Below are 72,089 nucleotides of genomic sequence, written 5' to 3'. Positions count from 1 at the left end.
CTCAGCTCAGCTTTACAGAAAAAAAGAGTTGTATTTACACACTGTATCATATTCCTCTCCTCCCATTCACTCTTCCCTTCTTTTTTTCATTTAACAAATCTTTATTGGATGCTTACCATGTGCTAGGTACTGTTCTAAGAATTAGGACTACATGAGTGAACAAGACAAACTAAATTCCTGCCCTAATGGAACTTAAATTTCCATCATAGACCTATCAGCAATATTTTTTACATCTTCAAGTATCTTCATTCTTTTTCTTTGAAGAACATTTTCTCCGACCATGTGCCAATCTTTATTCATTGCTAAGGATGCTGCATGAATCTAGAACATTCCTTTGCCAAGCCTCTTTGTGGGGTCTTCTGTTTATTGGGACCTACTTATTTTTAGTTTACTACAATGTTTTGATGGGACTCATCTTTCAGAAACTTCCTGAGAAAAGGTACATGGGAGATGATTTCCTTTCAGACTGCATGAACAAAGTTTGTCATTATCTCATATATAATTGATAACTTGATATATAATTTCAGGCTAGAAACTTTTACAAGAATTTTAAAGGTGTTGATACACTGTTTTTTAACTTCCAATGTCACTTTTAAGAAAGCTGCCATTTTGAATGTTATATTTCCCATTCCTTTTTATATGACCTATTCAATTTTTAAAAAGTAATATATTTGAAATTATTATAGTAAAATTAACTTTTGTTTTGTTTTTCAGTGCCATGAATTTTAATGCATGGATAAATTTGTGTCACCATCATCACAATCAGGACACAAAAGAGTTTCATCACCCCCCCAAATCTCCCTTATTCTTCCGCTTTGTAGCCAGACCATCTCCCTCACCCCAAACCTCTGATAACTAGTGATCTGTTTGCATCCCTATATTTTTATCTGTTCCAGAATGTTATACAGACAGCACATATATTATACAGTATGTAACCTTTTGAGACTGGCTTCTTTCATTTAGCATAGTGCATGTGTGATTCATCTGAGTTGTGCATATATCAATTGTAACTTCCTTTATATTGCTAAGTAGTGTTTGAATGCATGGATGTACTACAGGTTATTTACCATTCATCTGTCAAAGGACATATGGTTGCTTTCAGTTTTTAATGATTATGAATAAGGTCTTTATGAGTGTTCACGGACAGATTTTTTGTAAACATAAGTTTTCATTTCTCTAGGGCAAGCACCCAGGAGTGGGATCATTGTGTCATATGGTAATTGTATATCTACCTTTATAAGAAATCGACAAATTGTTTTCCAGAATGACCATACCATTCTGCATGCCCTGCACCAATATATGAGCATCTCATTTGCTTAAAATCCTTACTAGTACTTGAAACTGTCAGTATTTTTCTTTCAGCTATTCTAATAGGTGGGTACTGGTAGCTCATTGTGTTTGTAATTTGCATTTTCCTAATGGCTAATGATTTTGAACATCTTTTCATGTGCTTATTTGCTATTCTTTTATGCTCTTCGGTGAAGAGTCTGTTCAAGTCCTTTGCCAATTTTTTAATGAGCTGTTCATTTTCTAATTGTTGAGTTTTGAGAGTTCTTTGTATATTCTGGATCTTAGTTGGATGTGTAATTTACAAATATTTCCTTGCACCATGTATTTGTCTCTTTAGTCTCTTAATAGGGACTTTCTAAGAATAAACGTTTTTAATTTTGCTGAAAGCAAATTGAACACTTTTTTCCTATGATTTCTTATAGTTCATGTTTTGGTGTTATGTCTAAGAATTCTTCATCTATCCCCAGGTCATGAAGATACTCTTCTATGTTTTCCTCTAAGAATATTATGGCTTTATGTTTTATATTTAGATATATGATCTATTTTGAGTTAAGTTTTGTATAAGGTGTGAATTATAGGTTCAGATTATTTTTATTTTTTAGTGTATGGATACCTAAATGTTGCAATGCCATATTTGAAAAGGCTATGCCTTATCCAATTAATTTCCTTGTATATTTGTCAAAAGTCAGTTGGCAGTACTTGCTTGGATCTACTTCTGGAGCCTCTATAGTGTTCTATTGATCTATGTGTCTATTTCTTCACTAACATCACATTCTCTCAATTATTATGCTAAAAGCAGGTAAATATTAAAAGCAGGTCATGTAATTCCTTCACCTTTATTCTTTTAAAACTTGTTTCAGTGCTTCTAGGTTCTTTGCCTTTCTATATAAATTTTAGAACCATCTTGTCTGTATCTATAAAAATATCCTACTGCCATTTTGACTGTATTACATTAAATATGTAGATTAGTTTGAGGAGAATTGATATCTTTACTATGTTGTATATTTCAATCCATTAGCATGCTATATCTGTCCATTTAACTAAGTCTTCTTGGGTTTCTTTCATTAGTATCTTGTGGGTTTCAGAAGGTAGATCTTGTATACGTTTTGTTAGATTCATCCCTAAATATTTCATGTTTTGGAAATATAAATTATATTGGTTTTAAAATATTTGGTTTCCATTTGTACATTTATTATATGTAGAAGTATAATTGATTTTTGTATATTAATGTTGTATCCTGTGATTTTACTAAACTAATTTTTTATTATAGGATTTTTTTTGGTATCATTAATCTACAATTACATGAAGAACATTATGTTTACTAGGCTCCCCCCTTCACCAAGTCCCCCCCACATACCCCTTCACAGTCACTGTCTATCAGCATAGTAAGATGCTGTAAAATCACTACTTGTCTTCGCTGTGTTGCACAGCCCTCCCCGTGCCCCCAACCCACACTATACATGCTAAGAAAGGGGGCATTATGATTATTTATAGGATTTTTAAATAGATTTCATGGGATTTTCTATATAGATAATACTGTTGTCTGTGAATACAGGCAGTTTTATTTCTTCCTTTCCTAATGGAATGCCTTTGATTTATTTTTTCTTGAATTATTACACTAGTTAGGATTTATAGTATGCTGTTGAATAGGAATGGTAAGTATAAACATCCTTGCCTTGTTCTAGATCTTAGCGGGAAGCATTCAGCTTTTCACTATTAAGTATAATATTAGCTATAGGTTTCTTTGAAGATGATGCCCTTTATCAGGTTGAAGAAGTTCCTTTCTATTCGTAGTTTGGTGAGAGTTTTTATCTTGAAAAGTTTTATTTTGGGTAGAAAGGCTTTTTCTTTATCAGTTGACTTCATCATGTGATTTTACTTTAAAAACAATTAATATAATGTATTTAATTGATTGTTTTACAAACATTGAATAAGCCTTGCACTCCTGGTATAAACTCTAATTGTCTGAGATAGATTTTTCTTTATATATATTGCTGGATTCTATTTGCTAATATTTGGTTGAAGATTTTTGTGTCTAGGTTCATGAGAGTCATTAGTCTGTGGTTTTTTTCTTGCTTGCTTTTTTATTATCTTTGCTTGGTTTTGGTATCAGGGTAATGCTGACCTCATAAAAGGAGATAGGAACGGTTCTCTCCTGTTCATTTTTGGAAGAGGTTTTGTAACATTGCTGTTAATTCTTTAAATATATAGTAGAACTCACCAGTGAAATCATCTTGGGCCTGTGGTTTTCTTTTTGGGAAGGCATTGAACTATGAATTCAATTTCTGTGTAGGAGTATTCTATTTATCTATTTGACATTGGATGAATTATGGTAAGTTGAGGTTTTCAAGATACTGCTCTATTTCTTCTAAGTTGTTGAATTTATGTTAATTGAGTTATCCATAGTACCATTTCCTCACCTATTTGACCAATATCAATAATTTTCTATATTCCTCGGATTTGGAAGTATCCCAGTAAGATGATTTTTTATGATGTACATTTGGTATACCCTGTTAGCCTGAAGATTTGTGTACTTCCATTCCAGGAACTTCTCTTGTCTACTTAATTTGGTTCAGTCTGCTATTACAGTACTGTAGACTGGGTGGCTTGTAAATCACTCAAATTTATTTCTCACAGATCTAGAGGTGGAAAAGTACCAGCTAATTTGGTATGTGGTGAGGGCCCACTTCCTGGTTCATGGACAGTATCTTCTCTGTGTCCTCACAGGCAAGAGGAGCAAGGTAGCTCACTGGGGTCTCTTGTAAGGGCACTAATCCCATCTGTGAGAGCTCCACCCTCATGACCTAATCATCTCCCCAAAGCTCTGCCTCCAAATACTATCATGTTGGGGGTGAGGTTTTAACCTGTGAATTTGGGGGGACACAGACATTTAGTCTGTAAGCACTGTGTTAATTTTTTTCCTTCCCAGGATTTTTTTCTCTCTCTTTTGAATGGCTAGTATTTCCATGCTGGCAAGCCTGCCACATTTCACAAAACTAAGAACACCATCCCTAGACTGGCAGGCTGGATTTTCTGGTATGATTATGAAATTTTCTTATCTTTACTTTTTGTTATCCATCTCACTGTCCTATTTCCATTGCTTCTGGGATACTTCTGTAACTTTAGTTTTCAGCCTATCTAGAGAGGTTTGTTGCTTCTTGGGTTTTGATCTCCATCCTTCTATTTTAGTTTCTCTATCAGCTCTTTTCATTCTCTGTGCCTATTTTAGAGCACGGATGTAGTATAATTTCTCATTTCTCTAGGATATTAATTAGGGGTCTTGGGAGTTCATGGTTTAAAAAATGTTTTTCTGTTCCCATATTGATGCCAGGATTCTTGCTTGTGGAGTCGAAGAATGAACTTAGCAAACACCCAAGGTAGGAGAGCCAGGGAGAGGCTTTTATTGAGAGATAGAGCAAGAGGACAGAGCTCCTGGCTCCCACCAGGAGGGGACAAGAAAGCCCAGGGTGGTGTGTTGTCTAGGGGATTTATAGGCTGTTGAGGATTTTTGGGAACTGATAAAGGGCTTATGGTGTGGACTTGTTAAAAGTGGTCTTAGGATGTTTGTCCTTGATGAGATATTAAGTCTCTTTCAGCAAGCTGAAATGAACCATACACATGATTACAAACAATTAGCATAATAAAAACATGGGCTACTTTCCTTTTCTGGGGAGCATCAACTGATCTCACTGAAGAATGACTTAATGTTTAACAGAGTTTTGGCAGGGGGTTTCCTTGCATGTAGTTACATTGCTCTGACTGTAAATATCCTGCCTTGCTTTTTCCAGAGGCCCTCACCCTACTCTGTCTAAGGCCACAGTCCCTGTCTCAATATCATATCTGTTTCCTCTGGATTCTACTTTTCTGTTTGTTTTGGTCCCTCTCATATTGGAGATCATACTCAAATACCATAGGATCCCTGAAAGTCCACTAGTATTACATTTTGCAGCACTAACATGCTGACTAGAAGTTGCATTTGTGTAAACAGTGTTTGATCACACACTCTTCTACCACACACTGCTTAGTGATTTCAGATTTGGAGTACTCTTCTTCTCTCTTTTATTTTTTAAACTTTTGTATTGTGAAAGATAATGCATGGATGATCACCAAATTCAATAAATTTTCATAAAGCAAATACCTTTGTAACTTCAACAAATAGAACATGCAAGTCAATAAATAGAACATTTTTAGTACTCAGATGCTTCCCTCATGTCCCTTCTCAATCAGTCTTTCCCCTTATCCTAATGTAACAACTATCCTAATTTTTATGGTAATCCCTTCTTTGTTTTTCTTTAGTGTCTTAACACCAGTAGGAAGAAGCACTCTTAAACATTATAGTAATTTTTTTCTCTTTTTTTAAACTTTAAATTCATGGAATCTTACTATATACATGGTTGTGGGTCTGGTTGTGTGGTAGACAGAATTATGAACCCTTAAATATGTCCATGTTCTAATCTGTGAAACTTGTGACAGTATTTGGTTACATGGCAAAGGTAAACTGAGGTAGCAGATAGAATTAAGTTCGTTAATCAGCTGACTTTAAGATAGTGAGATTATTTTGGATTATCTTGGTAGACTCGATGTAATCACAATGTCCTTAAAAGTGGAAGAGGGAGGCAGAAGAGGGAGAACCAGAAAGATGGTAGCATGACAAAGACTCAATATACTGTTGACATTGAAAATGGAGGAAGAGACTACAACTCAAGGGGTGCAGGCAGCCTCTAGAAATTGGAGAAGTCAAGGTAATATATTCTTCCCTAGAGCCTTCAGAAGGAACAGAGACCTGTTACCGCCTTGATTTCAGCCCAGTGAGACCTGTGCTGGACTCCTGGTCTCCAGAACTAGAAGACAGTAAATTCATATTAAGGTACTTAGTTTGTGGTAATTTGTTATGACAGCAATAGGAAACTAATGCAGGTTGCTTTTTCTCAGTGTCGTATTTGTGAGATTTGTCCATGTTTTGATTGGTAGCTATACTTTATTCATTTTCATTACTATATAGCAGGAATAGGCGATCTATGGCCCACAGACCAAATCTGGTCTGGTATTGGTTTTGTATGGCTTTTGAATGGTCTAAGGATGATTTTTACATTTTTAAATAGCTGAAAAAAATTGCAAGAACAGTAATATTTTGTGAAATACACATTTTAGTGTCCATAAATAAAGTTTTATTGAAACACAGCCATCCTCATTCATTAATATATTATCTATGGATGCATTCATGCAACAATGGCAGAATTGAGTAGCTGCAACACAGACCACATGGCCTGCAAATTCTAAATTATTTACTGCTAGGCCCTTTGCATAAGAAAGTAGCTGACCCTTGCTCTGGAGCCATGCTGACTGATAATACTTTCTGTGGTAATAAAAATGCTCTGTTTCTATGTTGTATAATTCAGTTGCCAGCAATCACCTGAGGCTGTTGAACACTTGAAATGTAGCTAATGCTACTAAGGAACTGGATTTTAAAATTTTATTTTAATTAGCTTAAATTTAAGGAGCCACATGTAGCTAGTGGACACTGCATTGCACACTGAAGCTCTAAAGTGTTCCATTCTATGAATATGCCAACATTTACCCATTTTACTGTTAATGGACATTTGGATTGCTTTCAGTTTGTAAGTATTATGAATAAGCCTATTGTAACTCTTCTTGTATGTGTCTTTGATTCCACATATCCATGACCTTTCGTATATAGGATTTTCTGAATATACAATGAGCAGCATGTGTAAATTCCACCACTTCCACATCCCCACCAACTAGGCAGAGTCAATCTTTTTTATTTTAGTCAATCTGGTGGACATGTAGGTGTATCACAATGGAGTTTTACATTTACATTTTCTTGTTCCTAACAATGTTGAGAACTTTCTCACATATTGTTTCAATGCTAGGACCTAGAACACTTTAGTTCCACATATCACCCCTCCTGACATGCATGCTATTAATTATGTATTTTAACTTTATTTATATATTTAAACCCCACAAGACATTATTATTATAAGTGACCCTTTTCGTTTCTTTCCTCCTACCCTCATTTACCCTTTTCATTTTCTTCATTCCTTCCTGAATCTATGACTTCCCATCCAGAATCATTTCCCTTATGCCTAACAAAAAAACCTCTAGTATTTCCATTAGTGCTAGTCTCCTGATGGTCAATTCTCTCAGGTTTTTTTTTCTGAAAATGTCATTTCAGTTTAATTCTTTAAGCCTATTTTTGTGGATGTAGAATTGTAGGTTGGCATGTATTGTCTTTCAGCACTTAAGTGTATTATTCTACTTTCTTCTGGCTTTTATTGTTTCTGTTGAGAGGTCAGCTATTACTATAAGTACTTCTCTCAGTTAATACTTTTCTCTAGACATTTTGACTTAAAAATATACATAACACAAAATTTACGATCTTAACCATTTTCAAGTGTACAATTTGTCAGTGTTAAGTACAACCACATTGTTGTGCAACCAATCTCCAGAACTCTTTTTGTCTTGAAACACTGAAACTCTATACCTATTAAACGTTCCCCCTCACCCACTGGCAGCCACCTTTCTACTCTCTATCTCTATAAATCTGGCTATTCTAGATACCTCATAGTGGCATCATATAGTATTTGCCTTTTGTACTGCTTAATTTCATTTAAGATCATGTCCTAAAGGTGTATCTATGGTGAAGTATGTGTCAGAATTCTCATCCTTTTTGAGGCTTAATAATATTCCATTGTATGGATATGCAACATTTTGTTTATCCATTCATCCATCAATGGATACTTGGGTTGCTTTCAATTTTTGGCTATTGTGAGTAATGCTGCTGTGAACATAGGTGCACATATATCTCCCTGAGACCCTGACTCCAATTCTTTTTGCTATGTCCCCAGATGTGGAATTGCTGGGTTATATATTAATTCTATTTTTTTAAAATAAGAATCTCTCTCTCTCTTCTTTTATTTTGGTATCATTAATCTGCAATTACACTAGCAACATTATAGTTACTAGACTCCCCCCATCATCAAGTCCCCACCACATACCCCATTACAGTCACTGTCCATCTGCGTAGTAAGGTGCTATAGAATCATTACTTGTCTTTCCTGTGTTGTACAGCCCTCCCCATGCCCCCCACTACATTATGTCTGCTAATCGTAATGCCCCCTTTTCCCCCTTGTCCCTCCCTTCCCACCCATTATCCCCAGTCACTTTCCCTTTGGCAACTGTTAGTCCATACTTGGGTACTGTGAATCTTCTGCTGTTTTGTTCCTTCAGTTTTTTCCTTTGTTCTTATACTCCACATATGAGTGAAATCATTTGATACTTGTCTTTTTCCACCTAGCTTATTTCACTGAGCATAATACCCTCTAGCTCCATCCATGTTGTTGCAAATGGTAGGATTTCTTTCCTTCTTATGGCTGAGTAATATTCCATTGTGTATAGGTATCACATCTTCTTTATCCATTCATCTACTGGTGGGCACTTAGGTTGCTTCCATTCCTTTGTTATTGTAAATAGTGCTGCAATAAACATAGGGGTGCATATGTCTTTTTCAAACTGGGCTGTTGCATTCTTAGGGTAAATTCCTAGGAGTGGAATTGCTGGGTCAAATGGTATTTCTATTTTGAGTTTATTGAGGAATGTCCGTACTGCTTTCCACAATGGTTGAACTAATTTACATTCCCACCAGCACTGTACGAGGGTTCCCCTTTCTGCACATCCTTGCCAACATTTGTTGTTGTTTGTCTTTTGGATAGTGTCGATCCTTACTGGTGTGAGGTGATATCTCATTGTGGTTTTAATTTGCATTTCCCTGATGATTAGTGATGAGGAGGATCTTTTCATGTGTCTGTTGGCCATCTGAATTTCTTCTTTGGAGAACTGTATATTCAGATCCTCTGGCCATTTTTTAATTGGATTATTTGCTTTTTGTTTGTTAAGGTGAGTGAGCACTTTATATATTTTGAATGTCAACCCTTTATCAGATCTGTCATTTATGAATATATTCTCCCATACCGTAGGATGCCTTTTTGTTCTATTGGGGTGTCTTTTGCTGTGCAGAAGCTTTTCAGCTTAATATAGTCCCACTGTTCATTTTTGCTTTTGTTTCCCTTGCCCAGGGAGATATTTTCATGAAGAAGTTGCTCATGTTTATGTCCAAGAGATTTTTGCCTTTGTTTTTTTCTAAGAGTTTTATAGTTTTATGACTTACATTCAGGTCTTTGATCCATTTTGAATTTACTTTTGTGTATGGGGTTAGATAATGATCCAGTTCCATTCTCTTACATGTACATGTAGCTGTTCAGTTTTGCCAACACCAGCTGTTGAATAGGCTGTCATTTTCCTATTGTATATCCATGGCTCCCTTACTGTATATTAATTGACCATATATGTTTGGGTTAATATCTGGACACTCTATTCTGTTCCACTGGTCTGTGGGTCTCTTCTCCTAACAGTACCAAATTGTATTGATTAGTGTGGCTTTGTAGTAGAGCTTGAAGTTGGGAAGCGAGATCCCCCTCACTTTATTCTTCCTTCTCAGAATTGCTTTGGCTGTTCGGTGTCTTTTGTGGTTCCATATGAATTTTAAAACTATATGTTCCAGTTCATTGAAGAATGCTGCTGGTATTTTGATAGGGATTGCATGTAAATTACCTTAGGCAGAGTGGCCGTTTTGACAATATTAATTCTTCCTAGCTAAGAGCATGGAATGAGTTTCCATTTGTTAGTGTCCTCTTCAATTTCTCTTAAGAATGTCTTGTAGTTTTCAGGGTATAGGTCTTTCACTTTCTTGGTTAGGTTTATTCCTGGAATTTTATTATTTTTGACGCAGTTGTGAATATAATTGTTTTCCTGATTTCCCTTTCTGCTAGTTCATCATTAGTGTATAGAAAAGCAACAGATTTATTTGTATTAATTTTGTATCCTGCAACTTTGCTGAATTCAGATATTAATTCTAGTAGTTTTGGAGTGGAGTCTTTAGATTTTTACATGCACAATATCATGTCATCTGCAAATAGTGACAGTTTGACTTCTTCTTTACTGATCTGATTGCCTTGTATTTCTTTGTTTTGTCTGATTGCCATGGCCAGGACCTCCAGTACTATGTTGTATCAAAGTGAGGAGAGTAGCATCCCTGTATTGTTCCCGATCTTAAGTGAAAAGCTTTCAGCTTCTCACTGTTAGATACGATGTTGGCTGTGGGTTTGTCACATATGGCCTTTGTTATGTTGAGGTACTTGTCCTCTATACCCATTTTGTTAAGGGTTTTTATTATGAATGGATGTTGAATTGTTTCAAATGCTTTTTTGGCATCTGTGGAGATCATCATGTGGTTTTTGTCCTTCCTTTTGTTGATGTGGTTAATGTTGATGGATTTTTTAAATGTTGTGCCATCCTTGTATCCCTGAGATGAATCCCACTTGATCATGGTGTATGATCCTCTTGGTGTATTTTTGAATTCGGTTTGTTAGTATTTTCTTGAGTATTTTTGCATGTATGTTCATCAGGGATATTGGTCTGTAATTTTCTTTCTTGGTGAGGTCTTTGCCTGTTTTTGGTACTAGAGTGATGCTGACTTCATAGAATGAGTTTGGAAGTATTCTATCCTCTTCTATTTTTTGGAAAACTTTATGGAGAATGGGTATTATGCCTTCTCTATATGTCTGATACAATTCTGCAGTAAATCCATCTGACCCAGGGGTTTTGTTCTTGGGTAGTTATTTGATTGCCTATTCAATTTTGTTGATGGTAACTGGTCTGTTTAGATTTTCTGTTTCTTCCTGGGTCAGTCTTGGAAGGTTATATTTTTCTAGGCAGTTGTCCATTTCTTCTAGGTTTTGCAGCTTGTTAGCATATAGATTCTCATAGTATTCTCTAATGATTCTTTGTATTTCTGTGGGGTCCATCATGAATTTTCCTTTCTCGTTTCTGATTCTGTTGATGTGTTTAGATTCTCTTTTTCTCTTAAATCTGGCTAGGGGTTTGTCTATTTTGTTTATTTTTTCAAAGAACCAGCTCTTGGTATTGTTGATTTTTTTTCTATTACTTTATTCTTCTCAATTTTATTTATTTCTTCTCTGATCTTTATTATGTCCCTCCTTCTGCTGACTTTGGGCCTCATTTGTTCTTATTTTTCCAATTTCAATAATTGTGACTTTAGATTATTCATTTGGGATTGTTCTTCCTTCTTTAAATAGGCCTGGATTGCTATACACTTTCCTCTTAGAACTGCTGTCACTGTTTCCCACGGAAATTGGGGCTTTGTACTGTTGTCATTTGTCTCCATATATTGCTTGATCTCTGTTTTAATTTGGTCGTTGATCCATTGATTATTTAGGAGCATGTTTTTAAGCCTTCATGTGTTTGTGAGCCTTTTTGCTTTCCTTGTACAATTTATTTCTAGTTTTATACCTTTGTGATCTGAGAAGTTGGTTGGTAGAATTTCAATCTTTCTGAAATTACTGAGGCTCTTTTCATGGCCTTGTATGTGGTCTATTCTGGAAAGTGTTCCATGTGCATTTGAGAATAATGTGTATTCTGCTACATTTGGGTCGAATGCTCTGTAGATGTCTGTTAGGTCCATCTTTTCTAATGTGTTTTTCAGTGTCTCTGTGTCCTTACTTATTTTCTGTCTGTTTGATCTATCCTTTGGAGTGAATGGTGGGTTGAAGTCTCCTCAAATGAATGCATTTCATTCTATTTCTTCCTTTAATTCTGCTAGTGTTTTTTCACATATGTAGGTGACCCTGTGTTGGCTGTATAGATATTTATAATCATTATGTCCTCTTCTTGGACTGAGCCCTTTATCATTATGTACTGTCCTTCTTTGCTTCTTATGACTTTCTTTGTTTTGAAGTCTATTTTGTCTGATACAAGTACTGCAACACTTGCTTTTTTCTCCCTATTGTTTACATGAAATATCTTTTTCCATCCCTTGACTTTTAGTCTGTGTATGTCTTTGGATTTGAAGTGAGTCTCTTATAGGCAGAATATAGATTGGTCTTGCTTTTTTATCCATTCTATTACTCTATGCCTTTTGATTGGTAGATTATGTCCTTTTACATTTAGGGTGGTTATTGAGAGATATGTACTTATTGCCATTGCAGGCTTTGGCTTCATGGTTTCCAAAGATTTAAGGACAGCTTCTTTACTCTCTAACCATCTAACTTAACTCACTAATTATGCTATTATAAACACAGTCTGATGATTCTTTATTTATCTCCCTTCTTTTTCTCCCTCCTCCACTCTTTATATGTTAGATGTTTTATTCTGTACTCTTTGTGTTTCCCTTAACGGATTTTGACGATAGCTGGCTTTATTTTCCATGTGGTTAGTATTTAGTTGATCTACACTCTTTTCTGTTGTTTTATTTTCTCTAGTCACAGATATTTAGCTTTAGGCATACTTCCATCTAGAGCAGTCCCTTAAAGTACATTGTGGAGATGGATTGTGGGAGGTACATTCCCTCAACTTTGGCTTATCTGGGAATTGTTTAATCCCTCCTTCAAATTTAAATGATAATCGTGCTTAATACAATATTCTTGTTTCAAGGCCCTTTTGTTTCATTCCATTAAATATATCATTCCATTCCCTTCTGGCCTGTAAGGTTTCTCTTGAGAATACTGATGATAGCCTGATGGGTTTTCCTTTGTACATGATCTTTTCTCTCTCTCTGGCTGCCTTTAATACCCTGTCCTTGTCTTTGATCCTTGACATTTTAATTATTATATGGCTTGGTGTTGTCCTTATTGGTTCCCTTGTGTTGGGAGATCTGTGGGCTTCCATGGTCTGATACACTATTGCCTCCCCCAGATTGGGGAAATTTTCAGCAATTATTTCTTCAAAGACACTTTCTGCCCCTTTCTCTCTCTCTTTTTCTTCTCTTTCTCCTGTAATGCAAATATTGTTCCGTTTGGATTGATCACACCATTCTCTTAATATTCTTTCATTCCTAGAGATCCTTTTATCTCTCTCTGCCTCAGCTTCTCTGTATTCCTGTTCTCTAATTTCTATTCCATTAACATTCTCTTTGATCTCATCCAGTCTGCTCTTAAACCCTTCCATTGTTTCATTTATGTTATCTCCCTCTTGAATTCATCCCTTAGCTCTCGAATATTTCTCTATAGCTCCATCAGCGTGCTTATGACTTTTCTTTTGAATTCTTTTTCAGGAAGATTGGTGATTTCAGCCTCACCAAGCCCTTTCTCTGGTGTTTGAGGGATTTGGACTGAACAAGCTTATTCTGCTTTTTCATGGCAATAGGAGTGGTCACCAATGAATGGCACATGTGTCAGCTGGGATAACAAAGTCCCTTCCTGCTTGCCTGTCACCTTGCCTGTCTCCACTGTCTGTGCCAGTTAACCACACACAGGGAGCATCCTCTGGGTTAATCCCCAACTCTGCCATGGGAGGAGTGGCCCTCGACATGGCTTAGGGCACTGATGGGGGGCACAGGCCAACAACCCATGTTGTGCCATGAGAACAAAGCCCCTTTGTGCCTCCCAGGCTCTGCACTCGTCTCCGCTCTCTGTGCCGGTCAACCATGCACAGGGAACAGCCTCTGCGTTTATCTCCTTAGCTGCCATGGGCACGGCAGCTCTTGCGATTTCCTAGGTTGCTGGTGGTGATTGCAGGCAAGCAGCACATGTTGTGCCGTGAGAACAAAGCCCCTTTCTGCTTTCTGGGCTCTTTGCCCATCTCCTTTGTCTGTGCCAGTCAACCACATGTAGAGAGCAGCCTCTGGGTCTGGGCTGGTAGATATGCAGAAGTAAGGCAAATATGATCAATTTGTTATGTAAATTGATAATGCTGTGCCAAAAATGTCTGTTGTGTTAAAAAAAAAGTGCAGGAAAAATTAGATATAAAATCTTTTTCAAGAATTCATTTCAAACATATCCCTTGGGATTCTAAAGTTACCATCATTTTGAGATCTGTATGGGCCCTTTTCTTGTTATGCTTCCATAAACTCATGCCCAAACTCTCCATCTCACTCAATATAGGTCCAAATTTTGCAATGTGCATGCTTGTCCATTAAATTTTTGCACACAATTAGACGTGGATGTTGGGAGTTCTATACATACTTTTTTTTTAAGTTTTCATTTATTTATTTATTTATTTATTTATTTATTTTGTGAGAGGACATCTCTCATATTTATTGATCAAATGGTTGTTAACAACAATAAATTCTGTATAGGGGACCCAATGAACAATCATTAATCAACCCCAAGCCTAATTCTCAACAGTCTCCAATTTTCTGAAGCATAACGAACAAGTTCTTACATGGTGAACAAGTTCTTACACAGTGAATAAGTTCTTACATGGTGAACAGTGCAAGGGCAGTCATATATATACTTTTTAAAATAAAGCACTTTTGGTGCAGTATGAAATAATTTCATTTTTAGTGACAATTTTTTTTCTCTTCTACATTTTAAAATTAATACTACTTCTGCTGTGCAGCTCACCTTAGTGAAATGAATGAGAAGTTTGGAAGATAGCCATGCAATATTATTGTTGAAGTATCCTATAGTAATCACTAAAGGACTTAATTGTATCTCTATGCACTACAAATAAGAATTCTTTATTCCAGTCTTTTTCCAAGAGGCACTTACTGTGCTCACTCTTCATGTTTAGTGTATGGTATTTTTTGTTGTTGTTGTTTTTCATATTTCTAGTCAATAATTTACATCTTTGAGAATAATTCTAAGATGAATGCTCCTTGACAGCTAATGATTTTTCCAAGTTGTTATTTTTATAAGGAAATTTTTTTCAATAAATGTTATGATATATTTTCTTTACACCCAGAAGATTTCTCCATTTATTTTTATAATAAAAATAGTTACTTGATGGCTGTTAGCATTCTCACTTCTCATCAATCTAAGGTTTATAACTTTCTAGTTTCTTATTTTATGGACAAACTAAACAGAGAGTGGATTTCATTTCCCGCTAATACATTATTTAGTTGAAAATGCTATAGAATATACAAGGTAAACTTTCCAATGAAATATACTTCTAGTTTTCAAAACAAATGAAGAAAACCCTTAATTACAATAACCTAGGGTTTGGATGTCTATCTACTATTATTATTAATGTAAACTTACAATGTTCCATGTATTATGAGAAATAGGCCCCCCAATGCACAATGGATATTTGTATATGATAAATATATGATATTGCTTGTTTATATTGTACAGTAACAGAGTATTACAATAGTAAAAAAAATCAAAGACATGTTTCAATTGTTTGCTGCAAAGAATTTAAGATTTTGTTAAATACTGATAAATATTTAACTCTTAACAATGGAAAACATTAAGCACAAGTATATCCTCAAGAACTCTCCTGGTTTGGAAGAGGACCTTAATATTTATTGCAGGAAGAAATAGCTTTCCCAGATAACACTGATTAACTGTTATTTCATAATATTAAGCATTAAAATGTTACATTCAGATTTATATTGAGAAGTATTCCTCTGTAGTTTATTCCCTGAAGTCTATTCATAAAATTAATTATTGGGAAGCATTGTTCCACCAGGTTAAAGTACTTTTATTACATCACTCATTTTAATCCTTGAACACATAGACCTTCCTTTTACTTATCTAATTATTTCATGTATGCAGGCCATGTTTATGAGAAAAGATTAAAAATTATTGTAGAGGAAGGACAGCATCTTTTATTTTTCTCTTATCATCTGCAACATATAGCAGAATAATAGGCACCAGAATAATGCAAGCATTATGTGTAAGTACTGTAGTCTTTTTGTTCATTCATTACTTTTACTATAAAATTTTTCCCTAACTTTTCATAAATTCCCCTTCAACCTGGCTGTGACAATAAAATGTTATCCAATTAAGTTGTTCTTACTGATTAATCCATTCTTATTAAGAATTTTTACATTAATGATGAATGTTTCAGAGGCAGACATGTTAAACACTTCATATTAAATCTATGGAATGATCTCTATCTGTTTTTTTTTTCCCTAGCAAGAGTGGTGTTAGAAAATCCCTTGAAGTACCTGAAGTAGCTCCTCATAAAAGTGTAGGTGTGGACATTTTGGGAGGCTTCATTTAGAAGTAAATAACAATTTTGAATTATTCCAAACAAATTTCATTGGAAGGGTGGGCAGGGGCTCCTAGATTGTTACAGAGTGTTGTCTTGCGAAAAGAGATGTAATGGAATTATAGCACCATATTCCAGGGAAAGAGACTTTTAGCAGACCAAGAAGTGTTTTCAGGATTTAAAACACTTTTTAAAAGCCTTTAAGGAGAGAAAGAGTTGGTATCTGATGGTTCATGAAATGACATGTATCCCTACTGGTCCTAGCTTCTTAGGATCTTGACATCCTCTGATGTAGAACTGTTATGAGAAATGTACAACTTCCTGAGTTTATGTTTGGCACACATTCGAATACTTGCCTCTACATGAGCCACATTGTCTTCTCTCATAGAGTCGCTTCATCCTGTTCAAATATCAGAACAAGTGTGAAATCATTACATCATTGGATTTGTCAAATTGTGAAAACTAAGACCCATTTTCAATAATGAGATAATAAAATTGTGACAGAAGAGCAATGACAACATAACTCTCAAAGATTTTATGATAAGCTAAGGAAAACAGTCCCATAAGGAAATGTTGAAATTCCTTATAATAAGGTACTACAAAAATGAATAAAAAATGGAGATATGAGTTAATTGTAATTTAAATTTATGAGATATTGCATTCTAATCGTACTGCAATTAATTGAAAATTTTCCTTCCTAGCCAAAAGATGAGATCAATAATGTTTTGGGACTTAATTTTAGGATCAAATGCTTGTAACAAGTCATTTAATCTAGTGCTCCTTAACCCATTTTCCACTCCAAATCATGAATAAAGTAAAACACTCCCATTTGGACTGTTTATCAATAGATTATAATTATAAAACCCTATGTCTTTTCAAAGTACCTCAAAAAGGGCATCCTATAATGTAGGGAATTATTCAACAGCTTGTCTCATTTTAAAAAAGAAAAAAGAAAACACCTCTTATGTTGTGGTTTATTTCTGAAGCTCTCAGAAGCACCATGATTTGTAATTCTCTTACCGGTAGAGAGATTTACAAACAAAAACCTTATCACATTTCACCATTTTGACAAGTCTTAGAATTATATGAGTATAAAACTTTGAATCATAATCAAGTTAATACACATTCATTGCAAGAGACAATAAACAGACATATGCCAAGGACGATTTCTACTCTTATATAATATTGCACCATAATGAAACATCTGGGAAACCTGTAGATTAAAGTGCTAAACTTCTATGGTTATATGTGGTAACAATAATAGAGAAGACCTCATTATCAGACAGGTAGACAGACTCCAAAACTGTAAGTTTAATATAAATATACCAAATACCACTTGATTTATAAATTTTATATTTTTATATATTTGAATTACAAAATTTAAGTTATAAAATTCCATACATTTGAATAAAATTTGTTATAAAATTTTGTAATTCATGTACAGTCATACCTGAATAGAGAAATCTACATTATTCTATCTGCATAAATATATTATAATTATAAAAGAATGTTTTTCAGATTTTAATGACATCTCATACTTTTATTTACCATGAAACTTTTATGATATCTGTACTGGGTATTTAAATGTGACTAATATAATTTTCAAAGATTATTAATGTGTGAAGTTTAATGTCATGTATTGCAAAACTGGAGAATTCTTCCTACATTTACACAGAAAGATATTCAAGTTAACTGCAGTTTAGATCAGTTATTACATTTGCCATTTTCTTTATATTTCTAATTGAATATACACATAACATAGACAAAAGCACATTTGGCATAGGTATGGAAGCAAAGGTAATTAAATTTAAAACACCAATAGTGCAAAGTAATAGTAAGCAAGAGAGTGTAGGCTTAAGATCTATAGATCAGTGGAGTAGAATTGAATTATATTTCAATGAAGCCTTTAAAAATGCCAGTGGTATAGTGTCCTCAAGATTTAACCATTTCCCCATTTCCTGATTTATGTTCCTACTACAATGTAATATATGTATTTAATCTAAGATATTATTTATTTCATTGCTTTGGGGTAAAAGATGATGAAGGAGCCTTGCTTTGCTTCAATTTAAGAAGAAAACTAGTAAAATGCTGTATCTTTTTAAAAGTTCACTAGTCTTGCACTATATTTTTTATATTTATCATATCACTTTTAAGTACATATACATGAATTTAATCATGTCTATGTATTATTCATATTACAATTAACAAATTTCCTCCACACAGGCTAACTTTGAAATGATTTAAAATGTGTAAAATCACTTGTTTTATCTCCATGACAAAGCTAGGTCAATCTTTATCAGGTGGATTGAACCAATTGCCATCACACTCCCTTAAAATGTTACCATGACAAGAAGTAATTAATAAAGCACAATACAGTCAATCCAATACATTTTTAAAACTCTTCATTGACATACAAGAAGCTGTATAAATTCAAGGTATACAACTTGATGAGATTGGAGATAAATATATACCTATAAAAGTATCACTACAACCTGTGCCATAAACATATCCATCACCCCTAAAATTTCCTCCAGGCCAACATTTTTTTTTTGTAATAAAAAAACTTAGAGAGAGGGGCGGAAGATGGCGGCGTGAGTAGAGCAGCGGAAATCTCCTCCCAAAACCAAATATATCTATGAAAATATAACAAAGACAACCCTTAATAGAATAAAGACCAGAGGACACAGGACAATATCCAGAATACATCCGCACCTGAGAGAACCCAGCGCCTCGCAAAGGGGGTAAGATACAAACCACGGCCCGGCGGGAGCCGAGCGCCCATCCCCCCAACTCCCGGCTGGAGAAGAATAGGCAGAGCGAGAGGGAGACGGAGGACAGGACTGCCGAACACCCAGCCCCAGCCATACGGGCCAGAGTGCAGGGCTCTGGATACCAGGAAAACAGGGCAGCAAGAACAGTGAGCGGGCACTGGTGGCCTGGCGCCGGAGGACACCAGAAAAGCAAGCGATCATTTTTTTTTTTTCTGCTGTTTTGTTTTGGCGAGCGCTTTTTGGAAGTCTTAAAGGGATAGGGACCCCAATACTAGGGAAACAGGGCAGCAAGACTGGTGAGCAGATGCCTGAGGCTGGCGTCGGAGAATAAAGAAAAACGAACGGCAACCTTTTTTTTTTTTTATTTAAAAAAAAAATTTTTTTTTTAATTTAAATTTTTTTTTTTTGTGGTCGTTGTTTTGTTTTGGCTGGTGCTTTTTGCAAGTCTTAAAGGGGCAGGGTGGGACACTTAATCCAGAGGTAGGGAATCTGGGGAACTCTGGGCACCCTAACCCCTGGGCTGCAGGGAGCAGGGAGGCCCCTTACGGAGATAAATAGCCTCCAGGCCGCTCCTCCTCCAACGCGACTCCACCACTTTGGAGCAGAGGCCCAAACCAGGCCACACCCACAGCAAAAGCGGAGATAAACTCCATAGCAGCCCAGCAGGAAGCAGAAACCCTGTCTGCATGCAGCTGCCCAGCACAAGCCACTAGAGGTGGCTGTTCTCGCAGAAGAGGTGGGACACAAACCAACAAGAAGGGAAGTTCTTCCAGCCGTCACTCGTCCCAGCTCTGCAAACTATTCCTATCACCATGAAAAGGCAAAGCTACAGGCAAAGATCACAGAGACAACACCAGAGAAGGAGACAGACCTAACCAGTCTTCCTGACAAAGAATTCAAAATAAGAATCATAAACATTCTGACAGAGATGCAGAGAAATACGCAAGAGAAATGGGATGAAGTCCGGAGGGAGATCACAGATGCCAGAAAGGAGACTTCAGAAATGAAACAAAATCTGGAACGGTTTATAAGCAGAATGGATAGGATGCAAGAGGCCATTGATGGAATTGAAACCAGAGAACAGGAATGCATAGAAGCTGACATAGAGAGAGATAAAAGGATCTCCAGGAAAGAAACAATGTTAAGAGAACTGTGTGACCAATCCAAAAGGAACAATATCTGTATTATAGGGGTTCCAGAAGAAGAAGAGAGAGGAAAAGAGATGGAAAGTATCTTAGAAGAAATAATTGCTGAAAACTTCCCCAAACTTGGGGAGGAAATAATCGAACAGACCACGGAAATACACAGAAACCCCAACAGAAAGGATCCAAGGAGGACAACAACAAGACACATAATAATTAAAATGGCAAAGATCAAGGACAAAGAAAGAGTTTTAAAGGCAGCTAGAGAGAAAAAGGTCACCTATAAAGAAAAACCCATCAGGCTAACATCAGACTTCTTGACAGAAACCCTACAGGCCAGAAGAGAATGGCATGATATATTTAATACAATGAAACAGAAGGGCCTTGAACCAAGGATACTGTATCCAGCACGACTATCATTCAAATATGACGGTGGGATTAAAAAATTCCCAGACAAACAAAAGCTGAGGGAATTTGCTTCCCACAAGCCACCTCTACAGAACATCTTACAGGGACTGCTCTAGATGGGAGCACTCCTAGAAAGAAAACAGCACAAAACACCCAACATATGAAGAATCGAGGAGGAGGAATAAGAAGGGAAAGAAGAAAAGAATCTCCAGACAGTGTATGTAACAGCTCAATAAGCGAGCTAAGTTAGGGAGTAAGATACTAAAGAGGCTAACCTTGAACCTTTGGTAACCACGAATTTAAAGCTTGCAATGGCAATAAGTACATATCTTTCAATAGTCACCCTAAATGTTAATGGGCTGAACGCACCAATCAAAAGACATAGAGTAACAGAATGGATAAAAAAGCAAGATCCATCTATATGTTGCTTACAAGAAACTCACCTCAAACCCAAAGACATGTACAGACTAAAAGTCAAGGGATGGAAAAACATATTTCAAGCAAACAACAGCAAGAAGAAAGCAGGGGTTGCAGTACTAATATCAGACAAAATAGACTTCAAAACAAAGAAAGAAACAAGAGATAAAGAAGGAAACTACCTAATGATAAAGGGCTCAGTCCAACAAGAGGATATAACCATTCTAAATATATATGCACCCAACACAGGAGCACCAGCATATGTGAAACAAATACTAACAGAACTAAAGGGGGAAATAGACTGCAATGCATTCATTCTAGGAGACTTCAACACACCACTTACCCCAAAGGATAGATCCACTGGGCAGAAAATAAGTAAGGACACGGAAGCACTGAACAACACAGTAGAGCAGATGGACCTAATAGACATCTATAGAACTCTACATCCATAAGGAACAGGATATACATTCTTCTCAAGTGCACATGGAACATTCTCCAGAATAGACCACATAATAGGTCACAAAAAGAGCCTCAGAAAATTCCAAAATATTGAAATCCTACCAACCAACTTTTCAGACCACAAAGGCATAAAACTAGAAATAAACTGTACAAAGAAAGCAAAGAGGCTCACAAACACATGGAGGCTTAACAACATGCTCCTAAATAATCAAAGGATCAATGACCAAATCAAAATGGAGATCCAGCAATATATGGAAAGAAATGACAACAACAACACTAAGCCCCAACTTCTGTGGGATGCAGCAAAAGCAGTCTTAAGAGGAAAGTATATAGCAATCCAGGCATATTTAAAGAAAGAAGAACAATCCCAAATGAATAGTCTAATGTCACAATTATCGCAATTGGAAAAACAAGAACAAATGAGGCCTAAGATCAGCAGAAGGAGGGACATAATAAAGATCAGAGAAGAAATAAATTAAATTGAGAAGAATAAAACAATAGAAAAAATCAATGAAACCAAGAGCTGCTTCTTCGAGAAAATAAACAAAATAGATAAGCCTCTAGCCAGACTTACTAAGAAGAAAAGAGAGTCAACACAAATCAACAGTATCAGAAACGAGAAAGAAAAAATCACGACGAACCCCACAGAAATACAAAGAATTGTTTGAGAATACTATGAAAACCTATATGCTAACAAGCTGGGAAACCTAGGAGAAATGGACAACTTCCTAGAAAAATACAACCTTCCACAATTGACCCAGAAAGAAACAAAAAATCTAAACAGACCAATTACCAGCAACGAAATTGACGCAGTAATCAAAAAACTACCAAAGAACAAAACCCCCGGGCCAGATGGATTCACCTCGGAATTTTATCAGACATACAGGGAAGACATAATACCCATACTCCTTAGAGTTTTCCAAAAAATAGTGGAGGAGGGGATACTCCCAAACTCATTCTATGAAGCTAACATAATCCTAATCCTAATACCAAAAAAAGGCAAAGACCCCACCAAAAAAGAAAACTACAGACCAATATCCCTGATGAACGTAGATGCAAAAATACTCAACAAAATATTCGCAAGCCGAATTCAAAAATACATCAAAAGTATCATACACCATGACTAAGTGGGATTCATCCCAGGGATGCAAGGATGGTACAACATTCGAAAGTCCAACATCATCCACCACATCAACAAAAAGAAAGACAAAAACCACATGAACATCTCCGCAGATGCTGAAAAACCATTTGACAAAGTTCAACATCCATTCATGATAAAAACTCTCAGCAAAATGGGCAGAGAGGGCAAGAACCTCAACATAATAAAGGCCATCTATGATAAACCCACAGCCAACATTATATTGAACAGTGAGAAGCTGAAAGCATTTCCTTTGAGATCGGGAACTAGACAGGGATGCCCACTCTCTCCACTGTTATTTAACATACTACTGGAGGTCCTAGATACGGCAATCAGACAAAATAAAGAAATACAAGGAATCCAGATTGGTAAAGAAGAAGTGAAACTGTCACTATTTGCAGATGACATGATACTGTACATAAAAAACCCTAAAGACTCCACCCCAAAACTACTAGAACTGATATCGGAATACAGCAAACTTGCAGGATACAAAATCAACACACAGAAATCTGTGGTTTTCCTATATACTAACAATGAACCAACAGAAAGAGAAATCAGGAAAACAACTCCATTCACAATTGCATCCAAAAAAATAAAATACCTAGGAATAAACCTAACCAAGGAAGTGAAAGACTTATACTCTGAAAACTACAAGTCATTCTTAAGAGAAATTAAAGGGGACACTAACAGATGGAAACTCATCCCATGCTCGTGGCTAGGAAGAATTAATATCGTCAAAATGACCATCCTGCCCAAAGCAATATACAGATTTGATGCAATCCCTATGAAACTACCAGCAACATTCTTCAATGAACTGGAACAAATAATTCAAAAATTCATATGGAAACACCAAAGACCCCGAATAGCCAAAGCAATCCTGAGAAAGAAGAATAAAGTAGGGGGGATCTCACTCCCCAACTTCAAGCTCTCCTATAAAGCCATAGTAATCAAGACAATTTGGTACTGGCACAAGAGCAGAGCCACAGACCAATGGAACAGACTAGAGAATCCAGACATTAACCCAGACATATATGGTCAATTAATATTTAATAAAGGAGCTATGAACATACATTGGTGAAATGATAGTCACTTCAACAGATGGTGCTGGCAAAACTGGACAGCTACATGTAGGAGAATGAAACTGGACCATTGTCTAACCCCATATACAAAAGTAAACTCAAAATGGATCAAAGACCTGAATGTAAGTCATGAAACCATTAAACTCTTGGAAGAAAACATAGGCAAAAACCTCTTAGACATAAACATGAGTGACCTTTTCTTGAACATATCTCCCCGGGCAAGGAAAACAACAGCAGAAATGAACAAGTGGGACTATATTAAGCTGAAAAGCTTCTGTACAGCAAAAGACACCATCAATAGAACAAAAAGGAACCCTACAGTATGGGAGAATATCTTTGAAAATGACACATCCGATAAAGGCTTGACGTCCAGAATATATAAAGAGCTCACACGCCTCAACAAACAAAAAACAAATAACCCAATTAAAAAATGGGCAGAGGAACTGAACAGACAGTTCTCCAAAAAAGAAATACAGATGGCCAACAGACACATGAAAAGATGCTCCACATCGCTAATTATCAGAGAAATGCAAATCAAAACTACAATGAGTTATCACCTCACACCAGTAAGGATGGTTGCCATCCAAAAGACAAACAACAAATGTTGGCGAGGCTGTGGAGAAAGGCGAACCCTCCTACACTGCTGGTGGGAATGTAAGTTATTTCAACCATTGCGGAAAGCAGTATGGAGGTACATCAAAATGCTCAAAACAGACCTACGATTTGACCCAGGAATTGCACTAATAGGAATTTACCCTAAGAATGCAGCAATCAAGTATGGGAAAGATCAGTGCACCCCTATGTTTATCGAAGCACTATTTACAATAGCCAAGAATTGGAAGCAACCCAAATGTACATCGATAGATGAATGGATAAAGAAGAAGTTGTACATATACACAATGGAATACTACTCAGCCATAAGAAAAAGGCAAATCCAACCATTTGCAGCAACACCGATGGAGCTGGAGGGTGTTATGCTCAGTGAAACAAGCCAAGAGGAGAAACAGAAATACCAAATGATTTCACTTATCTGTGGAATATAAGAACAAAGGAAAAACTGAAGGAACAAAACAGCAACAGAATCACAGAACTCAAGAATGGACTAACAGGTACCAAAGGGAAAGGGACTGTGGAGGATGGGTAGGTAGGGAGGGATAAGGGGGGTAGAAGTAGGGGGGTATTAAGATTAGCATGCATGGGGTGTAGGAGAAAAGGGAGGGCTGTACAACACAGAGAAGGCAAGTAGTGATTCTACAACATTTTGCTATGCTGATGGACAGTGACTGTAAAGTGACTGTCAAGGGGTTTATATGGGGTACCTGGTATAGGGGAGAGCCTAGTAAACATAATATTCGTCATGTAAGTGTAGATTAGTGATACCAAAAAAAAAAAAAAAAGGCAGTTCCTGTTTGGTAACCTCCAATGGTTTCTATACAAGAGTATAAAGGGCATATAAAAGTGTAGGCAAAGGGTCTGTTTGTCTTTATACAGAGGATCAATGCCTAATTGGGCTACCCCAAAAATGAACTAAAATACGATATGAAAAAGAAATTCCAACATCAGCACTCTTTGGAAGACTCATGCCAGAAGATGATCATCAAAAAGCCCCCAAAAAATCCACGCACTGCTACAGCTATAGATGCACTCATCCCACCAGTTCCTGGACTTGCCATGGGAATGAAGAAGAAGATATCTAAGCTGGCCTGTGCATACAGTAAAACAACAAATTTGACTGGATCTATACTGTTGGAACTCAATCAAGAATTAGAAGAAGTGCAAATTGTAGCGCTCCAAAATCTTACAACTACAGACTATTTACTGTTAAAGAAAATAAGGGATGTGAACATTCCCCAGGAATGGGTTGTTTTAATTTGTCTGATTTCTCTCAGACTGTTCAAGTTCAGTTGGACAATTTCCACCATATCATAGTTAAGTTTTCACAAATGCCTAAGGTGCCTAACTGGTTTTCTTGGTTTCACTGGAGATGGTTGGTAATTACACGTATGCTTTGGTTATGTAACTATACTAGTATTAGGTTAATGTGTGTGCGAAATTTAAGTAGTAGCTTAAAACCTATACATGCTGAAGTTACTCTACAAGAAGATATGTCAAATAAATAATCAATCTTCCCATGTTTTCTGCCGCCTGCTATTTCTATAGCTTTTCTTCTTCCTTCCTAATTACAACCCTTAAATAGAATTCGTGCCTCATATCATATTTACCGAGTATCATAATTCTTCCAAGTGGTATAGATACCTCAAGACAAATGCTGGGCATAGAAGCTACAGGGCATAAATATGCAAAGAAATAAAAAGCTAACCTTTTCAAACAATAAGGCTTCTCTCTCACTTACCAACTTTACATTTCCCTGTATGGCCCCGGAAGATGACTGGTTAGCCAGAGACGGGTAAGATTCCTCAAGGGAGGAACAACCTAAGACAGGCACAGTCACAGGGGGGTCATGAGGTGAGAAATTGGGGATCAACAGAGGTGAGGCTTAGAACCTCACCCCCCCTGTTCTGAGAGAAATCTTCTGCATACGTGGATGTTTTATTGTCCTTGTCTAGCTTGGATTAACACATAGTCTACAGGCACACACATGATCATCTACATTTGCTCTCTTACAACACTAAGCTATGTTTTCTACCTTTATCTTATATCTACCTACCACTTCAGCATTTTATTAAAAATAATAATAATAAAGAGAGAAATGTGGTATCCACTTATAAATCAAGTATAAAAATCAAATGATTATTCATATTTGAACTGTTTATAGTTCATAATGCATGAGCAAAACCGAAGATTTCTGTGATTGCTGCCCTTGTACTGTTCACCATGTAAGAACTTATTCACTATGTAAGAATTTGTTCTCCATGTAAGAACTTGTTTGTTATGCCTCAGAAGATTGGAGACTGATGAAAATTAGGCTTGGGGTGGATTAATGATTGTTCATTGAGCATTGACTCCCCTATAAAGAATTTTATTGTTGTTAACAACCATTTTATCAATAAATATGAGAGATGCCCTCACAAAAAAAAAAAAGTATACACTTCCAATGGTAAAATAATAAGTAACCGGGATGTAATGAATATAGTCAAGATATTGTAACAGCTTGGTATGGTGATAGCTGGTACCTAGAATTGTCATGTATATAAATGTTGAATCACTGTGTTGTACACCTGAAACTAATGTAATGTAATACTGTGTTTCAACTACCCTTCAATAAAAAATAATTATCTACAAAGAAAAAAAAACACTTAACATGAGACCCTCTTAACAAATGTTTAACTCTACAATACATTATTGGTAACAGGAGGCACTAGGTTATTCAACAGATCTCTAGGACTTCTCTTCAATAACTGAAATTCTGTACCATTGGATAAACACATTTCCCACTCTCCCCAGGACTCAGGAATAACCATTATACTCTAACTATCTCACAGATATTATTACAACATAAAAGGCAGATGTCCCATTAAATTTGAGTTTTAAATAACATTGATTTTTTTTAACAAAAGTGCTTCCCAAATATTTCATAGAAAATTCTTATGCTAAAAAAATTTTGTTTATTTGAAATTCAAATTTAACAGGGTGCTCTGTGTTTTTATTTGATATATCTATCAACCATATATGCAATAATTTAACTCTATGGCTATTAATAAACTGGCCCACAAATTGGCCCATGATAGACTTACTTAAATTTAATTTTTGTGTAGTAATTTCTGTTAAGGAATGTGAAGTTGTATAATCTGAGACTGAGGAAACGATTAACCAAACAAAAGGCAATTACAGATAAAACACTTTAATAGACTCAATTTTTCCCCCAAGAGAAGATTTATCTCAAAAAACAGAGTAAATATAAAAAAGCTGTGAGTTTATTCATACATAAGTAAGCACCAGCTATAGAAATGTTTTATTTACTTCTTATTATGAACCAAAATAAAATTTATCTTGCTATAGCATTACTTATTGAAGGTAGGTTATTCACTCTTTTATTATAATAGTTATTGAGGTGACTACTAAATCTATATCCACAAATCACAGTTTGTATCTGATTGGAAACCAGAAATTAATAGACAAAGTATACCATTTTTCTGCCCTTCCCCCTCCTGCTAAAATATTTCAACAATCAACAATATTCCCAGTATTCCAAAAGATCCACAACTCCCACACTAGTAACATTTACTGTGAATTTTAGTCCTCTTGGCATATAACTAAAATATAAGTTCTTAATTAATTGCATGGCAAGCAAACCTAGAAGAGAAAACCATCATAGGCATTCTCTTTACACTTGCCATGACCTAAATGAGAGCTGGCCATGGTTTTTGTGAAAGGGCTTATGTCTCAAGAGCTGTATATTGGATTCATCTGTGCTCTAGTGATATTTCCTAGCTATTGATTACAAGGAATGTAACCAAAGTCTTCCCTGTTCTCATTCAGTATTCTTTAATTTATTTGTACTGTGGAGAGCGTCCTTGCAGAGAACTTCCAGATTGCAATAAGGAAATTGTATCTTCTGGGGACTGATAAAATGAAACTACTGAAGGACTCACATGGACTGTAGTGGTTGTGATGGCCCTTCAATATGATAAGCCAGATTACAATGAGGTGTCTCTGGCTTTTGGAGGTAACATGCTCAGTTAAAAGAGAACAGGTTAGTTGCTGGAAGAAGCAATGGTCTTAAAAGGGCACAAAGTTTACTGAAAAATAATTTAACTCAGTATAGAATAAAATATTCTAGAAAACTAGTTGGCAGTGAGTGAAATAGTATGTGATTTACAAGAAAACAATAAATAAATATATGTATCATTGTCCCCAAGAGGGCATGTCCCCATGATTCTCCCTTAAAAGTATTTTGTGGAAGTATTAACTTGATATGTCTGTATTTTCACTCTCATAACTGAGTATTAACTTACTCAAACTTGTGGTTTTCTCCATTGTCTGAAAGCTATATTACAATGTATTCCAATTATCTTTCATTTTTATGTGACTATTATGAAAAAGTTAATTAATTTCTCTGGTGCTGTCCTTGGATAGCTGTTCTTCAGAGAGTAAAAGGTCAGTTTGAGGTTAAAAATGAAATGCACTTTTATTGGCTCCTTCATTATTGTTTATTCTAAAGAAAGGCTAAACAGAATTATTATTTGGTTTCCTTCTTATTTACTTGGTTGGTCATTTACAAATAATTCACTAGGATATTTATATGAAAACAACAGTACTTGCATCTGAGAAAAGTCACTGTAAATAAATAACATGCAAGTTAGTATTATAATAGATGTAAAACATTGTGCACAATATAAAGTACTATTTTGAACCAGAACAACATAGAATTTAAAAATGTAGTCTTTAAAATAAGATATATTTTGTTTCAAATCCCAGATTAAAATTCACTAACTGTGTGACATTGGAAAATCACTTAACTACTCTAAGCTGAGCTCAGGTTCTCATTTATAAACTGGAAATAACAACACCTATCTCATAGATGCATTGGGTAAAACAATGGAATACATATTGTGGGTAAAATTGCAATATATCCAGAATCTCTCACCTGGCCTTAGTACATCTCCATATCAACAGGTAATTACAAGGGGGAGCAAAGGCATATCTGGACTAGAGATTATGTGTGGGGTGCATTTGTGTACCCGGGTCATGAGAGATACAGGTGAGCAGAAATGGACAACTGCTTGTAAGCAATAAATTGGTTTTTCCCACTTCGTTTTCCCCATTGACTGATTTCAGTTTCTAAGGGATTTTTCCCCAGGCTGGGAAAATATTCCCCCCCAGAGTTACATCTGTCTGTAGTAGGCATAAACTCTGAACCCCAAATCTGTCTTCATGGGTAAGACCCTTGGGCAGGCTGCCCCTAGAGATGCTAGGAAGATACCTGGAACCAACCCTGTGGATGGAGGGGAGGCCCCAGTGGCTGCAGCAGTGGAGGATGCATCTTCACCCAGGAGCACCCATCTTTGGGGCTTCCAACTGGGGAGGCCCTAGTGGGGAATTGGTCTAGGGTAAAGAACTTCCTAAAGGGATGGGGCCTTCCCCAGAATTGGAGAATGGTGGAGACACCAGAAGCTGTGGAATTAGCCCTCTGTGAGACAGAAGACTGCTTAAAGGCACTCAGTGGCTGTGTAGCAGCTGGGATTGAGGGATGTCTGTTTCTTGAGATAGTGGAAAGTGTTATCAAGGAGAGAGAGACTTTGGCAGGAGAGAGACAGATTTCAGCATTACTTGGAAGAGCTAGGCAATGAACGATGGGATGCTCTTAAGAAAGAGACAGTTATTGATAAGACAGGTTCCTGGAAGATACATTAGCAGTGAGGGAAGAGGCAATAGAAGAATCTGTGTTGCAGGAGACCATAGGGGAGGGGGAGAAAAGAACAGTGCCTTTAGTCTCAGAGATGCTAGAGGAAATGTCTGGAGAGTATGAGGGGGTGGGGCCTAAGCCACCACCCAAGGCACCACCCTCTTCTGTATTAAAGGTTGACTGGTTGTAATTAAGAAAATAAAAATGCAAAACTGCAGGCTCCTCAGGGTTAGAAGCTGCCCCCTTCCCAGGTTGTGGAGCACTCCATGCTCTTCCTCTACACACAGGATGAGCTGATGGACATGAGCATCCGGTTTTGACAGAAGCTGTCGGAACCTCTGCCTACATGTCTTTTGTATCTTTGGGATATGGGGATGGAAAACATTGTTATGTCAGGTTTTGAAATGGGTAGACTGGTTTTCCTGATGACTCACCCTTCCTTCCAGCAGCAGTTGAAAAGTGCCCATTACACCTCAGGGAATCACACACTGGATTGACTGATAGCAGCCATCAGGGAAGTTTTGCCTAATCAGGGTTATTTACCATACTTACCCATTAGCTGGGAAACATATGCAGAGCTCTATCAGGTGTTATGGGAGTTGGGCATGAAAAATATAATCTATAATATGGACCCCCAGGGCCCTGATGAGGAGTTGTTCACCATGGGAATGAGAGATGTAGTGCTCCATACAGTTCACCTATCTTTCTTTTGGCCCCTAGTGACTATTGCCCTATATATAGACACATCTGTAACTCCCACAGGGAGGGGTGTGAAAGTCTGGTACACTAGACCAGGATGAGTTCCCATTCCTGCCACTGTCCTATTATAGGACCACTCTCTTGCATGCATCCTACCTGATGGACAAGATTTACCTATGCTGGTGTCATTAAAACATGTATCTTATCACCGTTAAGATTATTTTCCTCTACAGTCCCTGTGACCTGGACCCACCACCTGGCTGCAGCTGCCATGTGATGAGTGCTCTGAATTCCCAATGCATTCAGCTACTGACTGCCTGTGGAATGGGTGAGCTAAGGACTAAATCTGCATGGGGACTTTGAACTTAGCTGAATCCTCTGGCTTGAGGATTTTCATGATTTTATTGCTGTTGTTATTGTATGTTATTAGTCTAGTTACAGTTTTCTTTCAAGGTCCATTGTGGAAGATGGGGAGTGAATAGAATGTGAGGCAAGATTTCTGGAAGAGTGGGCTTTGGGTAAAATTGTGATATTTCCAGAATCTCTCACCTGGCCTTAGTGCAACTCCATATCAATAGGTGTTTCCAAGGGGTGGAGAGAAATATCCCATTTCCATATCAAAGGTAATTACAAAGGGGAGTGAGAGCATATCTGGACAAGGGAAATTGGGTGGAGTCCCTTTTTCTGCAACTGGGTTGTGAGATACATGGCTGAGCAGAAGTGCACAACAGCTTGTAAGCAATAAATGGGTTTCTCTCACTTTTTTTCTACCTTTGACTGATTTTGATTTCAAAGGTATTTTACCCCAGGCTGGAAAAATTGTCTAGGGTTTTAATAGGAAAGCCTCTTCTGACTTTAGTATAATATATACTTAAATATGACATGATAGCATTTTAATAACATTATTATCTTACTTGATATTCATAGTCATCTGAGATGCATTTATTCTCTCATCTTTTTTGCTTATTATTCTGTTTTTAATCCCACCACACTCAGATCTGGAATTTTCTTGATGTGTCTTTTCTTGTTTTGAACACTCTCATCAAGTCACCTGATAAGATCATTTTAAAATTTATTCTAAAGTTTAGTAAAGTGTCAACTTTGCTTCATCCCTTCACTTATTTACATTTTCTTCTATTAGTCAATGTATTTTAAAGAAAAAAATATGTTGCCATGAGATCACCTTATCTGCTGATACACTGACTAAGGCTTCACATAATCCTTGTACTTTACATATACAAGGGATACTCACATTACTCTATCATGTCATATGTCCTTGCTCAGCTCTTTTCCACAGACTGTATTTAGTGGCAGAAAAATATAGAGTTGGAATTCACTTTGAAGTTAGATTAATAAGTTTGTTCTAGATTTAGAATCAGTCCATTAGCTAGAGTCCTCTGTGGCAATATTTATGTTCAGTAGTTGAAATACTCTGGATTACCATTAAGGTAAGGGTGTGTGTGTGTGCGCGCACATGTGCATGTATGTATGCTGTGGGAAGCGTAGGAATTTAGATCATAAATGGCATAACAAGAAGAGGAATAAGATATGAAGCAGAAGTTTGCAAAATTATTTTTGCTAGAATGAGTTTTCAAGGACTTAACCTAGAGTGCCTATCATAGCTCTTATTTATGCTGGTGATGCCTTTACTACTTCTTTTTATACTTCTCATTTTACGCTTTTGCCCTTACCACTTTTATGTTCAATCTCCATTTTGAAATACTCTTTTTTTCTCTTCTTCCCTTACCTTATACTCTTACAGCATGTGAAACTGAAGTTACAAGTGGAGTTGCAAATATCCTTTTGGTAAGTGCTAAACTGCAGCATTTTGGTTCTTCTAAGTGTGGACTTGGATCAGGTAGGAAGCTACAAATTTTCCTAAAGCCCATAAACCATTCATTTGAGTTTAATCATATTTGTAGATGTCAGTTATTTGTGCATTTGATGTGTCCTTATTCACAGACAACAAATTCTCTAATGAAGACCGCATTCCAACTTACATAGTACTTATTTCACATCTAAACCAAGATTTCTCATGAGGTTTCTCTGAGAACATTAGTTTCATTGCTTATGCAATTCCAACAGGTTTTTTCTTACCAGTATAAAGATAATAGTCTATCAACATAATCACTTACTGTGCTTCCCAAACTATCATCAGCTATGTAGGATATACTTGACAAAAATGGCTCTATGATCAAATAAGATTGTGAATTCTGTATTACCAAATTAAAGAAGTTTCTTTAATTCAGGTTTAGTGCAGGACTTCACAAAGTTCCTGATATGCCTATGTATATTGCAAGTAAGAAGGAGATATAATTCACCAGATTTTCAAAGATTATTTATTAAGGCATTATTATATTTTTAAATAAAAGGCATCTCACAGAAACTCTGAAAATTGATTTTGTACCTCCACTAATACATTTCTGTAAAATACAATGATTCTTATAATTCCTGGCATAAGAACAGAAATAATTTAGTATTTTGCCTAGACATATTAGTAACTTTTAGAATCCTGATGCAGTTGCCATATGAACCAAGCTCTCATGAAAATATTTAATGAAATGATCAATATTTTAAACATCATGGAAACTCTATTAAAATTCAAAATCAATAACACACTTTACCTAATATAACAAAAATATACCCTGGATAATTCCTTTGATGCAAATTGTGAATATACCTTGTTTAGATATATGTTTGCCTTTTACATATATAAAATTCATGCTTGTAGTCTGTTTTTATTTTTTCCCTCTTGGTTCAATTTATCCTTTTGTATTTGTTGCAAACCAACAGTGTATCAGAAAATATAATACACTTCTCTCTACCAGGAAGTAATTGCAAAGATTTTATTTGTTTCATACAGTTGGGAATATTCTACACCGTAATATTAAAGAAAAAAATAATAGCAAGGATTTTTGTTTTGTTTGGTTGTCAGGGAGCTCGAGAAAGAACATGAAAAACAGCAAGTCTGTGGAACACCAAGAAATTCCTATTCTCCAAAGCCCAGTTCACCACAGCTCACAAAAACAAGAAAAGACTTACTATAGAAAGAAAGATTATGGTTACCCAGGAAATAAACTATCAGTGTACTCAAGACACACAGCATTTTCCTAACTTTCTTTTAATGCCAAGTCAGGGAAAACTGTCCCACTATAAAGCATAATGGCTATAGAGACTAACAGGATAAGTGTGATAATTTGGATTTTTTCTTTTGAGCAAAGTTGATTATATTTCAACATTTCAAAAACATATTTTAGTTCTACAACTGAAATTCTTTGTTGATTTTTTCTGTGTGCATTGAAGCACACAATAAATTGTAGAATTCTGTGCCTCATGTAGTAATAACATAAGTTTTGTTAGTGTTTCGCAAGATCCAGAAATCATGCAGAATACTCAACTGTAGATATTATGCCCAATTAGGAAATTTGACATTGGGTCACAATCTAAGATAGTGCCATTTAACTGGATTTATAAAAGACATTATTAAGAGTGTAATAAAGGAAGAGGCGGAGCCAACAAGGCAGTGTGAGTAGGACAGTGGGAATCTCCTCCCAAAAACATATACATTTTTGAAAATACAACAAATACAACTAATTCTAAAAGAGAGACCAGAAGACACAGGACAACAGCCAGACTACATCCACACGTGCGAGAGCCCAGCGCCTGGTGAAAGGGGTAAGATACAACGCCTGGCCCGGTGGGACCCAAGCACACCTCCCCCAGCTCCCGGGGGGAGGGAGAGGGAGCCCAGGACTACTAAACACCCAGCCCCAGCCACACGCAACAGAGCGCAGACACAGTGTACCCGTGGAGGGCTGGAAACTAGGGAAATAGGGCAGCAAGACCTCTGAGCGGGTTCCGAAGCTGATGCCCCTGTGACAAAGAAAAGCGAGTGCTTTTTGAAAGTCTTAAAGGGACAGGGACTTAACAGCTAGACAGAAACAACACAGGCCACAGCCCAGAGGCTGGAAATTACAGGGAAAATCGGGCGCACTAACCCCCTGGGCAAAAAGCTCTGAGACCCCTCACAGAGGTAAACAGCCAAACAGCACCCCCTCCCGTCCATTACCCCTCCGGGCACTGCAAAAGCAGAGAAAAAGCCTAAGGCAAACCCCACCCACAGAAAGGGAAATCCCTCCATATCGTCCAGGTAAGACACAAAGACCCAGCCTAAACGCAATTACCCAACACAAGCCACTAGCAGTCACAGTTGTCCCACTAAAGAAAGGCTAGTAGCAAGTGAAAAGTTTGGCCCTCCCAGCTGACAGTCAATAGCACCTGTCAACATGAAAAGGCAAAAAAATATGATCCAGACAAGACTAACCCAGACAGCTTAAGCATCTGCTACATCTTCCCCTGAGAAGGAACCTGGGGAGATAGATTTAACCAGTCTTCCTGAAAAAGAATTCAAAACAAAAGTCATCACCATGCTGATGGACTTGCAGAGAAATATGCAAGAACTAAGGAAGGAGAATTCAGAAATAGAACAAGCTCTGGAAGGACTTCAAAACAGAATGGACGAGATGCAAGAGACCATTAATGGACTAGAAAACAGAGAACAGAAATGCAGAGAAGCTGATGCAGAGAGAGATAAAAGGATCTCCAGGAATGAAAGAATTTTAACAGAGCTGAGTGAGCAATCGAAATGGAACAATATCCGCATTATAGGGGTACGAGAAGAAGAAGGGAGAGAAAAATGGATAGGAAGTGTCTTTGAAGAAATAATGGCCGACAACTTCCCCAAACTAGGGGAAGAAATGGCCTCTCAGACCACAGAGGTACACAGAACTCCCAGGACAAGGGATCCAAGGAGGGCAACACCAAGACACATAATAATTAAAATGGCAAATATCAAAGACAAGGACAAAGTATTAAAGGCAGCCAGAGAGAAAAAAAGGCTACCTTCAAAGGAAAACCCATCAGGCTATCATCAGACTTCTCAACAGAAACACTACAGGCCAGAAGAGATTGGCATGATATACTTAATGCAATGAAACAGAAGGACCTCGAACCAAGACTACTGTATCCAACACAAATAACATTTAAATATGAAGGAGGGATTAAACAATTCCCAGACAAGCAAAAGTTGAGGGAATTTGCCTCCCACAAACCACCTCTACAGGTCATCTTACAGGGACTGCTCTAGATGGGAGCACTCCTAAAAAGAGCACAGAACAAAACACCCAACAAATGAATAAGGGAGGAGGAGGAATAAGAAGGGAGAGAAATAAAGAATCATCAGACCACGTTTATAATAGCTCAACAAGCAAGTTAAGTTACACAGTAAGATAGTAAAAAAGCTAAACCAGAACCTTTGGTAACCACAAACTTAAAGGCTGCAATGGCAATAAGCTCATACCTTTCAATAATCACCCTAAATGTAAATGGACTGACTGCATCAATCAAAAGACACAGAGTAATAGAATGGATGAAAAAGCAAGATCCATCCATATGCTGCTTACAAGAAACTCACCTCAAACCCAAAGACATGCACAGACTTAAAGTCAAGGGATGGAAAAAGATATTTCATGCAAACAACAGAGAAAAGAAAGCAGGTGTTGCAATTCTGGTATCAGACAAAACAGACTTCAAAATAAAGAAAGTAACAAAAGACAAAGAAGGACATTACATAATGATAAAGGGCTCAGTCCATCAAGAGGATATAACCATTATAAATATATATGCACCCAATACAGGAGCACCAACATACCTGAAACAAATTCTAACAGAACTAAAGGAGGAAATAGAATGCAATTCATTCATTCTAGGAGACTTCAACACACCACTCACTCCAAAGGACAGATCCACCAGACAGAAAATAAGTAAGGACACAGAGGCACTGATCAACACACTAGAACAGATGGACCTAATAGACATCCGCAGAACTCTACCCCCAAAGCAACAGGATACATATTCTTCTCAAGTGCACATGGAACATTCACCAGAATAGACCACATACTAGGCCACAAAAAGAGCCTCAGTAAATTCCAAAAGATTGAAATCCTATCAAGCAACTTTTCAGACCACAAAGGCATAAAACTAGAAATAAACTGTACAAAGAAAGCAAAAAGTATCACAAACACATGGAGGCTTCACAACAAGCTCCTAAATAATCAATGGATCAATGACCAAATCAAAATGAAGATACAGCAATATATATAAACAAATGACAACAACAATACTAAGCCTCAACTTCTGTAGGACACAGCAAAAGCAGTCTAAGAGGAAAGTATATAGTAATCCAAGCATAATTAAAAAAGGAAGAACAATCTCAAATGAATGGTCTAATGTCACAATTATCAAAATTGGAAAAAGAAAAGATATGAGGCCTAAGGTCAGAAGAAGGAGGGACATAATAAAGATTAGAGAAGAAATAAATAAAATTGAGAAGAATAAAACAATAGCAAAAATCAATGAAACCAAGAGCTGGTTCTCTGAGAAAATGAACAAAATAGATAAGCCTCTAGCCAGACTTATTAAGAGGAAAAAAGAGTCAACACAAATCAACAGTATCAGAAACAAGAAAGGAAAAATCACGACGGACCCCACAGAAATACAAAGAATAATTAGAGAATACTATGAAAAAATATATGCTAAGAAGCTGGGAAACCTAGGAGAAATGGACAACTTCCTAGAAAAATACAACCTTCCAAGACTGACCCAGAAAGAAACAGGAAATCTAAACAGACCAATTACTAGCAAAGAAATTGAAGCGGTAATAAAAAAACTACCAAAGAACAAAACCCCCGGGCCAGATGGATTTACCTCGGAATTTTATCAGACATACAGGGAAGAAATATTAGCGATTCTCCTTAAAGTTTTCCAAAAAATAGAAGAGGAGGGGATACTCCCAAACTCATTCTATAAAGCTAACATTACCCTAATACCAAAACTAGGCAAAGACCCCACCAAAAAAGAAAACTACAGACCAATATCCTTAATGAACGTAGATGCAAAAAATACTCAACGAAATATTAGCAAACCGAATTCAAAAATACATCAAAAGGGTCGTACACCATGACCAAGTGGGATTCATCCCAGGGATGCAAGGATGGTACAACATTCTAATGTCCATCAACATCATCCACCACATCAACAAAAAGAAAGACAAAAACCACATGATCATCTCCATAGATGCTGAAAAAGCATTTGACAAAGTTCAACATTCATTCATGATAAAAAGTCTCTGCAAAATGGGAATAGAGTGCAAGTACCTCAACATAATAAAGGCCATCTGTGATAAATCCACAGCCAACATTATATTGAACAGCGAGAAGCTGAAAGCTTTCCCTCTGAGATCGGGAACTAGACAGGGATGCCCACTCTCCCCACTGTTATTTAACACAGTACTGGAGGTCCTAGCCATGGCAATCAGACAAAACAAAAAAATACAATTAATCCAGATTGGTAAAGAAGAAGTTAAACTGTCACTATTTGCAGATGACATGATACTGTACCTAAAAAACCATAAGGACTCCAGTCCAAAACTACTAGAACAGATATCGGAATACAGCAAAGTTGCAGGATGGAAAATCAACACACAGAAATCTGTGGCTTTCCTATACACTAACAATGAACCAACAGAAAGAGAAATCAGGAAAACAACTCCATTCACAATTGCATCAAAAAAATAAAATACCTAGAAATAAACCTAACCAAAGAAGTGAAAGACTTATACTCTGAAAACTGCAAGCCACTCTTAAGAGAAATTAAAGGGGACACTACCAGATGGAAACTCATTCCATGGTAGTGGCTTGGAAGAATTAATATCGTCAAAATGGCCATCCTGCTCAAAGCAATATACAGATTTGATGCAATCCCTATGAAACTACCAGCAACATTCTTCAATGAACTGGAACAAATAATTCAAAAATTCGTAAGGAAACACCAAAGACCCCGAATAGCAAAAGCAATCCTGAGAAAGAAGAATGAAGTAGGGGGTTCTCACTCCCCAACTTCAAGCTCTCCTATAAAGCCATAGTAATCAAGACAATTTGGTACTGGCACAAGAGCAGAGCCACAGACCAATGGAACAGACTAGACAATCCAGACATTAACCCAGACATATATGGTCAATTAAAATTTGATAAAGAAGCCATGGACATACAATGGCGAAATGACAGTCTCTTCAAAAAATGGTGCTGGCAAAACTAGATAGCTACATGTAGGAGAATGAAACTGGACCATTGTCTAACCCCATATACCAAAGTAAACTCAAAATGGATCAAATACCTGAATGTAAGTCAAGAAACCATTTAAAAAAAACATAGGCAAAAACCTCTTAGACATAAATGTGAGTGACCTCTTCTTGAGCATATCTCCCCGGGCAAGGAAAACAACAGCAAAAATGAACAAGTGGGACTATATTAAGCTGAAAAGCTTCTGTACAGCAAAAGACACCATCAATAGAACATAAAGGAACCCTACAGTATGGGAGAATACATTTGAAAATGACAAATCCGATAAAGGCTTGAGGTCCAGAATATATAAAGAGCTCACACGCCTCAACAAACAAAAAACAAGTAATCCAATCAAAAACTGGGCAGAGGTACTGAACAGACAGTCCTCCAAAACAGAAATACAGATGGCCAACAGACACATGAAAAGATGCTCCACATCGCTAATTATCAGAGAAATGCAAATCAAAACTACAATGAGATATCACCTCACATCAGTAAGGATGGCTGCTATCCATAAGACAAACAACAACAAATGTTGGCGAGGCTGTGGAGAAAGGGGTACCCTCCTACACTACTGGTGGGAATGTAAATTAGTTCAACCATTGTGGAAAGCAGTATGGAGTTACACCAAAATGCTCAAAACAGACTTACCATTTGACCCAGGAATTGCACTCCTAGGAATTTACCCTAAGAATGCAGCAATCAAGTTTGAGATTGACCAGTCCACCCCTATGTTTATTGCAGCACTATTTACAATAGCCAAGAATTGGAAGCAACCTAAATGTCCATCGATAGATGAATGGATAAAGAAGATGTGGTACATATACACAATGGAATACTACTAAGCCATAAGAAAAGGGTAAATCCTACCATTTGCAGCAACATGGATGGAGCTGGTGAGTATTATGCTCAGTGAAACAAGCCAAGAGGAGAAACAGAAATACCAAATGATTTCACTCATCTGTGGAGTATAAGAACAAATGAAAAACTGAAGGAACAACACAGCAGCAGAATTACAGAACTCAAGAATGGACTAACAGGTACCAAAGTGAAAGGTACTGTGGAGGATGGGTGGGTACGGAGGGATAAGGGGTGGGGAAGAAGAATTGGGTATTAAGATTAGCATGCATGGGGGGGTGGGCGAAAGGGGAGGGCTGTAAAACACAGAGAAGGCAAGTAGTGATTCTACAACATTTTGCTATGCTGATGGACAGTGACTGTAAAGGGGTTTATAGGGGGGACCTGGTATAGGGGAGAGCCTAGTAAACATAATATTCATCATGTAAGTATAGATAAATGATAACAAAAAAAAGAAAAGCAGTTCCTTTGTGGTGAACTCCAATGAGTTCTACACAATGGTATAAAGGGCATATAAAAGTGTAGACAAAGGGTCTGTTTGTGTTTATACAGAGGATCAAAGCCTAATTTGGCTACCCCAAAAATGAACTAAGATACGTCATGAAAAAGAACTTCCAACATCAGCACTCTCTGGAAGACTCATGCCAGAAGATGATCATCAAAAATCCCCAACAAAAATCCACGCACTGCTACAGGTTTAGATGCACTCATCCCACCAGTTCCTGGACTTGCCATGGGAATGAAGAAGGAGATATCTAAGCTGGCCTGTGCATACAATAAAACAACAAATTTGACTGGATCTATACTGTTCGAACTCAACCAAGAATTAGGAGAAGTGCAAATTGTAGCGCTCCAAAATCTTACAACTACAGACTATTTACTGTTAAAAGAACATATGGGATGTGAACAGTCCCCAGGAATGGGTTGTTTTAATTTGTCTGATTTCTTTCAGACTGCTCAAGTTCAGTTGGACAATATCCACCATAGCATAGATAAGTTTTCACAAATGCCTAAGGTGCCTAACTGGTTTTCTTGGTTTCACTGGAGATGGCTGGTAATTACAGGTCTGCTTTGGTTATGTAACTGTACTCCTATTATGTTAATGTGTGTGTGCAATTTAATTAGTAGTTTAAAACCTATACATGCTGAAGTTACTCTACACGAAGATATGTCAAAGTAATAATCAATCTTCCCATGTTTTCTGCCGCCTGCTACTTCTATAGCTTTTCTTCTTCCTTCGTAATTACAACCCTTAAATAGAATTCATGCCTCATATCTAATTTACCGAGTATCATAATTCTTCCAAGTGGTAAAGATACCTCAAGACAAATGCTGGGCATAGAAGCCACAGGGCATAAATATGTAAAGAAGTAAAAAGCTAACCTTTTCAAACAATAATGCTTCTCTCTCACTTACCAACTTTACATTTCCCTGTATGGCCCCGGAAGATGACTGGTTAGCCAGAGACGGGTAAGTTTCCTCAAGGGAGGAACAACCTAAGACAGGCACAGTCGCAGGGGGGCCATCAGGTGAGAAATTGGGGATCAACAGAGGTGAGGCTTAAAACCTCACTGCCCCCTTTTCTGAGAGAAATCTTCTGCATCCATGGGTGTTTTATTGCCCTTGTCTAGCTTGGATTAACACATAGTCTATAGGCACACAGCTGATCATCTACATTTGCTCACTTATAACACTAAACTATGTTTTCTACCTTTATCTTGTATCTACCTACCACTTCAGCATTTCATTAAAAACAATAATAATAAAGAGAGAAATGTGGTATCCAGATATAAATCAAGTATAAAAATCAAATGAATATTTGCATTTGAACTGTTTATATTTCATAATGCATGAGCAAAACCAAAAGTTTCTGTGATGACTGCCCTTGTACTGTTCACCATGTAACTTATTCACTATGTAAGAATTTGTTCTCCATGTAAGAACTTGTTCGTTATGCTTCAGAAGATGGGAGACTGATGAAAATTAGGCTTGGGGTGGATTAATGTTTGTGCATTGAGCATTGACTCCCCTATATTTAATTTTATTGTTGATAAGAACCATTTGATCAATAAATATGATAGATGCCCTCACAAAAAAAAATGTACACACTTCCAATTGTAAAATAAATAAGTAACCGGGATGTAATGTATAGCATAAGGAATATAGTCAAAATATTGTATCAACTTGGTATGGTGATAGCTGGTACCTAGAATTATCATGTATATAAATGTTGAATCACTGTGTCATACACCTGAAACTAATGTAATACTGTGTGTCAACTACCCTTTAATAAAAAATAATTATCTACAGAATAAGAAGACTGTAATAAAAATAAATTACTTTGAATAGAAAAATCATATTAGTACAGAATCAGATTTTTACAGGTTGAGTTTATTCTCCTTTGTTCTTGTCCCTGCCACAACAAGGAACTGAAAGGCAGAGACACAGTACTGAAGCAGTGAAAGTTTTATTTGAATACATCTCCAAGGGAGAAGCAGACTAGAGTCAAGTTAGTCAAAGGCAAGAAAGGGAAGTTCACTGAACTCCTGCTTGGCATTGGGCAAATCCCATGCTAGTTCCTAAAGCCAGGGTCACCTGGTGTCCAATGTCTGCTTGATCTGCATAACATGGGAACTAAGTCCTTACCACTCGAGGATATGTGAGACCTACAGAGAACTGGATGGAGTAAGGTTATGTACTGAGAACTTCCCAAACCAAAGAAAGATTTTAGGCAGGCTACTAAAGAGCAAGACTGTACATCTGCAGTCCTGTCTTGGTCACCCGGGTGATGGGAACTTGCAAGCCCAGTCAGAGCTCTCAGTAGTCCCCCCACTATTTATCTGGAGTAGAATAGAGAGAGTGACATACTTGAAGAAAGGGGACTGTGGGCAACTTCAGAGAGGAGGCACACTTAAGGGTTTAGGGCCTGGGGTTTTATACTGCTTTTTGGGTAAGAATCAGCATAAGACATGAGGTATACAGGTCATTCATAATTACTTTGTAGTTTTGTCTTAAGAATATTCAGGAGACTATATTGGTCTAGATTTTGGCATTCTTTATCCACGTAGATTTATTTACATTTCAGAAGAATATCTCCTGTCCTGGTTACAAAACTACTTGATTAAGGGGCTGGAAGAAGAGGAAGAACAACACTTAGATTAAGTTAAAGAATAGACAGGGCCATATCATAGGCTAAGTAGATTTTACAGTAGCCTGACCCTTTCCCTATAGCCCTGCTCTACCTCATGGAGTAGGGCTCAGAATTCCTTGATTGATTTTTCTCTATCTTGGAAATATCAAGAAATTCCAAGTTGCTCTTGTTCTTCAAAACTTAAAACTAAATAACTAATTGTAACACTGTGGGAAAATATGTTCCCAGCCCAGGGCAAATAACGTTTGAAGGTAAAATCAGTCAAAGGGATAAATAAAGTGGGAGAGAAATGTTATTACTTACAAGCAGTCATCTACTTCTGCTCACATGTGTATCTATGACCCTGCTGCAAAAGGATGCCACCAAACTTCTATCCCAGTGTGTGCTAGCTCCCCACTCACTTTATAATCACTTTTTGATATGGAAATAGACTACATCTCTCCTCCCCTTGGAAACACCTATTGACATGGAGATGCACTAAGGCCAGGTGAGAGATTCTGGAATATTGCAATTTTACCCACAGCCCACTCCTCCAGAAATTTTGCCTCACAATCTACTAACTCCCTGTAATCCACAATGGCTCCTGTGTGAGAAAACTGGAACACTGTAACCAAACTATCAACATACAGTAACAACAGCAATAAAATCATGATAATCATCAAGCCAGGGGGTTCAGCTAAATTTGAAGTCCTTTGCAGATTTAGTCCATAGCTCACCCATTCCATAGGAGGATAGTAGGTGAAAGGGTAAGGAGTTCAGTGCACTCATCACATGGCAGCTGAGACAGGGGGCAGGTCCAGAACATAAGGACTGCAAAATAACCTTAAGGGTGATAAGATACAAGTTTTAATGATACCAGCATAGGCAAATCTTGTCCATCAAGTATTATGTATACAAGAAAGTGGTCCTGTGATACAACAGTGGCAGAAATGGGATCTTGTCCTGGTCTAGTATACCAGACCTTCATTCCTCTCCCTGTGGGAGTTATAGATGAGTCAATATATACATCTATGAAAAGTACATGCTCTGGCCATAAGATAAAATAAAATTTCCCTGTAAGATGCTCTTACCTCCCAGATATTTTGGGTACACTATCATGATCTTTGGGAGCCATTCTTCTTTTACTCCAAGAACACACAGGAAGCCAGCTTCCAGGTCTTTTACCCAAGCTTTCAGAATGGCCATACATTTCTGGTCCATGTGTCAAAATGTCCAGAGCCACATCCACTCAATAGAGTCTCCAGGGCTTAATGCAGTTGGGGCAGGCAGCAAGATGATGTACTGCTGGCCATATCCTGATATCAATAACTCCTCTTTGGTTTGCACATACAGTTGTATAGGGGAGGCAACAATGTGTGTTAGCATGTCCACAGGGCTCAAGACTCCTTTTCAGGGCTTCTCATTCAAAAACTGTAGCACTGTGCATAAGCAAACTGACCAGCCCCATAGACTATTGGTGTCTGACTTCAGGTGAGATTTTAACGTACCATTGTACCTCTCTATCATGCTTGGCACAGTAGAGTTTTATGGAAAACTTCACTTTATTCTTAATTGCTGAACCCATCCTTGTAGCACATGTCCAGTAAAGTGGGTGACTTGATCACTCTCAATCACCTGAAGTCAGCCACAGACTGCAAAGAGATGCTCAAGACTCCTTTTGGTCACTTGCTAATCTGCATGACACACAGGAAGAGCAACCAAAAGTCCAGTAGCTGTGTCCACACAAGTCATGGCATACTGATACCCTTCTGATATGGGCAGAGGCCCAATATAGCCTATCTGTCACCTGACAAGGGATAGGCCTCCTTACTATTGTTCCATGTTGCTGCAGGACTTGGTGTAAGTCCTTCTTCGAGCACACAGGGCACCCCTTCTGGGCTCAGCTGACTTCTTCAAAGGTCAATGACAAGCCCCACTGATGGGCTAGCGCCCACATTGTCTTTTGCCCCAGGTGCAACAAACACTGATGAGTACATCAGAGGCAGGCTTTCCTCCTAGCCAATGCACTTGGGACAATGTGTCTGCTTCATCATTCCCTGGGGATGCCAAAGGCAAATGGCCAGTCACATGATATAAGGTAACTATCTTTGTCTGACCAGAGGCCCATAGGTCTTGCCACAACTCTTGCCCCCAAAGGGGCCAGTGACAAAATCAAACAGTTGGCATGGTACCATGTGGGAAGCCACAGGTTAAAGGCCAGATAGAGAGCCCAGTTGTCAGTGAAGACAACTCTATGGGAGATCTCCTGGGTCATCATAATCCAAACGGCCCACAACTCAGCCCCTTGACTGATCTTTACCTCTCTGTCCTCCATCCATATTGTCTCAGTCTTAGGATGGAAAGCCATAGCCCAGCACTTCAGGTGTTGCCCAAAACTAGAGCCACCTGTATACCAAGCATCATCAGGTATAGGGGCTTTTCCCTACTGATAAGGACTCTTGGTTACCAATGGTTCAAAAGCAAGTTCTTCCTGATTTCCACTTGTATACTTCACTGGCCCCAGTAAGCATTGGAGTTCTCCACTTAAGGGGCTACTGGAGAGGGCACTATGCTTCTGTAAATATGTGTACAATTTGGCCAGTGCAGGTGTCTCTGCCATGCCACTCTGTGGCCTTTGGTTCCAGTCTTTCATGCACCCTATGATGGGTTAGGTGGTTATTACCTTGGTCGGAGCTGTTCCGGTGATGGGCTCCATAGCCAGCAAGGCATGGTACATAGCAGCCAGTTGCTTGTCTATCAAGGTTTACCAGACCTCTGCTCCTTTCCATAGTTTTGACCAGAATCCAGTAGTTTGGCATGTCCATTCAAGCTGTGTCCAAGGGAGCAATCTGTAACCATCTTGGTTACATGAACATCTAGCTCACAGGGCCTTGATGAGTCCATTACACTGAAGTCTTGCATGGCCTTGAATGCTCACATAGCAGCAGTATAATCAGCTGCACATGTTTCAACCCAGTCCTACCTGATGCCTTTTTGTGCCAGCCAGTATAAGGGCTTCAGAATTTGTGCCAAGTGTGAGATAAACACTCTCCACTAGCCCCAAAGACCCAAAAACTCTTGTAAGACTGCCACAGTGGTAGGGTGGGGAATGTCTGGACCTTGTCTATGACTGTTTCTGGCATAACTTTAGTTTTACCTTACAAGACAATTCACAAGAACTTTACAAACACCAGGTCCCTGAATTTTAGTGCTATTCCTAGCCCATCCTTTCTTTTGTAAATGTTGCAGCATTATGAGAACTGCCCCTTCTAAATCTGCAAGAGAATCAGATGTGAGCATAATATCATCAATGTTGTGATACAATTGAACCTTTTGTGGTTTCCTTCATGTGACCAAGTCCTGGGCTACAAGTCTCTGACAAATGGTGAGACTGTGGAGGTATCCCTGTGGAAGGACAGTGAATGTCTACTGCAAGCCTTCCCATATGAAGGCAAACTGTTCCTGACTTTCCTGTGCTATGTCAATAAAGAAGAAAACATTAGCAAGGTCCACAACATAATATGTCCCTAGTTCATGACTGAGGGTGGCCATAAGGGCTGCTATAGAGGGCACAGAAGCATGCAAAGAGGGTGTGAGTTGATCCAATTCCCTGTAATCCATAGTCATATGCCAGGAGCAATCTGGATTTTTCACTGGCTACACTAGGGAATTAATAGTACTATGAGTTGGGTTTATGATGCCCACCTTCTCCAACTCCTGTAGAGTTTCTCCAATTTCCTCATGACCCCAGGCAATTTATACTGCTTTGTATTTGTCACCTGCTGAGGTATTGGCAGAGCTATAGGTGGGTGCTTTGCATGTCCTGTCAGTATTGCCTTTACCATATATACCCTCAGTCTGAACTCTCCTTCAGTGGTCTGTAACCACAGACTTTTCAGGATATCAACCCCCAAATATATTCCTGAATTGGAAAAATGTACCCAGTATATTCCTTTGGCAGTAAATACCCTATCTCCAATGGGATTTGGGCTTTCTTCACTCTAATTGCCTTACCCCCATAGCCATATATCAATGAAGGGGCCCAGGAAAATGCTCAAGGTCACCATAAATGAGAGAATTTTCAGCACCTGTGTCCACCAGCACCAGGACACATTGTACACTCACAGCAGACCAATTAATTACTAATTCTACATGTGGCTTACAGTCCCCAAAATGTCCTCCAAGGTGGGGTTTTGACCTCCCTCTCAGTCAATCCACAATGCCCAATCATCCTCCAGTGGAGGTGAGTGCCCAGGCAGAGCCTCAGTACTGTCCCCCAGGAAGTCTTGCAGGGACACAGGCCAGACACAGGGCTTTGCTTCCGGCTTCGGTGTTATGGAACTCAGAGACTGGAACTGCTATCTGGCTTTAATTGGTGCCACAATGCTAAAAATATCCTATTGGATTGCCCATAGAGTTTCTCTTTCAATACCCTGGCCTTTATCAAATCAACCCACATCTGGGTCCTTGAGACCTACATGGTGCACTTTGCACCTGTCCTTTCATTTTTAGCCCATACTTCCTTCTGTGCTCTTATTGTTTCAACCTCCCACAGATCTGTTAAAGTACGAGTAGCCTCACTTAAGTGTTGCTCTTTGTGGGGTCAATAATAGTTAATAAGGACCCAAAGAGAGATTGGGAAGCTGTATGGACCACCATATCTCTCATTTCCATGGTGAACAACTGCTCATCAAGGCCCTGCGGTTCCATATTATAGATAATGCTTTTCATGTTCAACTCCCATAACATCTGGTAGAGCTCTGCATGTTTTCCAGCTAGTGAGTAAATATGGTAAATAACCTGATTAGGCCAAAATTCCCTGATGGCTGCAGTAGGCCAATCTAGAAAGGTCTGATTCCCTGAGGTGTGATTCACACTTTATAACTGTTGCCAGAGGAAAGGTTGAGTCATCAGGGAAGCTAGTCTACACATTTCAGAAAACAACGTAACAGTGTTTTCCACCTCCATATCCCAAAGATGCAAAAGCCAAGTAGGCCAAGGTTCCAACAGCTTCTGCTAAAACCAGATAGTCATATCCACCAGGTCATCCTGGTTGTAGGGGTGAAACATGAAGTGCTCCACAACCCAGAGAGTAGGCTTCTTCTCATCCTAAGCAGCCTTTTTTTTGTAGTTGCTGTTGTTATCATTAATCTACAATTACATGAAGAACACTATGTTTACTAGACTCTCCCCTTCACAAAGTCCCCCCCCCCGACAAACCCCATTACAGTCACTGTCCATCAACATAGTAAGATGTTGTAGAATCACTACTTGTCTTCTCCGTGTTGCACAGCCTTTCCCTTTCCCCCACCCCCCACATTATACATGCTAAACATAATACCCCCTTTCTTCTTTCCTGCCCTTATCCTCCCATTCTCCCCAGTCCCTTTCTGTTTGGTAACTGTTAGTCCATTCTTGGGTTCTGTGATTCTGCTGCTGTTTTGTTCCTCCAGTTCTTCTTTGTTCTTATACTCCACATATGAGTGAAATCATTTGGTATTTGTCTTTCTCTGCTTGGCTTACTTCACTGAGCATAATAACCTCTAGCTTCATCCATGTTGTTGCAAATTGTAGGATTTGTTTTCTTCTTATGGCTGAATAATATTTCATTGTGTATATGTACCACATCTTCTTTATCCATGCATCTACTGATGGACACTTAGGTTGCTTCCATTTCTTGGCAATTGTAAATAGGCTGCGATAAACAATGGGGTGCATCTGTATTTTTCAAACTGGAGTGCTGCATTCTTAGGGTAAATTCCTAGAAGTGGTATTCCTGGGTCAAATGGTATGTCGATTTTGAGCATTTTGAGGAACCTCCATACAGCTTTCCACAATGGTTGAGCTAATTTACACTCCCACCAGCAGTGCAGGAGGGTTCCCATTTCTCCACAACCTCACAAACATTTGTTGTCACTTGTCTTTTGGATGGTAACCATCCTTACTGGTGTGAGGTGATATCTCATTGTGGTTTTAATTTGCATTTCTCTAATAACTAGCGATGTGGAGCATCTTTTCATGTGTCTATTGGCCATCTGAATTTCTTCTTTGGAGAACTGTCTGTTCAGCTCCTCTGCCCATTTTTTAATTGGATTATTTGCTTTTTGTTTGTTGAGGTGCATGAGCTCTTTATATATTTTGGATGTCAAGCCTTTATCAGATCTGTCATTTACGAATATATTCTCCCATACGGTAGGGTACCTTTTTGTTCTATTGATGGTGTCCTTTGCTGGACAGAAGCTTTTCAGATGATGTGGTCCCACTTGTTCATTTTTGCTTTTGATTTCCTTGCCTGGGGAGATATATTCATGAAGAAGTCACTAATGTTTATGTCCAAGAGATTTTTGACTATATTTTTTTCAAAGAGTTTTATGGTTTCATGACTTACATTCAGGTCTTTGATCCATTTAGAATTTACTTTTGTGTATGGGGTTAGACAGCGATCCAGTTTCATTCTCTTACATGTAGCTGTCCAGTTTTGCCAGCCCCATCTGTTGAAGAGACTGTCATTTCCCCATTGTATGTCCATGGCTCTTTTATCGAATATTAATCCACCATATATGTTTGGGTTAATGTCTGGAGTCCCTATTCTCTTCCACTGGTCTGTGGCTCTGTTCATGTGCCAGTAACAAATTGTCTTAATTACTACAGCTTTGTAATAGAGCTTGAAGTTAGGGAGTGAGATCCCCTCACTTTATTCTTCTTTCTCAGGATTGCATTGGCTATTCGGGGTCTTTGGTGTTTCCATATGAATTTTTGAACTATTTGTTCCAGTTTGTTGAAGAAAGTTGTTAGTAATTTGATAGGGATTGCATTGAATCTGTATATTGCTTTGGGCAGGATGGCCATTTTGATGATATTAATTCTTCCTAGCCAAGAGCATGGGATGAGTTTCCATTTGTAGTGTCCTCTTTAATTTCTCTTAAGAGTGTCTTATAGTTTTAAGGGTATAGGTCTTTCACTTCTTTGGTTAGGTTTATTCTTGGTATTTTATTCTTTTTGATGCAATTGTGAATGGAATCGTTTTCCTGATTTCTCTTTCTATTGGTTCATTGTTAGTGTACAGGAAAGCCACAGATTTGTGTGTGTTAATTTTGTATCCTGCAACTTTGCTGTATTCCAATATCAGTTCTAGTAGTTTTGGAGTGGCGTCTTTAGGGTTTTTTAGGTACAATATTATGTCATCTGCAAATAGTGACAGTTTAACTTCTTCTTTACCAATCTGGATTCCTTATATTTCTTTGTTTTGTCTAAATGCCATGGCTAGGACCTCCAGTACTATGTTGAATAACTGTGGGGAGAGTGGGCATCCTGTCTTGTTCCTGATCTGAGAGGAAAAGCTGTCAACTTCTCACTGTTCAGTATGATGATAGCTGTGGGTTTATCATATATGGCCTTTATTATGTTGAGGTACTTGCCCTCTACACCCATTTTGCTGAGAGTTTTTTATCATGAATGGATGTTGAATTTTGTCAAATGATTTTTCATTATCTATGGAGGTGATCGTGTGGTTTTTGTCCTCCTCTGTTGATGTGGTGGATTATGTTGTTGGGTTTTTGAATGTTGTATCATTCTTGCATCCCTGGGATGAATGCCACTTGTTTGTGATGTATGATCCTTTTGATATATTTTTTAATTTAGTTTTCTAATATTTTATTGAGTGTTTTTCATCTACATTCATCAGGGATATTGGTCTGTAGTTTTCTTTTTTGGTGGGGTCTTTGAATGGTTTTGGTATTAGGGTGATGTTGGCTTCATATGATGAGCTTGGTAGTATTCACTCCTCTTCTGTTTTTTGGAAAACTTTAAGGAGAATGGGTATTATGTCTTCCCTGTATATCTGATAAAATTCCGAGGTAAATCCATCTGGCCCGGAGCTTTTGTTCTTTGGTAGTTTTTTGATTACCGCTTCAATTTCTTTGCTCGTAATTGGTTTGTTTAACTTTTGTGTTTCTTCCTTGGTCACTCTTAGAAGGTTGTATTTTTCTAGGAAGTTGTCCATTTCTTCTAGGTTTTCCAGCTTGCTAGCATATAGGTTTTCATAGTAGTCTTTAATAATTCTTTGTATTTCTGTGGAGTCTGTTGTGACTTTTCCATTCTCATTTCTGATTCTGTTGATGTCTATTGACTCTCTTTTTCTCTTAATAAATTTGGCTAGAAGTTTATCTATTTTGTTTATTTTGTCAAAGAACCAGCTCTTGGTTTCATTGATTTTTTCTATTGTTTTATTCTCCCCAATTTTATTTATTTCTTCTCTGATCTTTATTATGTCCCTCCTTCTGCTGACTTTAGGCCTCATTTGTTCTTCTTTTTCCAGTTTCCATAATTTTGATGTTAGACTATTCATTTGGGATTGTTCTTCCTTCTTTAAGTATGCCTGGATTGCTATATACTTTCTTCTTAAGATTGCTTTTGCTGCATCCCACAGAAGTTGGGTCTTTGTGTTGTTTTTCTCATTTGTTTTGATATATTCCTTGATCTTATTTTAATTTGTTCATTGATCCATTGATTATTTAGGAGCATGTTGTTAAACCTCTATGTGTTTGGGATCCATTTTGTTTTCTTTGTACAAATTATTTCTAGTTTTATACCTTTGTGGTCTGAAAAGTTGCTTGGTATAATTTCAATCTTTTGGAATTTACTGAGGCTCTTTTGTGGCCTAGTATGTGGTCTATTCTGGAGAATGTTCCATGTGCACTTGAGAAGAATGTGTATCCTGTTGCTTTTGGATGTAGAGTTCTATAGATGTCCATTAGGTCCATCTGTTCTAGTGTGTTGTTCAGTGCCTCCATGTCCTTACTTATTTTCTTTCTGGTGGATCTATCCTTTAGAGTGAGTGGTGTGTCGAAGTCTCCTAAAACGAATGCATTGCATTCAATTTCCTCCTTTAGTTCTGTTAGTATTTGTTTCACATATGCTTGTGCTCCTGTGTTGTGTGCATGTATATTTATAATGGTTATATTCTTTTATTGGGCTTAGCCCTCTGTCATTATGAAATGTCCTTCTTTATCGCATGTTAGTTTCTTTGTTTTGAAGTCTATTTTGTCTGATACTTGTACTGCAACACCTGTTTTTTTCACCCTGTGGTTTGCATGAAATATCTTTTACCATCCCTTGACTTTTTGTCTGTTCATGTCTTTGGGTTTGAGGTGAGTTTCTTGTAAGCAGCATATAGATGGCTCTTGCTTTTTTATCCATTCTATTACTCTGTATCTTTTGATTGGTGCATTCAGTCCATTTATATTTAGGGTGATTATTGAAAGATTTGTACTTATTGCCATTGCAGGCTTTAGATTAGTTGTTACCAAAGGTTCAAGGTTAGCTTCTTTAGTATCTTACTATCTAACTTAGCTTGCTTATTTTGCTGTTATAAACACTGTCTCATGATTCTTTATTTCTCTCCCTTCTTATTCCTCCTCCTCCATTTTTTATATGTTGGTTTTTTGATTCTGTGCTATTTTGTGTTTCCTTTAACTGCATTTGTGGGTAATTGATTTTATTTTTTGCCTTTAGTTAGTATTTGGTTGGTCTGCTTTCTTTGCTGTGATTTTATTTTCTCTGGTGACATCTATTTAGTCTTAGTAGTGCTCCAGTCTAGAGCAGTCCCTCTAAAGTGGCCTGTAGAGGTGGTTTGTGGGAGGCAAATTCCCTTAACTTTTGCTTGTCTGGGAATTGTTTAATCCCTCCTTCATATTTAAATGATAATTGTGCTTGATACAGTATTCTTCGTTCAAGGCCCTTCTATTTCATTGCATTAAATATATCATGCTATTCTCTTCTGGCCTGTAAGGTTTCTGTTGAGATGTCTGATGATAGCCTGATTCGTTTTCCTTTGTAGGTGACCTTTTTCCTCTCTCTAGCTGCCTTTAGATCTCTGTCCTTGTCCTTGATCTTTGCCATTTTAATTATTATGTGTTTTGGTGTTGTCCTCCTTGGATCCCTTCTGTTGGGAGTTTTGTGTACTTCCATGTTCTGATTGATTATTTCCTCCCCCAGTTTGGGGACGTTTTCAGCAATTATTTCTTCAAATACACTTTCTATCCCTTTTTCTGTCTCTTGTTCTTCTGGTACCCCTATAGTACAGATATTGTTCCTTTCAGATTAGTCACACAGTTCTCTTAATATTGTTTCATTCCTTGAGATCCTTTTATCTCTCTCTGTGTCAGCTTTTATGCATTCCTATTCTCTGGTTTCTGTTCCATCAATGGCCTCTCGCGTCTTATCCATTCTGTTTATAAATCCTTCGAGATTTTGTTTCATTTCTGTAATCTCCTGCCGGATGTCATTCCTTAGCTCTTGCATATTTCTCTGCAGCTCCATGAGCATGGTTATTACCTTTATTTTGAATTCTTTTTCAGTAAGTTTGGTTAGGCCAATCTCCTTCTGAGGGGTTGACTCTGTGATTTTGGTCTGTATCTAATTATTCTGCCTTTTCGTGGTGATAGAGATAGTTGTGCGGAGCTGGCACATGTGTATGTTGGGAGAACGTCCTTCTTTCTAGTTTGTGGTCTTCCTCTCCTGGGAGAACAGTGACCTCTAGTGGCTTGTGCTGGGCAGCTGCGCAGAGGGAGCCTCTGATTCTTGCCCAGCTGCTGTGGAGTTTCGCTCCACGGTTGCTGTGGGCGTGGCCTGCCTCAGACTGCTGCTCCAATATGGTGGAGTTGCGTCGGACGGGAAATGGCTGGGAGGCTGTTTATCTCTGTGAGGGGCCTCTGAGCTGCACTGCTGCTCAGGGGTTAGGGTGCCCGAATTTCCCTGGGACTCCCATCTGTTGGGCTATGTGTCCCGGAATGCTTCCATCCAGTGGTGGGGTCACTGTCCCTTGAAGACTTTCAAAAAAGCACTCACTTTTCTTTGTCTCAGGGGCACTGGCTGCAGGGACCCACTTACAGCTCTTACTGTCCTGTTTCCCTAGTATCCAGCACACCACACACTGTGTGTCTGTGCTCTGGTGAGAATGGCTAGGGCTGGCTATTTAGCAGTCCTGGGCTCCCTCTCCCTCCCTGCTCTGACTCCTCTCCTCCCACCGCGAGCTGGGGTGAGGAGCGCTCGGGTACCGCTGGGCCGTGGCTTGTATCTTACCCCCTTCGCAAGGTGCTGGGTTCTCACAGGTGTGGATGTATTCTGGCTGTTGTCTTGTGTCTTCTGGTCTTTCTTTTAGCAAGAGTTGTATTTTTTGTATTTTCAAAATTGTATATGGTTTTGGGAGGAGATTCCTGCTGCTGTACTCATGCTGCCATCTTGGCTCCACCCACCTAAGAAGCCTTTTTATGTTCCATTTTTATTTTCTTAATTACAACTGGGTGGGCCTTTAATAAGTTAGAAACTGGTCCGTTGGGCAGCAGCCTTGTCAACAGTTCCACCCTCAGCCCCACCCCATCATCCTCCCCTGATATCTCCTTTACCATCTCCTAGGCTGAAGGCCCTGCTCCTTCCTTCCTCTCCCCCATTGCCCCCTGCAGTATAGATTCTTCTGTTGCATCCTCCTTCACTGTTAGCATATCTTTCAAGAGCATAACCTCACTTCTCAATAACTGTCTTTCTTAAGGGCATCCCAAACGTCATTGCTCAGTTCCTCCAAGTGATGCTGGAGTGTATCCCTCTCCTCAATATCCCTCTCCAATATCTCGAGAAACAAAATTCCCTCAATCCCAGCTGCCGCACAACCCCTCAGGGCCTCTAAGTAGTCTTCTATCTCATGGAGGGTTAATTCCACAGCTTTTGTTGTGTCCACTCTTCCCAAATTCTGACACAGGTCCCCTTTGTCTAAGAGGTGCTTTACCCATGACCAATTTCCCACTATGGCATCCCCATGTGGAAGACCCATGGATAGGGGGCTTCCAGGTGAAGCCACACCATCCACTGCTGCCAGAGGGAAGGGTGAGTCATCACGCCCACTAGCAGCCACTGGGGCTTCCCCATCATCCACAGGGGTGTTTCTGGGTATTCCCCCCCATCTCTAGGGGCAGTCTGCCCAAACATCAAACCCTTGAAGACAGATTTTTGGTTCAGATGTCCTGCTGACTACCAGCAGTTGTAGCTCTCATGAGAAAATATGTTCCCAGCCCAGGGTGAATAACCTTTGATGATGAAATCAGTCAAATGGAGAAATAAAGTGGAAGAAACCCTTTTATTGTTTACAAGCAGTCAGCTACTTCTGCTCACCCGTGGCTCTCATGACCCAGCTGCAAAAGGACCCAACCAAACCTCTCTGTTCCTGGTGCATGCTTGCTTTCCACCTACTTTGTAATCACCTGTTGGTATGGAGATGGACTAGGGCCAGGAAAGAGGTTCTGAAGAGATTGAAATTTTACTCGCAGCCATTAACTCTGTGAGTCTTTTCTGGCTCTCTGGTTTTATCTGGTTAACTCTTTGAGTCTCTTTTAGTAGGCTTTACTGGCTTTATTCTCTCTCTACCCTTTCATGTCTATTTTTCTGCCTAAGAAGATGATGTCAGTTTGCATGCTGTACACAAAGTAGATTATAAATAAAAGTTTGTTGAATGAATTACATTTGAATTAATAAATGTAGTTATGGGAAATAGTAGCATGAAATTCTATTTTTGCACTATTAAAAATAAGCTATTATTTTCATTTGGAGAATGATGTTTATGATTAAATAATAGCATTTAGGATAATTCAGTTTATAAAGTAGATATATATTTAACTCATTATTTTTTATAATCAGTTTGCTCTGGATTCAAGATATTGGATTCAAATTCTGCCTTTACCATTATTTACCGTGTTGTCTTATTCTCTCTTAACTTTAGTTTCCTCTTGGGTAAAAGAGATAATTATGGCACCTAGCATATAGGAGTTTTGTGTGGATTATATTACATTATAGATGTGAAGCATTTAACACAGTACCCCACATATTCGATGAACTCAAAGCATTATTGTTATGATCATCAGCCATTCACCATTTCATACTGAAGGTAGGCAACTATATTAGGTACAGAAGATACTCACTGAGTCATCAATGTTTATTGATTACTTACTATGCACTAAACACTGGAGATTAAAATGTTAATACATGCTTTACCTCCCGTAATTTGCAGTCTTGTGCTTTCATTTGTATAATCTAAGTGCTCTGCCTTTGAAGAAGATGTACTTGAAAAACAGAAGGCAATGAAAAGAAATAAATGGCAAATGGTGGTTGAATGGTGAGAAAGCAAGTCCTGTAGAATTGCAGAATAAATCACCCTTTGGAATAATCAGCAGAGTTTTAAAGAGGAAGGGAGATAAGTGGTTACTTAGAGTGCATAGAATGTCAGAATTGGAAGGAATCTGAAAGATTATCTAGTGCAAACTCATCATTTTACACAGAAGGAAGTAAAAACTAAGAAAAAAGCAGTGTTTTTCTCAAAAGTAGATTGTAAAGCTAGGATTTATGCCCAGGTCTAGGCTAATGCTCTAATTTATCACATTGTGTCCTTATTCTGAGTCCAGTGGTATTGCCACCATTTTTCAAGCATGACTTGTTGGAAAGAGAATTAGCTCGTGCTGTTACTTCCCATTACTTCAAGTGCCTCATCTGTAAAATGAAGGTAAAACTCTAGAGTGGATTTAATCCATGACGTATGAAAACAGAGTGACTCCATGGTATATTGCTATATTGAAACCTCATCTTTACATTGGCTATTTATAGTGACATTTTGCTGACAATTTAGAAGCATTAATTTTGATATAGTGGTGTATTTTATTGTGCTTCTTCAGAGATTAGGATACACTTTGTCCTCTTATTAAACCGTAACTGAATAAATAACATGTTAACATGAAGAATGATTTCTAACATTTTACTATAAGGAAAATACCATAGTGATTATGAGCCATTCTCATTAAGTATATCAGTAAATGACTACACAGATAATAGACTCCCTGTAGGGCCATTAATATCTATACCAATTGGAAGTGGCTGAGTAATCTCAAAGGAGACAACAGTTAATATTCCCACTGTGTTTTCATGAATTACCAAATCTATTTTTGATGAGTAGAGAAAGGGAAATCTAACTTTGTGATTGTGAAAAATGCAGGAGGGCTTATATTATGGTATACTATGGTAGTTAATGTTTGCAGGATAAAAGTAAAGACAGCAAAGTTGCTGGGTGCATACATACTAACCTGAAGTAGATAAAACTTTCCCACACAAGATATTAAAGGGCAAATTTAACATTATTTCTTCAAATCTAATGTAAACCACCTGCTATTAGGATTACATTGCACTCCCCATTAGTGGTTAATAAGAGCAATCTATTTTCATAATTTTCTGTTAGTATTTTGTGATATACAATAGAGAAACCATTTATCAGTAACTTTTTACCTTTAATCTTTGTTTGAGGGATTCTGATATGTGACCTTAGGGAAATTGCTTAATCTTTTCAAATTTAGTTTTCTTATCTATTAAATGAAACAAATGTTGTCTAATCAGACTATAGTTGTTAATATCAAGTGAGATAAATTGTGTAAAACATCCAGCCTCATGCCTGGCAGGTAGAAATACGCAAGAAATGTCATGTTCTCCACTTCCCCCTCCTTGTGGACATCACCCTGATTTGCACATATTCAGTATGTGGGAAAAGTAAAAGAAAATGATTGGACAGATCAGCAGGAAGATGGATGGTTTAGGATGGCCTTATTCTTGTGTCTGGCAGCTTATGGCAGTTAGCTGGGGTAACAGGAGTGACTAGGCCATTTCTTTCTCATCATTTAGCAGCCAAGCCTTGGATTGTTCTCATGATTGCTGGGCAGGGCAGCAAGAGACCAAGTGAAAGTCACAAGGTCTGTGGAATTACACACTCAGAGTGGGAATTCAGTTACTTCTGTAGCATGGCTTTTGTCACAGAAAATTGTAAGGCCATCTCAAATTCAAGGAGTGAGTAAAAATAGACTCCGCCTATTGATTGGAAGAGCCGGTCACATTCTGTAGGGTGTTCAAACAGGAAGATGTGAAACTCTGCAGCCATTTTTTGCAAATAAACATATGTTAGAGAAAATGTCTGTTCACACAAAGATATAAACAGAAGGATATTTATGAATGACATTATCTGAGGAAAATGGAAAGAATACTAAGATAGCTTAATCCTAGAAATTAAAATAGTTCTCAACTATTCATTTACCCATTCATTCATCATGTACTTGTTGAGTATCTTCTGTGTATCAGGACTTGCATAATTTGTAGCTCAGGACCTACAGCTTCAAATTAGACACAGTATCCTCAGGTACTTCACAGTCCAGTGAGAAAGACAAAATGAAGATACAAACAGCTTTGGCAACAGACAACAAATACAAACTAATACATACTGAGCAGTAAAAAAGACAAAAAGCTAATTGTTATCATTACCTGTTATGTGTTAAACTCTTAAATTGTCTTACTTAATTCTCACATTACTCCTATGAATTAAGTGTTAATACTTATCTATTTTACCATTCTTATATGAGGATAATCATAGTTCAAACCTGAATGTCAGATTCCAAATTCCATATATTTTCAAGCATACTAATGATGGGGTTGATGGGGTAGGTGGTCAGTCACAAAAAAAGCTCATGATCTGAGTATGGGAAGGACACAAAGATGATAAAATAAATTTCAAAGAACATCCAATGTGGCAAATAAAGTATAGTGAAACATATTGAAAAAATCTTTAAAACAATCAAAATCATTTGCTAAAAATGAAGGGACAAAACTGTAAGTGGAAATTTGAAGAATATGGGAAATATTTGACACAGCCAGGATAGGTAGAGGGCAATGGACATATGCTAAGCAGCAAACAATGCTGGAATACATACCTAACTCTCAAGTGGACCTACACACTATGGCTCTGTGACTTTCTCTAATGTGTTCAACATCCAAAGAGTCAAAGTAAGCATTGCCTATGGTGATAAGTATTTAGTCTGGAACTTAGCTTGTTGGATGTTGCAGGGTTTGTACCTGGTTCCAGCAAAAGCATCATAGTCTTTATTAGGAATAGAAATTCATGTTAGCTAGTTTACTAAAGTGTATGTTACTGCTCCCTATTGTTTGTGTCATTATTCAGCAGAGGGCTATACATCACTGCTTTGACCATCATTTAAAGCTGAATATATGTTGGGCTTCACTGGTGATGAACTTTTGCATTCACCTTACTTTGACCAGTGAAATGGAAGTTAAACTTTCTGAGCATGAGCTTTCTAAAAATCATCATGTAGATTTACTACTGCTCTTTTCCCTCTACCATGGAACCTTTATGTTACAGATGAGGGTTTCTCCTTAAGCCTGGATCCCAGAATGAAGATATATTGAGAAGACCTGCAGCCAACCCAAAACTAACAGGTAATGTGACAAAGAAATGAACACGTGTTTTTGTGAGCCACTTACTACATCATCTTCCAGTGAAAGCAGAATAAACTGTTAGTAAGACCAGAGAAAATAAAATGAGATACACAGACTTTTAAGTACAGAGAGAATTATGGGTATAGAAGTACTAGCGAAAGCAAATAGTAGTCACTATTACTATGAATGGGTGAGAGAGGCTGAAAGTAAAGAGGCTGTAGTAAGACCAAGATGGAAAAGTTCTTAAAATATACCTGTGGCCACACCAGTGGGTGAACAATTGCTTTGGGTTCAATTTAATTAAAATAAAGATACAAATTTATGACTATCTTTAAAGAGTAACTTTAAAGAGTCACCAACATAGAAGTCAAAATCATCTTGGGTAGTAGCAGTGGATTGAGAAAAGAAGAATTCTCTGATCGAGGTAACAAATACTGTGAGGAAGATGTTTGTTTTGGAAATGAGTGAAAAAGAGTGATGAGTCTGGAAAAGAGTAGGAAATTACAAATCAATAACATGGATATTACAAGAAGAGAGTTTTGGAGTGAAACTTTCAGATTTGTAAACACAGTCTACGAGTAACACTAGGGAAAAAGGAGAGAGCCATCTATGTCTCTTATAATGCCTCATGGCCCATAAGAGGAGCCATAGTTGATTTTGGGTAAGAGCTGTTATTTTGCAAGGGATTTAGTGAGCTAAGGATATTGATATTCCTACGGAAAAAGAAATATATTGTGGAGTTTATAAATAATATAATGAAGTTTCCATAGGCTATAAATAGTTAACAAAAGCATGAACAAAGGTAGCAGAGATAAGAGATTATATGACTAAACAGTAGTAATGGGAATGTTTGCAGTGGTGGTTGGGGAGAGTTATATACAAATATAATTGAGATTAGGGAGCAGAGTTGGTGAAAGGGTAAACAAATTCCTGATTAGGATGAGAAATGTTATTGCACTGTTCCAGTTGGAATATTGATATAGAATTTCCTCTGAATAGCCAAAACCTGAAATGGGAATTACATTTGTGAAATACTAAACCTTTGGCTATTATAACACTATAATCCTGGTTCTCCTTCTTTGCCTTATTTAGCTATTTTCTGTCTTCTTCATTGGTTTCTCTTCTACTTGCTCCCAAATCTAGGCTCTCAGTAAAGATCAGTTTTTTTTTTCTGTGTTTTCCTCATTTACTTAATTTTCTCATTACTTTATCTGTTCAAGAGTTTGTATGTTAATTATTCATTCAGCAGATGTATATTGTGAATCTGTTATGTAACAGGTTCTATGCCAGTATCTTATACTTGTTTGCCCTGGACAAGGTCTTTGCCCTCAGAAAATTTGTAGCCTAAACTAGACTCCACCTTTAACATCTCTACCAGGCTCTAATGATATACTTTAAATCACTCATTGACTATTTCTGCTTGATTCAATATTTTTAAATTCAATTTGACAAAAAGAGAAATCATCATCTTCCATTCAAAAGCTAGTTCCCTCCTGCCTCACAAAGTTTACAGTGGTAGTATTTCCCAAGTTCAAGGCTTGGACATAGATTAAAGGTGTGTTTGACTTTTCCTTTCCCCCCCATCTTCCACACATGTGTAATCAATCACCAAGATCTGTTGATTCATCCTTCAAAATGTTTCTTTCTTTTTAATCTCTCCCATTGTTGTTCTGCTGCTGTAACAAACCTACTGTCAACATATCTACAGTGGTCTGTAATATGACACCTATCTCTCCTTGGTAAAAGAGTTTCTGTTTGAGCTGGTATTTGTGAGAGATTATTTGGTCAGTGAGAAGAAAATTACTTTGTGCTTGTCTTTAAACTGCTGGTTGTCTCTAATAGACTCATAAAACTTTATAAAGGACCTTGAAAATGATCTAGTCTAACATCCTAATTTTACAGATAACAAGTCTAGAAAGGTTAATTGACTTGTGTGGAATCTTTCAGTTAGGGCATAATTGTCTAAATTATGTCTAATTACCTTTAATCTCCATAGAGTTCTTATAGTTTGGCTTCCATTGCAAACTATTTGGAATGAGTATGTATGTATGTGCATACCTGCTTGTGTGTCTTTATATTTTGGGTCTTCATGTACCTCAAAACTAGCTATTAATTATGACCTTATAAAAACATTGGTTCTGAATCAAACTTATGCTTTAGACTACAGTTGCCAATTGTCTCTGAATTAAAAACTTCCTAAAGACAGATTTATATAACTTCTTAAAATTCCAAGCCTATTGTAGTTTAGAAACTGTTAAATTTACTCAAACACAATTTTTTAATATATGAAGCTTTGCTAGAAAACTCATGGTTTTCTAATGATTTGAAAAATTATCATGCTTTTCTAAGTTATAAAGCTTAAACTTAGAAATGTGTAATTTCTAGACTTTGACCTTTTCCAATCCCCCTCTTCTAATATTCATGAATCTCTCCCACTCATCTACAAGTTGTTAGAACCAGTAAGTAGTTACCCTACAATAACCTCACTTATTTTCAGCACCTTCGGAAGAAAGTCATCATTAGAGCTTATAGATTTTAATACATCAAGAATATTCAAATTATCTTTTACTAGATCTTCCCATAGACTACTGTACCAGTACATTTTATAAATCACATTATATGTATCTGGCCACAATAGCTATAAATTGTAGGAGAAGCAACACAATAATTATTTTTTAATTTTGTCTTTGTATCCCAACTTGCTGTCTTGACATGACTACTTAATTTTTTCAACATATAGTCTTCCCTCTTTCATGCATAACTATATATTAATAGTAGAAAAGATGTATTCCTTTCTTTAAATAAGTCATTCTACTTTTATTTTTCATCTACTTTTATTAAATTCAGGGATATTTTACTGGTCTTCTCTTATAAGTTTTCCTCAGGATGGCATGCATACAATACCATCAAGGAAGGTAAAACATTAAAAAAATATGGAATTTCCCTCTAATGTTTGCAAAAGATGTGAAAGACATGAGTGGAGTTTCATGGATAGAGTTTTTCTTACTGAATGGAAAAAAAGGGATAGTGTAATAAGTTTATGACTATTGGTCTTTGATATTTCATATGCTATTATTTAATTAATAAAATCTACTTAACCTTTTATTTTCTGAGGCCCTGATTCTCCCATTTCCATTAAGTAGCTTAAATTTCCCAAAAAAAGCTTGAACTGGGAAAAGAAAGCTATTTTCTTTCGCTTGAAAGTGTTACATTACAAACTGAGTAGTACACCATCAGATTTTAATGTCTGCTGTGTCTATTTGACATATTTTCTATAGTTTACAAAAAATAGTAAATTAGTTTTATTTCTCAATTGTTCACAACTATTTTTCATTTCATCAAAGATTTTAATAAGCCCATAAGTTTATCAGGTTGTAACCTATGATCCGTGATTCCTTATTAATATGTTATGTATTGTTCTTGGACTAGAATGCAATTTCATTTTTTGTGATTTATTTATTTAGTCACTTGGTGCATTGAGAGGCTGATACTATCCTCTCTGATGTTTATTGAAGTCCACATTTCCAAATTCCTAAAAGCAAATATATTAAATTGCTATTATTAAGAGCATTCTTGGACCTAATATTGGTACAGAATGCACATAAAATTTGATATTTTGTGCTTACATTACTATTAAAACTCTCACTTTTTACATAGGAAAATACATGACTTTTTTAACCTTTTAGTAAAACAGAAGGTATTAAAGCCAAACCAAAGAAAGAGTTTGTAATATACCCAATTAAGACCACAGGTGGGAGATGACCTAAGTTAAATGCTGCTATGTCATCCATTTTAATTAGATTAAAGTAATGAGTTTTTCTTAAAACTCACAGAAGGGTTGGCGTGTTAAAAATAAGATACTTGAAGATACTTTTTGCATTGTACCTGAGTAAAGAGGAAACCAGCTGTTCTAGGATGGAAGAATGAAAGTAACAGAATAATTTTATGGAATTTGATATTAAATAAACCAAGAAAAGATTGCATCACTGAGAGAATGTGCTGCATTTATATTGTAGAGAAAAATAATAGCATACAAGGGAAAAAAATTAACCAATATGCAAAAGCAAGCTGTGTGATTGTATTTTAGATTTTACTTAGTATTAATAGATTGTTTTTCACATAATCTTTAAAAGCATGAAAGACACATTTATAGAGACTTACCTTGCATAGACTAAATCCTTTTGCATTACAAGGTTTATATAGTAGTGTCATAACCTTGCCTTGAACAGCTGAAGATTGCATTATAGTATACAGCATCCAATCATATAGGAGAATGTGAGTAATAAAACTTAGGGCCCATAAACTCCCTTAGACTATATACCTGTACTGCATTTTAATATGAGCTCCCTCCACTTTATGTATCATTAAATCTGACACACCAAATTCTTTTCTCTTCAGCCATGTTGTTAGGATGACTGCCCAAAAATATGAACTTTAAGTGAAGTTATCTTCACCTTGATACTATACTTTCTTTGCTTCAATTAACTTTAGTGCTTACCCTGTTTTAATTAACTGTGTAACATCTGTTAATTACGTCCTATTATTAATGCAGGACATTTTTCTACGGCAACAAAATATTTTTGAAATATATAGTAGTAAGGGTATTACTATACTCTGGCATTACAGGTAGAGGGGGAGGGTAAGAGTTAAATGATATTGGAAACAATGCAAACAGTAGAAAGCATTGTTAGCTGTCTTTCTCATATTCATCAACACTGCTTCCCTTCTTCCTTGATATCAGAAGCCAGATTTGTATGGGACATTTTAGCAGTCCACATTAATGGATCATAATTTTTTTAATCCAAACAGGACAATGTGTTGCCCAACTTCATAGCCTACATTACAGATATTAGTGGCCATATGACAAAGTTCTGGACAATAAGGCACAAATGAAGTCTGTCAGGGTCATCTGTGGAAAAGCTTTTCTTTTCCCAATTAAAAATGAAGAACAAGGTATCATGCATTCCTTTTCTTACATTCTTCTGCACAGAATGCTGGTACAGTAGAGCAGCCATATTGAAACCAATGAGGGAAGCCACAGAGATACCAAGAGATACTGTTAAGCCACATAATAAATGTCAGCAGTCACTACTTGCTGTCTTGACTTCTTTGTGAGACAATTAAAACTATATTGACTGTCTAAGCAACAGTAATTGTTTTCATTATTGTAATTATTACTTACAACAAAAAAGTATTCCAAATCAACACAGCAAATGTGTTTTTTAAGTTAACTGATTTGTCATATTTTGCCACAGTAATAAGCAAGTTATGAATCCTAAAAACAAAAAATATTTATTTCTTATTTCTGAGTCTTCAGTTTAGCTATGATTCTGTGTAGCTTTCCTCATCTTGACTTGGCTTGAATTCGTGCTGAATGTAGAGATAAGGTTTGAATGATGTGTTTTCCTATTTGAAGACCCAAGTGAATTAGTATCCATTATATAGGACATTTTATTCTGTAGGCAACTGTCAGAAGCTCTTGAGGAGTGACAGTAATTAGCATTTATTTGACATTTGTATATCACATCTGTTCACATACCATTGATCAAATGAGTCACATACCCAAGATCAATATCAGTGGGTCAGGGAAATATATTCTTCCTACAGTAAGGGGGAAGAAGAGAGAGTGAACATATTTAAACAATTATACAATTTACAACAAATAATTTGGACTATGGAGTTATTATGTAACATAATTATTTAGTTATATTTTTTAGAAAATCAAATCTAATATCCCTAAATAACATTGGATATTTTATAGAAAATCCTCAGTGAATTTGGTACTACAACAAGAAATAATTTTAATCAAAACATTAAAAATCAATAGTTAAAATTGATATTTAGACAGTTAATCAACAAATAACACTGTAAATATGTGTATGTGTGTGTAGGTGTGTTTGTGCATTTCCAGAGTGCTGGAAGAAATTTAAGTTGTCAATCAAATATTTAACTTGGAAAAAAATTGTCTAAATAAAACTAGACTGTCACTATTCTTATCTTCAAAAACTAGGTAGCTTATATCAAGAAAATTTTGGCCCATTTGTAGAAGTTTGAGGTAGACAGAACTCTTCTATATTGTTGATGTGCTATTTATTATTGAATAAGTAGGGTTACTATAAATCCCTAGTCAAGTGGAAATTTATTATCAATAATTAAAATCTCCCCAAACAGTGCCCACTCTCCCTTTATTTCTTTCTCCAGATAGATGATAGATGATAGATAGAGATGTATAGATATAGTTTTATATAAACAATAAAAATTAAATATGCTAATATTTGATCATTAGTTTTACTTACACTTAATAAAATGTGTAAAAACTGTGAAAATTTAACTGATTATTTCCAAAAACATATTGTAAAACAAGAGTCATTGTGATATTCAAATATTTAACAACAGTAATGTATGGAGACTGACCAATCGAAAAGGAATAAAACCAGTAAGGGGATGACTGGTGATACAATTTAGTTTTGAATGTCAGATGAAAATCAGCCCTCATGATTACTAAAGTACTTTTTTTTTGCCATTCTCCATCACCATGTATAACACATTAGAAATATGGGTGATTTGAAAGTCTTAAATTTATTCTACTTTCAAACTTATATTAAAGTCTTTAAGAAGTATAATTAGGCCAGGAAGTAAGAATTAGCTACAGAGAATACATTGTTTTACTTAATTGTTGAAAAAGAAGATATTCCATAATCTGATGTTGAAAATAAAGTTTTAGTGATCAAATTTTGTTAAGTTTTTGAAATTCTCATTTCAATATTTTGTAATTTTGAAAACAAATGTGAATTGGTGACTAGTAGAAAATTATTAAACCTTCAGATAAATAAAGATAAAAGTAAAATTATCCAGGTAGGTTGAAAAGATCATAACTGAGAATGTTATGATTTTAGCTGACAAAGATATTTCCCATAGGTTTTTGGAAAGTGAAGTTGAGGTGCAGATATAATTTTAATGTAGCTACAGTTTATTTGAATTGTAACATAAGGATCTGAAATATTATCCTGACATGTTGCCTCAAGCCTGCTAAAGCCACAGGAAGGCAGTAGAAAGGAAAAATAAATAAACCAAGGACAAGTAGAGCTGAGGTCTGGTCATATGAGACTTATCTGGTTATAGGGAAGCTAAGCCTTCATATAAATGGTTAGTGTTAAAAATCTCAGCATCCATGAGCTAAGTAATCTGAGTATATATTTGTGAAGAGGGTGGTGTCCTTATAGTTTGAGGGGTTACAATCTAGTTTCAGGCATGTTTTTTTCCAATATCTGTAGCACAGTCATTTGAGGATGCAACAATCAGAGAGAAATTATGGTGGAGATCTGTTTAATAGATAAAAAAACTTTTAGATTTAGGGCAGAGATCTAATTCTAGCAGATAATGCTGAAAACCTTGCAGGAAAACAAAACAGGAATGGACACATATAGAAAAAGGAAGTAGGGGAGGAATACAGCTTGTTGAGTATGTATGATCACAGAGTACACTAGTACAATTAATGATAAGTTATCACACTCAATAGTAGGGACAAGACACAATATACTTCCAGTGTTGGTCAAAGTTTTCTCTTGCTGGGCTTGGCAGACAAGTTGAAATTTTCTGATACCTGTAGCTGACCTGAATAGAGGCAGACAGGACTTTCAATGAAAGCATTGAGTCCAGATGCTGAAAATTCCTCTATTTGTAGGTGAAGAGGTGATGTGAATTATATGTTCTTTTTCTAATAAAAGATTTATTATAATACAGTCATGTGTCAGGTCATAGTCCAGGTGTTTGAGACATAGAGATGAATAAGATAGTTTCTACTAACAAGAAGTTCATCATAGGTATAAACAGATAAGAGATAAAGTATAAAATTATGATGAAATAATAAGTATAAAAAAGATGTTCAATTATCTGGAGGGGGAGGCAGAAGTCAGGTATTGAATACCAACCTATTAAAATAATTTCTACACATTTATGGATGATGACTTCATCAAGATAACAGATTGGAAGCCTCTTACCCTCATGGAAATATCTGTTCAACAACAATATATGGACCTACTTCCTTGTGAGAAATCCAGAGAATAGTTGAGAGGCTCCTGAACCCTAGGGAAGCATGAAACCAGCCACACCAAAACCAGTGGTAAAATTTGTGGCACCCGCTCACTATAGTCCTTCCCCCTGGTTCAGCACAGTGCAATTGGGAAAAAGCTTCCAACTCCCGGTTTCTTAATGGGTAAGGAAAGAAAAGACTGAAATACATGTACAATGTGCAGGCTTTTCAGGAAGCTGCTGAAGGTTTGATTTCTGTCTTGCCTGAATCTAAGCAGTGAAGGAAATGACAGGAGACTTGGGATCACTGAAAAAATAGCAAAGGTTTAGATGAACATACACTTACTACTATAGTCCCTTTCCTTGGCCTTGTGTAGAATGAGTAAAGGAAAACTCTCAACTTCTGGCTTCTCCCTGGAAAGGTAAATAGTTGGAGAATGTCCAACATTCCAGCTTTTAATGGGGCTTTCCAAAGGATTTTTCTCTTTCCTGTCAAAATACTGGTTGGAATGGGCATAATCTAGATACCTGGGAGCCACCAAGAACAAAAGAATTGGGCAGCTTGGCATAGCTCCAAATAACTCATGGTACAGCAGATAGTGGCAAATACAACTTGGTGGCATTGGAAATCTTAGTCAAAGGATCAAAAATTTAAAAAAAGAATAAAAAAGAATGAAGGAAATTTAAGTGACTTAAGGAAAACCATCAAGTGGACTAATTATGAATAATGAGAGTCCCAGAAAGAAAAGAGAGAGAGAAAAGGGAAAAATTTATTGGTAGAAATAATGGCTGAAGACTTCCCTAACATGGAGAAAGATATTTAAGAAGCCCAGCAGACTCCAACAAGGTTGAACCCAAAATCCATATCAAGAGACATCATAATCTGTCAGAAGTTGAAAACAAAGACTTTTCAAAGAAACAAGACAAAATGAAATTGACACATACAAGGGATCCCCAACAAGACTATCTGTAGAAGTCCTTAGCAGAAACTTACAAGCCATAAAGGAACAGAATGATATAGTCAAAGAGCTGAAAGAAAAATCTGCCAACCAATAATACTATATCTGGAAAAACTGTCCTTGGAAAATGAAGGATAAATATTTTTCCCGATAAGCAAAAGTTGAGGGAGGTCATCACCGCTAGACATGCATTACAAGAAATGTTAAGGGGAGATCTTCAAGTTGAAACAGAAGGTTGCTAGAGAGCAACATGAAAGCATCTGAAAGTATAAATTTCACTGGTAAAATTTATTGGTACAAATAATGGCAGATACAAAGTAAATACAAAGACAAGTACAGAATAGCGTAATATTGTAACAGTAGTGCATAAATCATTTTTAGTTCTCATATAAAAGTTAAAATACAAAAGTATAAAAAATAACTGTAACTATAAAGATATGCATTGGATGCTCAATATAAGAATATGTAGTTTATGGCATCAATATCATGAAGTATGTGTGGAGAAAGTAAAAGAGTAGAGTTTATGTGTATAATTAAATATGTTATCAGCATAAAATAGATTGTTACATGACTGTGAGATATTTTATATAAGCCCCATGGTAACCACAAAGAAAATATCTATAGGATATATAAAACAGAAATGAAAAAATAATCAAAGAATGCCACTATAAAAAAAAAATCAGTGGAACACAAAAGAAGACAGTATGAGAGGAAAAGGGCAGAGAAGCTGCAACACAGAAAACCATTAACAAAACATCAATAGTAAATCTTTTCCTATCAGTAATTATTTTAATGGATTAAACTTCCTATTTAAAGACAGAGTAGAGGAGCAGATTAAAAAAATATCAAGATCCAACTATATGCAGTTAAAAAAAACTCAATTTAAATTTAAGCACACACATATAGACCTTAAAGTGAAATGTTGAGAAAAGATATTCTATGCAAACAGTAACCATAAGAGAGTAAGAGTGCCTATACTTATATCAGACAAAATGAACATTATATCATAAACTATCATAAGATACAAAGAAGGAATTTATATAATAATAAAGGATCATTCCACTGGGAAAACATAACACAAATAGACACACATGCACTCAATATCAGATCATCAAAATATATGAGGAAAACACTACAGAACTAAAGGGAGAAATAGACATATAATAACAATAATGGCAGATTTCAATACCCCACATTTAATTAATGAAGACATAGGGGACTTAAATAACACTATAGACCAAAGGGACCTAATAAATATATACAAAACATGCTATTAAACAGTACCAGAATATAGATTCTTTTCAATAACATATGAAACATTCTTTAGGATAGATCATATGTTAGGTCACAAAACAAGTGCACAAATTTAGAAAGTTAGGAATAATACCAAGTATCTTTCCAACTACACTGGAATGAAACTAGAAATCAGTTGGAAAAAAACAGGACACTCCATCACCCTGGCTGGCTACACAGCTCTGAGGCCCCACCCCTTGATACACAGCCTGCTGTACCTTCCTCCCAGCTGACACTGGCTTCCCTCACCATTGTGCCAGGCCAGCCACAGGGCAGCCCTGTCTACAGAAGCTCCAAGCAAGAGGGGCTTCTCCCTGTGTGCTCAGCCCACTGGCCCTAGCAGTGGAGACAGGCACTGCAGTTAGGGATCAGGAAAGAGCTCTTTATTCCTGACAGGCATCAGCACTGCTCCCCTGTGAACTCCACCATCGCTCCAAGAGATGAGCAGCTCCAGAGAGTAGAGCTTCTGGGCACTAGAGGGTGCCACCTACAAACACGAAATGTCAAAAGAACCTGGTTCAAACCCAAATCCCACAAACACCAGAAAGAGGCAAAGTGAAACTGAACTCATCAATCTTCCTGAAAGAGATTTCAAAATAAAAATCATAAACATGTTCATAGAGATACAGAAAAATATTCAAGAACTCAGGGAAGATTTCGGGAATGAGTTACAAATGTTCAAGAAAACAGTATCTGAAATGAAACATACAATGGAGGGATTTAAAAGAAGATTAGATGAAGTAGAGGAGAGAGTAAATTAAATAGAAAATGGAGAACAAGTAAACAAAGAAGCTGAGTCACAGACAGAAAAAAGGACACTAGGAATGAAAGAATGGGAGAACTCTTTGACCAATAAAAATGGAATAATATTCACATTATACGGGTACCAGAAAAAGAATAGAGAGAAAAAGGGATAGAAAGTGTCTTTGAAGAGGTAATAGCTGAGTACTTTCTCAAACTGGGGAAGGAGATAGTCTCTCAGGACATGGAGGTGCACAGATCTCCCAACACAAGGGACCAAAGGAAGACAACACCAAGACATATAATAATTAAAATGGCAAAGATCAAGGATAAGGACAGATGATTAAAAGCAGCCAGAGAGAGAAATAAGATCACATACAAAGGAAATCCCATCAGGCTATCATCAGAGTTCTTGGCAGAAGCCTTGCAGGCCAGAAGGGAGTGGCATGATGTATTTAATGCAATGAAGCAGAAGGGTCTTGAACTGAGAATACTCTACCCATCAAGATTATCATTTAAATTTGAAGGAGGGATTAAACAATTTCCAGATAAGCAAAAGCTGAGAGAATTTACCTCCCACAAACCATCTCTACAGTGTATTTTGGAGGGACTGCTATAGATGGGAGGGTTTCAAAGGTTTAATAGCTGTCACCACAGGTAATAAAACTACAGTAAAGAAAGTAAACAGTAAATTACTAACCAAATACAAAATTAAATCAACTACCCCCAAAGTCAGTCAAGGGAGAGACTAAGAGTACAGATTATGATACCCAATATGTAAAGAATGGAGCAGGAAGAAAAAGGAGGAAAAACAACCTTTATATTGTGTTTGGAACAGTATGCTAAGTGGGCTAAATTAGACTGTTAGTAAGGAAGTTACATTGAACCTTTGGTAACCATGAATCTGAAGTCTGCAATGGCAGTAAGTACATACCTATTGATAATCACCTGAAATGTAAATGATCTGAATGCACCTATTAAATGACATAGAGTCACTGAATGGATAGAAAAACAAAACTCATCTATATGCTACCTACAAGAGACTCACTTTAAACCCAAGACATACACAGACTAAAGGTGAAGGAATGGAAAAAGACATTTCATGCCAACAATAGGGAGAATAGAGCAAGAGTTGCAGTACTTGTATCAGATACAATAGACTTCAAAACAAAGACAGTAACAAGAGACAAGAACATGAAATAATGATAATGGGGTCAGTTCAGCAAGAGGATGTAAACATTTTAAATATCTATACACCCAACACAGAAGCACCTACATATACGAAACAGATATTAACAGAACTAAAAGGAGAAATAGAATGCAATGCATTAATTTTTTTTAATTTATTTTTTATTTTATTTTTTTTATTGAAGGGTAGTTGACAACAGTATTGCATTACATTAGTTTCAGGTGTACAACACAGTGATTCAACATTTATATACATGATAATTCTAGGTACCAGGTATCACCATACCAAGTTGTTACAATATTTTGACTATATTCCTTATGCTATACATTACATCAGGAGGGTCAATACTCAATGCACAATCATTAATCCACCCCAAGCCTAATTTTCATCAGTCTCCAATCTTCTGATGCATAACGAACAAATTCTTACATGGAGTACAAATTCTTACATAGTGAATAAGTTACATGGTGAACAGTGCAAGGGCAGACATCACAGAAGCTTTCGGTTTTGTTCATGCATTATGAACTATACACAGTCAGTTCAAATATGAATATTCATTTGATTTTTAAACCTGATTTATATGTGGAAACCACATTTCTCTATTATTATTATTTTTAATAAAATGCTGAAGTGGTAGGTAGATACGAGATAAAGGTAGAAAAC

The sequence above is a fragment of the Manis pentadactyla genome, chromosome X (assembly GCF_030020395.1).
Source record: "Manis pentadactyla isolate mManPen7 chromosome X, mManPen7.hap1, whole genome shotgun sequence".
Classification (NCBI taxonomy): domain Eukaryota; kingdom Metazoa; phylum Chordata; class Mammalia; order Pholidota; family Manidae; genus Manis; species Manis pentadactyla.
Note: the sequence above shows the minus strand (reverse complement) of the source record.